The 71,016-nt window shown below is 48.8% G+C and overlaps 2 protein-coding genes across 2 annotated transcripts in view; both read right to left on the minus strand.

The window, feature by feature from the left end:
* The window catches only part of Coq7 (coenzyme Q7, hydroxylase), a 7,869-nt gene extending 2,079 nt beyond the window's left edge, over positions 1 to 5,790 (minus strand). Inside the window, exons 1-4 of the mRNA XM_026402476.2 lie at positions 5,636 to 5,790; positions 2,007 to 2,185; positions 1,012 to 1,126; positions 1 to 134 (exon numbers count right to left, since the gene is read on the minus strand). The exon at positions 1 to 134 is cut by the window's left edge and continues 6 nt beyond it. Of these exons, the coding sequence (XP_026258261.1) occupies positions 1 to 134; positions 1,012 to 1,126; positions 2,007 to 2,185; positions 5,636 to 5,708 (501 nt within the window). The 5' untranslated portion in view covers positions 5,709 to 5,790. The remainder of the gene's footprint in view (positions 135 to 1,011; positions 1,127 to 2,006; positions 2,186 to 5,635) is intronic.
* Positions 5,791 to 10,674: 4,884 nt separating this feature from the next.
* Positions 10,675 to 40,608, minus strand: Tmc7 (transmembrane channel like 7). The gene is made up of 15 exons (XM_026402485.2): positions 40,509 to 40,608; positions 35,407 to 35,555; positions 31,900 to 32,067; positions 29,146 to 29,228; positions 25,164 to 25,309; positions 22,760 to 22,907; positions 21,720 to 21,893; positions 20,172 to 20,329; positions 18,195 to 18,315; positions 17,817 to 17,914; positions 16,066 to 16,252; positions 15,260 to 15,390; positions 12,565 to 12,720; positions 12,161 to 12,239; positions 10,675 to 11,002 (listed from the first exon to the last, which is right to left on the minus strand). The coding sequence occupies exons 2-15, from the start codon at positions 35,534 to 35,536 to the stop codon at positions 10,934 to 10,936; spliced, it is 1,848 nt and encodes a 615-aa protein (XP_026258270.1). The 5' UTR covers positions 35,537 to 35,555; positions 40,509 to 40,608; the 3' UTR covers positions 10,675 to 10,933.
* Positions 40,609 to 71,016: the final 30,408 nt, after the last annotated feature.

The raw sequence follows: 71,016 nt of genomic DNA on the forward strand, positions 1-71,016 counted from the left end.
AAGCTCCTGGTATTTTTCAGGGTCCTCCTCCATCAGCGTCCTGATCTGGTTGTTGTAGTGATGCGCTATGGACTCCTCCACCGCCACGGTGCAGGCCATAGCGCCCTCCTTCCCCAGCAAGGCAGTCCCAGCCCCTGGAATCGCCAGACGCAGACTGATAAAGTACGGGACAGAAACCCCGGGGAGGCAGATCGCCTTACGCCAAGGATTCTCTGCACCAGGACATTTGAGGCCGGGTCATTCTTTGGGGCGGGGTGTGTGCTGAGCATTGTCAGATATATGACTCCCTAACCTCTGCCAGCTAGATGCCCCAGCACCTGCTCAGAGGTGACCCCTGAAAATGCTTTAGATGCTACCGTGTGTCCCCAGGGGCAAAGTGAGAGGTGGGACGGGACCCCCCTTAGACTCTGAATCACAGGGTGAGAAAGCTCTTCTCATTCCTGGGCTTCCCCCCTCCCCTGCAGGGCTGGGCACCGAAACCCAGGGCCTCGTGCACACTCGGCACGCGCTCTACCACCTACCACTGAGCTGCCCCCCCCCACCCCGCCAGTCCTCTTGAAACTTGACTTTGAGACAGGCTGGCCTTGAACTTGAGATTCTCCCGCCCCAGCCTCCCGAGCAGCTGGGATTGCTGGTGTGAGCCCCGCCTCATCCAGATCCTGAGGGTCTCTGAACTTGATTACTGCCAAGAGGAAGTCTGCTCTTGGGGTGAGTGTGCCTCTGACCGTCTGAACCAGCTACTCTCCTCCCTGCTTGCAGCCTCAGGTTTGGACTCTGGGCCAGGGACAGTGTCTGGCTACAACTGAATTAGCCTAGCTTGTTCCCCCTCTTTTTTGTCTTTATTGTACTTTCTATTTATAAAAGAACACTTAAAGAAATTTAAGCAAAAAAAAAAAGAAAAAGAGAAAAAGGAAATCCAATCATTTAACTTAAAAAAAAAAAAAAAAAAAACTGAGTAAATGGGACCCACGTGATGAATCACCCAGACCCCAAAGCTCACACAAGCCTCACCCAGGGCAAAGCCCACCACGTTCCAAAAGGGCATGAGAACCGTCGGCCGGACCCGGAAGGCGACCATCAGCTCGTTGAACTTCTTCAAATGGTCCTTCTCTTGATCCCACATTTTCTGTAAGAAGCAGAAGAATGAAGACAGGCAGGCGCTGCGGAGGCTCCACTGGCCTGGCAGGAGGGGGTCAAAGGGGAACGGGGACCAGGACAACCGCTGTCTCCCCAGTCCCCAACGTCATTGAAAAAATACAACATCAGATTAAAAGGAGTCTTTGTCACCGAGAAGGGAATACCAACAAACCAACAGGAGCCTGTCATCTCAAGTACAGGTCCACGCACATGAGCAAGACGTCTCACCCATTTCAAAACCAGGAGGACGGAATGTTAACTGGCTAATTCCCTCCAGATCACTAGAAAGTGAGCACTACTGCTATCAAATGCAAAAAGTAGCATGAAAACAGCCAACACGCAGGTGGCCCTTCTGAGTGCCAGCTACTGTCAAATGGCTTCACACAGGTCACCTGCTCAATCCACAACCACCTGGTGAAGAGCAAACTATCATTATCCCCATTATACAGATGAAGAATGTGAGGCACAGAGAGGGTAAGTAACTTGCCCTAGGACTCAGAGCAGGCAACTCATCTTGGATGGTCCCACATCCCAACCACTGGCTTGAGTGAGCTTGGGATCTGGGGTGAAAGCACGGGTGAATGTAAGTACTATTGGTATCAAATGTTTGAGCTGTTCATTATTCTCTTCTCAATGTTCTGGGTCACCGCCTGTGCACACCATGAACTCTGAATGCCACCCACACACGGTTGGTCTCCTCCTGCCCACTGCGTCTGTGCTCCACCTTGCCCCCAGGAACCAGTGTGCGCTCTCTGGAGGGTGGCAGCCCCTCCCTGGGGAAGGAATGCGTGACTGATGTGGTCATTCCTGCAAGGCCTTCAGATCCACCCATCCGGGGACCAGGCGGAGAAGAACAAGGAAGTGCCCACCTGAATGACCGGCCCCACGCTCGTCCGGCCCAGGACGGCCATCTGGCCCGCATAGATTCGGTTGGCTCCATATTCACCTGCATGATCCACCCGGATGATTCGGTCCAGGGCGGCGCGGTTGACGTTGTCTAAGGTCATCCCAGAACTGCGGGCCCTCGCGCTGACTCTGCTTCCGCAAGCTGCAAGGCAGGTGTGGGTCCTTCATTACTCCCAGGAGAAATCCAGACGCTGCTTTCTCCCTCCCTTCCCGCCTTCTGCACTGGGGATGTGACCCACAATATCACACGTGCTAGGCCTCTACCACCAAGCCACATGCTCCAGCCCTTCTGATTTTATTTGGGGACAGGGTCTCGCTCTGTTCCCAGGCCAGCCTTGAACCTGCGATCCCGTCTCAGCCTCCTTGCCTGGCTGAGATACTTGACAGACAGGGGGCACTCTAGGACCAAGGTCATGAACGACCCTGCCCTCTGGGCAGACGTGCCCAGGGTGCGTTCTGCAGTGTTAAGCGTGGACGTGTTTAGCAGTGTTGGGCAGTGTGAACCTGCCATGTTAAAACACAGATCTCGCCTGACCATCTGGGCTTCCACTTCACTTTAAGGGTAGGGATCTGGAAAGGCCCAGCCTGTCTTCCCACCAGGGAATGGTGACCCTGGCGGCCGCTTCCAGACGGGCATGGTTCCCAGTTCGCCCCCTCCTCCCGCTGTTCTCTCCAACCCAGGCTGTGACTGATGTCACACTCGGCCCCTCCCCGGCTGATCTCCAGGAAGCTCCCGTCCCACCCCACCTCAGGTATTCCACAAGCCTCTGCAGGCAAAGGTGGAACCCACAGCTGGCGTCCTCCTAAACACCACCCTGTGGGCACTGGGCCTTCAGAGCGCGGCCCTGTGGCTCAGCTGTTTTTTTGTTTTGCTTTTTTTTTAATCATTTGGTCCCAAATCACTTCAACCGAACTCCTCTTATCTTCAAAATGTAAACTCTTTAGGACACACTGGATTTAATTTTTAAAAAATCAATAAATGGTTAATCTGAGCCCCAAATTAGGGGATCTCAAGAAGTACCCCCCCCCCCAAGAGAAGGGTTCCGTAGTATGCTTAGGTGTCTAAGGTGGGTTTGCCCCATTTGGCAGATAGAAAATTGGTAGTGTCAACTCTGACCTACACTGGAATCATTTTGAAATGTGTTTCATGGACTTATGCTGTGACTATTGTATCTTTTCACAACCAGAATATGTGTGAAAAAACTTACTTTGGGTACACCTATGGTTCTTCCATTTAAAAATGCTTGAGGGCTTTGGACACAAGGTCAATGCATAGGCTTGGTAGAATCTGGGGTGGTTCTTAGTTTGAACTTTTCTACCAGTTCGGGTCTTTAAACAAAGAAGTGTGGAGATGCGATTCCGAAGTATCCTGACTCTGCTTTGGTCTCCTCCTCTGCATGACCTGCTCCGTCTCACTGAGCAGGTCTGACTGAAGAGTCTGGTTGAGTCCAAGAGCCAGAGATCACAGACCAGATGGAATCTAAGACCTGACAATCATACTACCCCACTCAGGGCTGTTCCATCAGACAGTGGGTCACTGCTGCCCATGGTCATGTTTCATGTGGAGAACAATGTGAGACCTTGCACAAAGTCAAGGTAGCCTGGCATAAGTGTCTGCCTCCAAGTCCAAGGACTGGGGCCTCCAGCAGACTGATCTCCTTGTAGAAAGATGGGATCTAAGAGTGGAAGTTGAAGAGTTGGCTCAATTTTTCAAAATTATCTTGTTTGCTTGTTCTTTCACTTGTACCAGCACCCAAAAACATATTATGGGAAACAAAGTTAGGGACAACCCAGTACACTTAAAAAATTACTGGGAAATAGCAAGGGGCTGAGTATGCAGGTTGAGTTCAAACATACACAGATTAACAGGGCTGTTAACAGGCAACGGGCAGGATTATGTTTGTATTTAAAACAGACTAACTAGACTGTTCCCTAACATGACTTCACTCTTCCAGATTCAGGCACCCTGCCGAGCATGGTGGTGCATGCCTATAATTCCAGCAACTCAGGAGGCTGAGGCAGGAATATCACAAGTTTAAAGCCGGTAATTTAGTGAGGCCCTAAGCAACTCAGTGAGAACCTGTCTCAAAATAAAAAATAAAAGGGCTTCAGTGGTTAAAGGCTCCTGAGTTCAATCCACAATACCCAAACAGAACAAAAAAGACCCTACCAGATGCAGGCACTTGATAAGTTGGGGTTTTCTGTCAGGGGTGGTGGTGGGGGTAGTGGGGTTTGTGGAGGGGTGGTGAGAGGCCTGGGTATCATAATATTTGCTATTTCCATTTTTTCACAATCTCAGCAAAGTATCTTTGTAAAGCATGAGATGGGCCCCAGAATGAAAATGCCTAAAATCAGAAATCCCTGGGTCTGCAGATAGCAATAATTTTTTTTTTCTGCAAAGCATAAAAGGACCATGTACAATTTAAAAAACAAAGAAAATGTTTTTCCAATCTCTAATATAAATCACACAAATCAGAATATTTCTTACATTAAAAAATTCCCAATAATCAGGCTATTCCCCCCATCCTCCCAGCAATGGGGACTGAACCCAGGGGAGTTCCACCACTGAGCTATGTCCCCAGCCCTTTTTAGTTTTGAGACTGGTCTTACTAAATATCCCAGGCTGACCTCAAACTTGGGATCCTCCAGCCTCAGCCTCCCACACAGCTGGGATGATAGGCATTTGCCACCACTCTGGCCAAGGTATTTCCTTTGAAGGGAAAACATATAATAATAAAACTTTTCTTCCTGAGTTATCAGGAGGATAAATTGTGATCTGGGAAGCAAAGTAAATTTATAAATAAAATGAGTTGATTCTTATTATGTTACGCTCATCGGCTCAGCAGGAGTGCATTAAAATTCACATTCAACAAGTCTTTGAGTTCTGATCGCATTATCGCATACTTTGCAATCTAGGGTCAGTGCCCTCAATTTTATCATTTTATATCCATGTATCCCATATCCAATGACGGTCCCTGGAAATTTTTCAGTGGTATAGGGGAGGATTTTAAATCAGCTTATGAATTGGTATTAAATAACATCCGTCATTTTAAAATTTAAAAATTTTAAATTTTTAAATTTAAAAATTCGAATCCATTTATTAATCAAGGAAATATCTCCACTTGCAGATGGCACACTGTAAACATTTTCATGCTAATCTCCATTTTAAAATTAGCACATATTCATGAGAATAGTGGGTATCGTCTCATATTTGTAAGTGTATATAATAACTACATTTTTAGCAGAAAAACGGTCTCGGCTCAAGCCTGGGCAGGCAATACTGTCTATACAAGTTCAAAACTTCGGTCTTCAGTGTATTTCAGGGCAGGTCTGCGATTACGTCATCACCCTCGGAGCCACCCACGGAGCCAACCCTAAGCCAAAGCCCCAACCAAGCTTCACCTCCGAAATCCACCCGTCACCCTCGCGGCGTACTACAAACCCCGCCCCCCGGATGACGTCACGCAGCTCGCACCGTCGCGTGCCTGTGACGTATTAGAACGTCTTCCCCGTGACCTCTCCGACCCGAACCTGAAGCTTTCGCCGGCCCGTTGACCCAACGCAATATCGTGGCCGCGAGTCTCCGCTTTACCTGAGAGGGGCCGCCGGGCGCCCAAGCGCAGCCGCCATAGGGAGGGAGCTGCCGCCGCCCCGGCGCAACTCATCTCCCGGCTCACAAAGCAGACGCTGTTTAGCTCTGCGGGTCAATTGTCCTCTTGGCGCGGAATGATGATGTAAGCAGACGTAAAGAATAACGCAACTCGCCCTGGTACCAGTGGAAGCGCCCCGGGTCCACGCTTTCACGTGATTGGCTGAGAGCTGCAAATGGACCCTGTCTATTGGATGCGGTCCCTATCAATCACTCAGAAGCAACCTTGGGTTGCTATGGCGATAAGAATGCTAAATTGCTCTTAAGAAAGGTCTGGACAGGCTCAAGGTTTCTCATCGAAGTTCCCGGGAAAGACGACCAGGAGGGTTATTGAGAGAGCTGTTGTACCTTTTGCTTTACCTCCGTGGAAGATTTTTCTGTTTCCTACTTCCTCTTAAAAACTAGAAATTAGTGGGATGCAGTGGCGCACCCCGGTAATCCCAGTGGGGCCGAGGCAGGAAGATCCCAGTTTCGAGGCCAGACTGAGCAATTATTAGCGAGGCCCACAGCAACTTAGCAAGACTGTCCCAAAATAAATAGCTCAGTGGTAAAGCGCCCCTGGGTTCAATGCCCAGTACCAAAACAAAACGGAAAACCAAAAACACACACAGTAGAAATTACACAGTGAAACTCAGGTCGCCACGGGGTCAATAGTGTTGCCATCAGTAGGCCCGACAGCCCACTTTAACTTTCTTCCCAGTCCTCAATTTTCAGATTTCCTACAGAATATATATTGTACTTTGTACCCACTTTATTGCTGTGCCTTTATACTGTTGCAACTTTTTTTTTTCAAGAGGAAAAAATTGCAACATGTTCTCTTTTTAATTGTAAGTGCCTTTATTTATTTATTTTAGAGAGAAATAATTTTTTAATATCTACTTTTCAGTTTTCGGTGGACACAACATCTTTATTTTATTTTTATGTGGTGCTGAGGATCAACCCAGCTACCTGCGCTTGCCAGGCGAGCACATTACCGCTTGAGCCACATCCCCAGCCCCCTTTATTTTTATGTGGTTCTGACGGTTGAACCGAGTCTAGGTGAATGCTCTACCTCTGAGCCACACCCCAGCCCTGCAACATGTATTTCTGAAAGCATATATCCACTAAGATGACAGTCCTACTTGTAGGGGATCTATCCAACCAATATAACTTTTCAAATGAGTGATGTATTATATAAGGACAGAAGAAGAATCAAAGATGCACATCTGAAAGAATGTAAAATAAAACGTTTGATATTTGTTAACATCAGAAGGTTGAGACTTTCAGAAGGGGAACTTTGATTTTGCACCCTTGGATTTTTTATATAGTTTTCCTAAGTTTACTATAAAAGATTTTAAGATGAACTGATCTTATAAAATTGAATTTAGATTGCTAGTTGTCTACAATGTTCAAATTAATACACTATATATACTAATTCAAAATTATGATGAATCTTAAGTTCTTAATAATGATGTAATGTAACAGTCTCACATAAAGCTACTGAAAGTATAAATTTGGCTCCCAAATGCCTCAGCATGTTCAAAAGCTTTGCTAAAAGTCTCTAGGTCTCTGTTCTTAAGGAGAAAAAGTGTTGACAAACATGTATGATGTTCCAGTCATTTATTATTGGGATAATTTGGAAATAAAATATTAAGCGCTAAGGGAATGTTAAAACTGAATCATCTGAATGCTGTTATATTATGTAGCCTACTGAAATGTTGATAATGAACTTTTGATAACACAACTCTTTAGTGAAAAAGAAGTGAGAATACTAAAATTTTCTTTCTTTCCTTATTTCCGGGTTTTCTTCTCTTCATAACTTTCTATACTAAAAGCAATTTTGCCAAGATTAACAGTGGGTGTCCACACATGATACTCAGGAATAATTTTAAATTTTCTCTGTAGTTTCCATTTTTTAAGTGTCAAAACAAAATTAAAAAAACATGACTCCCTAATTCAATTATTAAATCTAAAAGCAATTTTTGTATTGTTTTTCTATTTTAAAAATAAGGGAGGGCTGGGTTGTGGATCAGTGGTAGAGTGTTCGCCCAAAACATGTGAGGCACTGGGTTCGATCCTCAGCACCACATAAAAATAAGCAAATAAAATAAAGGTATTGTGTCCATCTACTACTAAAAAGAATATTAAAAAAATAAGGGTACTTTATTGCAGAAAAGACAATTGTACAAAATCACAGGCTGAAGCCAGATGCAAAGCTATCCCGTGCCCCAAGCACATTGCATACATTAGACACAAAATACACAAAGTAGAACTAAGTAAAGTCACACACTACATAAAGGAGATAGGCTCAGAAGTTCTCATTTCTTAAGAATTGGACCTTGTATTGCTACCCTGGCGACATTAATTCCTTCTTCTCCAATACTTAACACAAGTGGGTAGCAGCAATGTGATGTGTAGCTGCAGGAATTCACTTTGCCAACTGAAGAGTTGATGCAAACTAAAGACTTGCCTAACTGGATTCTTTTCTTTGCCAGGATAAGAACATTTTATGATTGCAAGAACCTGCAAGTTGGCCTTACGAAAAACAACAGAATGGGGCAACACAGAAATGTTTGCAGGAGCTTTAAAAATTCTAGCTCCCCGTGTTTTTCAAAGGATGGGGGGAGGCAGAAACAATCCAGACATCCATTAATGGTTGCATAGTCAAATATCCACGGGTGCAGTGGAATGCTACACAGTCATAAAAAAGAATGAGGCCACTGCTTACATGGAAAGGTCTTCAAGATGTTATTAAGGAGAAAAAAGAAGTTTGGAAATCCGTATTTCACAACATACGCTCACATGTATATGCCTGCATGAATGTATCAATTTTCTGGAAGAATAAAAATGAATATTATCAGTGGTTTTCTCTGGAAGTGGGATGAGGAATGCCTGAAATAATTTTATGTGTTATAAGTTTAAAAAGCACAAGTACACTTCTAGGCTTCAACAGAGCCAAGGAGTCTTAAAAGCATTCCTCTGATGGTTTCATTAAACAGTTCTTTCATCTAATTTTCAGAAAAGGCCAAGAGCAACAACAGACTTGTTTTTCGTGATCACTTGATTGCCAATGAGAAGCCTCCGTGGGTTCGAATATATACAATTACATCTTAAAACCTTAAAGATGCTGTTTAATCAGTAGTTTTAATGCACATGTGTTAGACAGCCGTACTTTAAAAATTATACAGACATCACTTGAAATTATTAAACTTATCAAAACATATCAAAACATTCATGTAAGAGGTATGCAAATTAGCAGCATTTTAACTAAAACAACTGTTATTTGTTTCAGTATCAGTTTTAAAATGGAATGAAAACAGCAATATATTTTCATTTTATTCATCTCATACACACACACACACACACACACACACACACACACACACACACACACGACTCTCTTTAGAAGCCTGGTACAGGCAGAGACATAATACATACAGAGGCACAGAGGCACTATGCAGAAATGCTTACAATTAAAACTTGTTTTTTCAGAAATGCTAGAATGAACTTTCGGTTTCTCAAAATGCCATGACGCCAGTTACATTCAGAAACTCATGAACTGTAACAAAACTTGAAAAACTCATCAGTCCAACAGGAACATAAATACTCCTGTTAATACGACCTTTGTGGAAGAAGAAGGTTGAGTATTGGAGCTGGGGTTGTAGCTCGGTAAGAGTGTGTGCTTAGCATGTGTGAGGACCTGGGTTTGATCCCCATCCCCAAAAAAGAAAGAAAAAAAAAGATTGCAACAAAGGAACACGAGTATAGAAATCTATAAGCTCCGACAGCTTGCTTTCCCCCTCAGAGCAAGGAGCTAATCAGTTTTGAGTACTGGGATGATGTTGGGGGTAGGAGGGAATTATTCTTAGAAGCAGCTTTCCAAAACCTGTATCCAACTTTAAATTCCAGGAAAGGTTTGGAACCAGAGAAAGGAAGAAAAACAATGGCAGGAAGAAAACGGTCTATTACAAAATTACAGTACTTTAAGAAAAGATTTTGAGACATGCAAATGAAAACAGGTTATATTAAGCAATAACTTAGGCCTTCCACTAAAAGGTCCAGGGTTATCAATTTCAGGTACGTTTACAATGAGGTATTTATTGCATATGGTCTTCCCCGTAACAGAAATTACTGTTACCCTAACGGAAATCTTAAGAGAGAGTCTGCTCGGGTCATGCTTTGCAAAATAAAGGCCTACGCATTTAAAAATGTTCAGCACAGGAAAGCAAACCATAGCTCTTGAAAATGTGGAAATGTGTACTTAAGAAACCAGGGCTGGCTGATGCAGTCTGGTTTGGGATATTTTCTCTGGTCTGTTGAACCGGCTGGGTTGTGTGATCTCCACCCTGGAACACTCAGGCATGTACCTCTCAGCTGCAATTACTCAACAGCTCTTTCCAGCCTGGCTCAGGAATGTGAAGTGTCCTTTAGAAATGGGGAACTGGGGGCAAGAAGGGCAATGGAACTCTGAGATGAACAAGCCTGCTACTTTGGATGGTACAGGTTCCTCTTGCCAAATCTCAGAACGTAGGACCAGATGGAAACTGAGGCTTGTGGAGGAGAGTCGGCTGAAGGAGGTTTTCCCCTGAGTGATAACTTAAGGCTGCAGGAAATACCCAGAGAGCTCAGAAAACACGGCCACAAGGCCCCTCCTGGAGAGGACTGATGGGGACACTTGAGGGACTGCTTACTCATGTATTCCCAAAGCAGGGACCCACTTTTCCTCCCTTCTGCTACCAGGTAGCAGGTCCTGACGATCCTCTCCCTGTTCTCACCACCTGTTCTAAACATCAGGATTCAAGGATTTCTCTTCAGACCGTTCAAGAGGGACACTACATTTAAGGAGCCCTCTTGAGTTTCTAGACATGGGTTCCAAGGAAACCCAGTTCCAGAAATGGATGACCTCTGGTTAACTTCTAAAGACAAACAACAAAGCTTTTTAAAAAGAATGTCTCTCCCATTCGGATTCTGTGGTCAAGGCTTAAATGGCATAAGAGGTTCGTGTCTCAGGTAGGGTCCTCACTGAGCTGCAGGTCCACAGGCGAAGACCTGGCGCTGGACCTGCTTTTACCACGTCACCCAAAGCCCTCATGAGAGGCTGGGTTCTGTAACCAGGCCACCGCAGCTGCACAGAGTCCCGTCAGGAAAAGCCTCAATTCCAGAAAAATATATTTTGCAATTTCTGCTCAAAACCCAGGCGGGCTTTGTGGGTGCGACAGTCACCAGCGGAGCAGCACGCGGCGCGGCGTCTTCAGGCTCAGCCTAATGGCTCCGCACATCCTTCTGGGCTTCGGTTAGCTTCTGGATCAGATAGCGCTTATCCCGGCTCTCCTAAAACCAGAAACGGGTTTGAAAGTGACATTTCACGTACTTGAAAGCGAAGATGCTTTCTACCTGCTGGATCACCTTCTCAGATTCAGGGCCAAGGATCCCAACCACGGGGCTGCTACAGTGGCTTCCCATCCAGTCTCTTTTCTGCACGTCCCTCACCACCGTCCTGTGTTCACCCAGCAGCCGGTGAGTTTCCAAAGACGCTCACCTGACTTCTCCTTCACTCTCTGCAATGGCTTCTCACCACCACACTCAGAACAAACCCAACCTTCCTGCCAGGTCCCCCAGGCTACGCTAGGACTTTGGCGGACGTCCCAGGACCCTCTTGCTTCTCCCCATCATTTAGCACCCTCTGGCCACACACCCTTCTCCTGTGCCCCAGAAGCGCCTGGCTCCTTCCCTCGCTGGGGTCCCCACATCCTACTCTCTTCCCTAATGAGGACTCCCCCAATAATTGGCTCTGTCCGTCATTCAAGCCTCAGCTCCAGTGTCACCTCCTGTTGTGGTTTGGATATGAGGTGTCCCCCAAAAGCTCACGTGTGAGACCGTGCAAGAAGGTTCAGAGGAGAAATGACTGGGTTGTGAGAGTCTTAACCAATTAATTCAATCAGTGAATTAATCCCCTGATAGGGATCAACTGAGTGGTAACCGAGGTGATGGGTGTGGCTGGAGGAGGTGAGAATTGGGGACGGCTTTGGGGTGTCTATTTGTATCTGGCAAGTAGAGATCTCTCTCTGTCTCTCTGTCTCTCTCTCTCTCTCTCTCTCTCTCTCTCTCTCTCTCCTTCCTGATCACCATGTGAGCTGCTTCCTTCTGCCACACCCTTCCACCATGATGGCCTGCCTCACCTTGAGTCCCAAGGAATGGAGCCTGCCTCTTATAGACTGAAACTTCTGGAACCATGAGCCATGAGCCCCCCTGGAAACCTCCCTGCTCTGTAATTGTTCTGGTTGGATCTTTTCGTCACAGCAGTGAAAAAGCTGACTAAGCCTCCTTAAGTCCGCCTTCGGCTATAGCAGCTTCTCGCAGGCGGGGTTTGGGGACAGTGGTGGAGAGCGGGAGCTACAGCAGGTCCACTCCCTCGGAGCAGTGTGACTTTCCACACCAGGTCCTGGTTTAGTGCCACCAGCATGGCCCCCGGGGCCTGAGCTTCCTCACCAGGGACAGCTGCTCTCGGAGCTGGACCACCACCCGTTTGTGCGCTCCGGCCAGGGCGATGAAGTAGAACATGACGAGGCTGCAAGGCAAGGTGACAGGTCGGTCAGGGGACGCCCGCCCCTTCTTTTCTTTTGCTTCCCAGTCATCACGAGGTCTACTGACTTCCTCTGTCCCATGCTTCGGGCCTGATGTACTGTGCCACCGCAGGCCCAAAGCAACAGGGCCAAGTCACCATGGACTGAAACCATGAGATAAAATGAACCTTTCCTCCTTTTTAAGTTGATTACCTCAGGCATTTTGTCCCAGGCATGGAGAGCTGACTCACACACCCTCCATTTCCCAGTGGGGGAGCCAGGCGCTTCAGTGGGAGAGAACTCTCCAGGGTCGGGGCGGTTCTCACTCACCAGATGATCATGAAGAAAGGCACCGCGAAGGCTTCCGACGTGATGCCATGGACCAGGGACTGCAGCGAGCTGGGGAAGGTGCTCACCGTCCGCGGGACAACATCCCACGTGGTGTTGAAGCTGGTGAACGGCCCACAGGCTTTGGAGGAAGGGATGCTGCAGAACACGAGCCAGAGGGCTCAGGGCCAGGCTTGCAGCACAGGCCGCGTCCCACTGCCGGACACCCAGAATGTCTTGTAAACCAAGGCCTCAGAGGAAGTGCCTCACCCCTAGGCCTTCTGGAATATTCTGGTCAAAAGTGCTTACCATCAAATTTTCATCAAGTTTCTAGGTCTCATTGCTAGTTTAAAGAATGTTCAAGAAAGAAGAACAAGTGAAATGTCTTGTAGGAAAATAACCAGACAAGTCCAGAATGTGGGGAGATTCCACTCTCCAACCTATAACTTGACTCTGATGAAATTGGTCTTAACTATTCAAAGACTAAGTTAAAGCAGACATAACAACTGAAAACAATGTGCGAAACTTGAAAGATCAGTATTTTAAAAGCAAATTTTTTTTGGTGGGGGTTATTGGGAATTGAACTCAGGGGCACTCGAACACTGAGCCCCATCCCCAGCCCTATCTTGTATTTTATTTAGAGACAGGGTCTCACTGAGTTGCTTAGCACCTTGCTTTTGCTGAGGCTGGCTTTGAACTTGTGATCCTCCTGCCTCAGCCTCCAAGTTCCTGGGATTACAGGCATGCACCACCATACGTACCCAGCAGTATTTTTAAAATAAAGCCAGAAAAGATAATTTTGGAACAGTTTGAAAAATTTGAAAATGGCAGGAATATTAGTATTAAGTTAATTAAGTGTAATAATGTTACTGGGTGTACACATAAAGGAAAATGTCCTTGTTCTTGGGGGCTCACATGCTGAAGCTTTTAGTGGTGAGATAGCATGGTGCTCATAACTTCACTTCAAATCATACATCATTAAAAAACAAAAATTATGTAGGGAAAAAAATACAGCAAAATGTTAACTGGGACAGTCCATTGAAAAGAATATGCATTTCCCTGTTGCTATTTTTTTCAGCTTTTCCATAGATTTGACAGTTTTCAAAACAAAAAGCGGAGAAAAGAAATGTCAAATGCACTCTACACTCATGTCTATCTAAAAAGAACAAATTTTTAAAATTACAATGGGAAAACAGTCAAATGAAGACCTGAAAGAAAGGCCCACATTTATATCACAGAGGGTATATGTAAAATTGTTCATTGCTGCCCTGTTTTTTTTTTTTTTAACTTTTTATTTATTTATGCGGTGCTGAGGATTGAACCCAGGCCTCATGTATGCAAGGCAAGCGCTCTACCACTGAGCTACAGCCCCAATCCCTGCTGCCCTGCTTTTATGGGTAAAAATAATATGCCTGGAAACAATCCAACTGCCATTTAAGAAAGTGGATGAACAACTTGTGGTCCATTCATAGGGCTGGATACTAGAGAATCACTGAGAAAGAGAGAGAGAGAGAGAGAGAGAGAGAGAGAGGAGGCGATTTCACAGAGGGACGATTGTTTCCCAGGGAAACGAATCAGCTTGGAAACAGAGTTAGAAAATGAATCCCACCATCGATTCTTTTGCGCTTCTTAAATACTGTACCGTGTGAATGCATTTATCATAAAAAAAAAAAATCAAAGCTAAAATCTTATTTAAAAAAAATAAGTGGCAATTTTTCTCTCCAAGTGGTATCTTCTGCACTGTTTAAATGTTTTAATATAACATGACTGTCGTGCAAAAATTAAGGCAAATATAGAATTAAACTGCCAAAAACTTCTTTAAAAATCTGAGGGCAGGACCCAAAGCTTTATAGTCTTTTAATTTAAAGAGATGAAACAGAATTCCGAGAGCACTGAAGGCAGGGATTGGCAAACTATAGCCCATGGGCCAAATCTGGCCCCCCACCTGTTTTTTTTTGTTTGTTTGTGTGTTTTTATAAATAAAGCTTTATTGGAACCCAGGCGTTCCTGTTTGTTTATATAGGATCCATGATCCAGCAGAGTAGTTGCTGAGACCACACGGTCTGAAAAACCTGGATTGTTTACTCCCTGGCCCTTTCTAGAAAGTCTGCTGGCTTCTGGTGTAGGCGGTCCCCACACACAGAGCCACATCACCGAGGTTCCAACTCTCAGCTTCGGATCCTGAGTCCAGAGCATTTCTCTCTTCCCCAGTTCCACACTAGATTCTCCTCTGCCTGCGTCCTTAAGGTCTTCGTAGCCGCGCATCCAGCTCAACACCTGGCGTGCAGGAGTGGGACCCCTCCCTCAACCAGCCTGGCAGGAGGGGAGGGGAGCACCTTACTGCTCCTCTCTGCCTCTCCCGACCCGCCAGGTCTTCTCAGTGACCACACATGACTCTGATAATCAGAAATGATCCAAAAGGGGACCAGAAGAGAGGCCCTTGGGAAAGGGTAGGAAAGACCCAACTGGCTTTCACAAAATGATGCCCATGCTCTATGCCAAGTTCCAGAATTGGACCAAGACCCTCCAGGGCCCAGAGGGAGGTTCTGAGAGGAGGCGGGTCCCTGGAGAAGCCAAGAAGGGGGCTCACTGACCTCTGCAGGTGGACACCGTGAGAAGAGCCAACAAAGAAAGCAGGGGACCCTTGAACACGTACGACAAAGCCAGGGAAGGTTCTAGAAAACCAAGTCACACTTACCGGGACACGCTGATCGTCAGAGGTATTATCGCCAAACACAGCCCAATCAACAACACCAACAGGAAGAAGAAATTGGAATTGGACGCTCTGAATTGCCGTGGGGAGGGTCTGCAGGTATAAAGAAGACTCAACTAAGGGGAAAAAAGGAAAGAAAAAGTTAAGGCGCAATCAGCACCCGCGAGAGTCAGTGAGCACATTACGCATTACGGTGGGCATGAAATTAGTCTCCTCTTTCTAGAAGAGATTTTTGCGATATAAATCTTAAAGCAAAATGTTTCATCCAGACTCCAGCCTTAGGAATCTCATGCTGATGAAATAGGAAAAATGGGCCAAACACCCGTATGTGGAAGCTGACTGCTGTCGTTGATTACGGAGAACAACTGGAAGCATCCTGAATATCTATCAGTGGGTATTCTCCATACAGCGAAATACCATACAGTCCTTAAAAAGGGTGAGAGAACATTACATTACTCATGAGGCGCTATGAAATAAAAATGGCAGACTTCAGAACTTTACATGGTATGGACTCATTTAGGCTTTTAAAGGATTCATCCTTTATAGGAATTTAAGTTTGTATAAATGGGTCTCTAATAATAGCTACCAAATTAAGAATTATTTTGCTTAAAATTTTTTTTCATGCACATATAATTTTCCTCATATTAAAAGTGAATATTTTGGGGCTAGGGATGTAGCACATTGGTAGAGCATTTGCCTAGCGTGTATAAGGCCCTGGGTTCCATCCCCGACACTGGTGGGGAGAAGGGAATGGTCCAGGGTGTGAGCCCCCTACTCTCACCTCCCCTTACCTCTTTCACGTAAAAGATAATAATGAATTTCAAGGTTGCAATTGCAGGAAGAAGGGGTGAGAAAAAGGCTCCGATCCAGCAAATGGTCTGCCCGTACACGATCCCCAGGACATTATCGGGAATGGCAAATTCCTGCTGTCCCCAGCACCGAATCAGCTTCCAAGAGGAGCAGTGGGTCACCAGGAGCCTGGAAACAAACCAGAGAATTTGTGCTGAGCCTCTGCACAAAAGGACCCTCCCCACTAGCAACGCCACTCCTCAGGACCCTGGAGGCTGCTTATAGAGACCACAGGCCCAAGGACCTGAGATCAACACACACAGCTGCTCCCTGCGCCACGGCTGTGCATTAGCGAAAGTACCAGAAACAACCAATGCCCACCAGTAGGAGCTGGGTTTACAAATGAGAAGCCATGGACGCCGTGAAATGGACATTCTCTAAAATGGATGAGAGACTCCACATGATTGACAGGGAATGTGGTTCATGATATTTTGTTTGTATGAGGGCTGGGAGGTGGGGAGGAAGATGCAGGCCAACGTGAGTGACACGGGATTCCCTTTGGGAAGGAGGGAAAAATATTTCTTCCAATAAGACTATGGTCTAAGCTGGGGACGTAGGTCCGTGGGGGCCATGTGCCTAGCATGCACAGGTCCTGGGTTCAAACTTTAGTACTGAAAAATAAATTTAAAAAGACTATATATTTACACACACACTTCAGTAGCTATGTGTTTTCACATATTAGAACTGACCCATCCTCCTTCAAAGTATTAACAATGGCCACCCTCAGAGGAGAGGGTAAGATTGGGGAAGCAGGGGTTACCGTCATGAAAAAACTCCCATCTTCTCCAGACTCCTATATTTGTTTGTTTATTTATTTTGGAAGAAGGGATTGAATTCAGGGCCACTCGTCCCCTGGGCCACATCCCCAGGCCTGTTTTGTATTTTATTTAGAGACAGGGTCTCACTGAGTTGCTCAGCACCTCCCTTTGCTGAGGCTGGCTTTGAACTCGTGATCCTCCTGCCTCAGCCTCCCCCCGCCCCAGCTACTGGGAATGGCAGGCGTATGCCACAGCAACCAGCTTGTTTAATTTTAATAAGTAGATATGTATTATATTCATATATTTTTTTCAAAGTTTCTCTTTTTTAATGTTTATTCTTAAGGTCGCACTGGCCCTCTGGCCCAAGCTAGAATTTCATGCATGTGTGGTTCAGTGAACAAAGATACCCCTGACCTAAGACACACTCAGGACCATGAAAATGACATCGCATTCATGAAAGTCACCAGGGCAGTGCTGAACCTTGTGGTGGGTTCTGGGCCGTGGAGTGTCCTCAGGGCTTCCGTCTGTCTGTATTATGTCATTTATCCCTCACCGCCAGGTTGTCACTGGGGTCCTTCTTCCACCCCCATAGATCACAGGTGGGAAGCAGGCGGCTTAAGTTGCCCAGGGTCACGTGATGAGTGCTGGGGTTTGAATCCACATCAGGAAACCCCATCTCCACGGCAGCCTGCGGGTCTACACTGATGGAGCTTCCAGAAAGAAGACCCCCCAGGGAAGACTCAGAAAATGTCACCTTTCCACCCTCAGTGCCACCTTAGATGGGGCAGTTAGCAGGAGCCAGGGCATCCATCACAGCTCCCTGGTTTTCAGTGGTCCTGGGGCCGTGCAGTCACCCAGCGGCCTCTAGGGGGCAGCTGTGAGGGGCGTGTCTGTAGGGACGTGGGGCGAGCTGTAGGAGGGGACCCCTCACTTACTTTCTTGGGAAATCTACAAAGATGGTCACAGCCAAGATCATGATGAAGTCGAAGATCATCAGCTTGTACATTTCCTGCCCAACTTGGGTCTCCCAGCACTGAAACCAGAGAGCAAGAGACACTGAGCGGCCCTGTTTGGGGCAGAGGGAGGCAGGCCACCAGACCCCTGCCCCTCGAGATCCTGCTGCCCACGGGCTCCAGCACAAACCTGGGTGACCAAGCCCCTGAACGTGTGGGGCAAGGCGCAGACCTGCCTTGAGACTAGAGTTAGAGGGAGGAGCAGCCTCGAGTTCAGCTTTGCCGGCTGCACCCTTGACCATGACGCTATGGCCAAGTGACACCCACGCCCGGCAGGTTGCTGCCACCCCCAGGGCTCACCGGGTAGAGCTTCTGGTTGTAGCCACAGAGTTCACACAGGGTGTCGTTATCACAGGACGTGATCTTGGAGCCCAGAGTGAACACCAGCACACAGATGGTGGCCAGTCGCATGAAGACACACCTTCATGGAGGAGGAGAGAAAAAGGGACAAGGAGGAACTCAGATCGGGCAGGCTGAGAGGACCTGGGGTTACAGAAGGCAGAGGCCACCTTTTATTTATGTATTTATTTTTTGGTACCAGGGATTAAACCAGAGGCACTTTACCACTGAGCTACATCCCCAGCTCTTTTTATTTTTATTTCGAGACAGGGTCTTGCTAGTTTGTTGAGGCTGCCTTCAAACTTGCAATCCTCCTGCCTCAGCCTCCCAAGTTGTTGGGATTACAGACAATGTGCCACCAGGCCCGGCCACAGGCCACCTGCACATGGACACAGAGGTTCTGTTGAAGGTGATGAAAAAGTTCTGGAAATGAATAGTGATGATGGGAATGGACTTAAAGTCATTGAAGTGTGCACATTAAAACGGCAACTTTGATACCATCGATCATCTACTACCTTTTTTTAAAAGGCAAAAAATTAAAAAGGAGACAGCTGGGAACTCGTGATCTCTGGTGAGGCCGTCACACAACAGAACACTACACATTCCTGAAAAGGAGGAATTGAATCTTTCTGTCCGGGCTCTGGGGGACATCCCATAGAGGGAAGTGGAAAAAAGCTAACTATAGAGTGTCACGTGGACAGGATCCTATTTTTCAAAGTTAAAAATAAATGTTGGTACAAACTGCAGGAACCATAGGAATGAATGCACAAGGACATGGGCCGTCCCCATGGGTTCCTGGAAGAGTTGGATTCGTGGGAGGCGAGAGGAGAATCATTCTCTCTCTCTCTCTCTCTCTCTCTCTCTCATGCTTTTCTACTATTTGGTTTGTAATTAAATTAAATTAAATAGAAATATTCAAGTGGGGGAGGGGGTAAAAGGCATCCCCACCCCTCGCTGGCTCACCTCCCTCATTCCTAAGTAGGTCCCACCCCTGACCTGTGCCTGCAGGTGACTTGCATCAGGTGGGAACACCTGGCACCTGGACTTTCCTAACACCAACCTGCAATGGGACCCTGGTGGCACCTGGCTGCGCAGCAGTTCATAGCCACTCTGGGCACAGAAAGCCACGCGGAGCTCACCATGACCAGGCGACAAACAAAACTCAGACGTCAGGGGCATTCCACAGCGCAGATGACCCCCGCCCCTATCCTCCCAAGGTCGAGGGCGGAGCCGTGAGAAGGAACCACGTGAGAAGGAACCACGCGCAGGCGCAGAGCCCATGTGAACAGGCACCTGCAGCTCCATGGGGGCGGGGGACGGGGGACGGCTCAATTGCAAGAGGTGCTACAATGCCCATGTTAAAACCAGTCCCCGTCACCCGGAGGGCTGCTGAGGTGTTCACAGCGGAGGGGACAGGACATGTCGTCTGAGATTTGCTTAAAATAATTGAGCAAAAGTGAGGCAAATGGATGAAGCAAGATGGGCAAAAGGTGGGAATGGCTGGAGCTGACTGACGGGCAGAGGAGCGCTCATGATACCATTTATTCTGTTTGAAAATGTCCAAAATATAGTTTTTTGAGATTGAAAATGCAATTTCAGAGATTTTGAGGAGAAAGAAAATTCTCCCATTTCACACATTTCCCCCACCACCACCAATATTTGAGTGACCTCCAAGGACTCTGCCTTATGTAAACTGTCAATTCTGAGATATTCTCAGCAGTGACCCCTCCTAGGGTCCCATCCTGTCAACACATGGACCGAAAGTACAATACTGATAGGTAGACTCTGAAGTCAAAGAGGTTTCACTGCATGGACAAATTCATTCCTTCATGAAGATTAAGGAGGACCCAGCTCAGCAGGAACATGTACCACCACCGATTGGCATCGTCTGCCACGGCAAGTCGGTGGCCTGCCCAGCTTGCCCACAACCAGCATTACCTCAGAATGGTCAGCCGGATCTCAAAGCCTGGGGAGTAGTCCTCGTAGTGGATGATCTTGGCGAAGATGATGGGGGTGATAAAATTGGCCAGCGTGATCACAATGGATGGTAGGTACAATATCAAGAGGTTCTCTCCAAAAACCATCTTGTCGATTTCCTAGAAAGAGGATCAAGCCTACTGGTCAGTAAATATGATAAAAGACATGGCAACATGGTCAATTGAAAAAACTCAACTATGTCTACTGGGCACACAAACAGAAGAGACCTGCCCTTCAACACGGCCTGTAAACACAAGCCATCTCCTTCCTTTGGTGTTCAGATGCCTAGTGCCAGGCCAGAAGAAAAACGAGCGCTATTGGACGTGCTAAGGAAAAGTACTTTTTAAAAATATCCATGTATTCTGTATGAATGGACAATTTAAAATATTTTCAAGGATGTGGTACTGATTGGAACTGTAACAGGCGCTTTCTCCTTCTTCCCTAGTAACAGTTCCTTGGCCACCTGTGCAGGTGCAGCTGTCCAGGACAAAGATTAAATTGCAGCAGGATCCAGTGGTGCACGCCTGCCATCCCAGAGACTCCAGAGGCTGAGGCAGGAGGATCGCAAGTTTGAAATCATCCTCAAAATAAAGAATTTTAAAAAGGGCTGGGGATGTGGCTCAGTGGGAAAGCACCCCTGGGTTCAATCTCCAGTATCAAACAAACAAAAAACCACCTCAATGGCTTAGGCGTCCTCGAAGCTAGGTGCAGCCGCGTGATTAAACTCTGGCCAAGGAAGAGGAGTGGAAATTTTAAGTCCAACTCCAGGTAGTGACCCTGAAGGTGCACTCTCCCCAGCTCCTTGTCTCTCTTCCCTCTGGCTAGACTGTGGATGTGGTGGGGCGCTATCTGAACATGCAGAGGAGGACCACACTCTCTGGATGGCAGAGCCACCAGGTGGATGGCCCTGGGCCCTGATGATTGAGTTCACAAAGCAGAGCTGCTAGACCAACTTGGATTGTGTGTGTGTGTGTGTGTGTGTGTGTGAGAGAGAGAGATTGTGTGTGTTACTAAAGGGACAGAATCCAGAAGCGTTCTGCCTCTTAGCCACACCCCCAGACTTCTAAATTTTATTTTATTTTGAGACAAGGTCTTGCTATGTTGTCCAAACTGACCTCAAACTTGAGATCCTCCTGCCTCAGCTTCCCTAGTAGGTGCCATTATAGATTCATGCCACTGTGCTCAGCTCAACTGGATTTTTAAAACCGAGGCTCCGGCTAGTGAGTAGAAGAGGGATCTAATGCAAGCAGTTCAGCCTGAATTCGAATATCGTGAATTTCTGGAAGAATGGGGTATCTCGAAAACAACTTTAGATGCTTTCTAAAATTTCTCTTAAAAGTGGACACTGATCACCTCGGATTTTCAGTTCTCGATCAGTCAAACTTCAATCTCTGTGTGTATGCAGAAATGACGTGGGCATCGACCACTCAGGTTTGCACGTCACATAATGCCCCACACCAGGGCCCCCAGAGTGCACATTAAATCGACTCTCGTGGAAGGGGGGCTTACCTTCTTCATGTGTTCTTGGGAGAAGATAGTTGCTATGTAGATGGCATAGAAGCATGCTGCTAAAACAGCCAGAACAATACAGTTCAAAAACAGTCTCAAAGAGTAAATGCGTATCGTTTCTTCTGAGGTCCTTTCTGCTATTTTCTGCCGTATTCTTTCTTCCTCTAGATCTGCCTGAGGACCAGAGAAAGCTCATTTGTGAGCACGGGGACACAGAGATATTAGAGAACGGATACGGTGATACCCTCCCCATCCACTGACAACTTCTTCCTTTAAATATTCACAGCCCCAAAGACACCTTCCCAGACTAAGCCCAACTAGATTTTATGTCTATTAATGGCCTATATTCAAGGTAGAGGCCTTTTATGTAAGATGGAAATTAGGCTTCACAATAAATATGTAAACTAAACCATTAATTTATTAATGACATTACTCACACATTTCTTTAAACAGCACATAGGTGGATGCTGTTTTTTAGGTCCAGCTGGTAGTCTCTGATTTCAATAGGAAAATTTGATGTGTTCATATTTAGTGTAAGAAATAATACATTTGATTTGATTCCTGCCTCCCTTACCTTACTGAGCTTTTGGTTTTGGCTCCATTTTTGGGGTGGATTTTACCAAAATATTCTTCATCACTCCTTTTCTCCTTCTTAATTTGGAAATTCTCTTGTACTTTCTCATAATCTCTCCACTCTACCCTATCATTATAGCATTCCCTCCTTCGTCCCATTTCTTGGCACAAGTAACATTGATGACAGGCTTTCATCAAGTGGGGAAATAACAGTGTCAGATACTAGGGAAGAAACCCACTGATCCCTGCCTCCCTTCCTTGGCCCCATTCACCAGAACCCATGTGGGTTCAAGATAATTAACCCTGATGAGCCGTTTGCTGCCAAGAGCCTTGGTCATGACAGACAGGAAGCAGGCTAAGCACCTGAGACAGGTAGGCCCCGTCTGCATCCTCTAAAAGCTGCAAACAGCCTCCTAAGGCCTGACCTGGCTGATGAGGACCCCCCGGGGAAACCCAGCAGCACTCACTCGGAGCTCGTACCGCAAGCTGCTGTGCTTCAGGTCCGCCATGCTGCGGTTGGTGATGCAGAAGTCCCAGCCGGCAAAGATCTTGTTGCAGTAACTCTGGAAGTGCTCCTCACTCCGGATCAGGTTGATTTTGAACCCTTCCACCGACCTGACCCCCAAACACAAACATCCTCCTTACAACAGCTGCCGCAAAATACAGGCCCATGAATAAAGCGCTTCATCCAAAATGAGAAATAAGAAGTTAGACACGGCTGTCCTGGGGGCCCATCTTGATAAGGTCAAATTCTGGACCATTCTAAATGTACGTCACAGCTGACCACATACACCACTGTTGAAAATAGTCTTCTTTTATACATCTAGTAAATTCTATCATTTAGTAGCTTTTATACATCTACTTCGAGTAAAGTTAAACTTTTTTCTTTTTTTCTGTTGTGGTGCTGGGGCTTGAACCCAGGGCCTTGTGCATTCGAGGCAAGCACTCTACCAACTGAGCTACGTCCCCAGCCCCCAAAGTCCAACTTTCTGCTACGGCCTATAGCTGTGACGTGATCTAGTTCTACAATCTCTCCCATCATGGCCACTCTGTTATAAAACCGCCATGGTTTTTCTTTTCCTTTCCATAAACACATGAATCCCTCTCCTCCTCTTGCCTCAGGGGCTTGGCTCTTAGAAGTTCCCAGAACTCTCTCCAGGGCTCTTCCCAACTCTTCCCATGGCTGACTCCTTCCTATCAGCCATGATTTGGATCCAGAGTGTCCCTGGGAAGCTCATGTGCTGCTTGGTCCCAAGTCCCTGGAGCTACTGGGAGGTGGAACCTGGAAGAGGTGGAGCCCAGTGGAAGGAGGTGAGTTCACTCTCCACCACGTGCTCCCACCGTGATGTCCCGTACTGCCACAGACTCCAAGTAACAGGGCCGTACAACCATGGACCAACGCCTCTGAAAACCACGAGCCAAAACAAACCTTTCCTCCTTTGCAGTTACCTATCTCAGGTATTTTTTTTTTATTTCACAGTAAGGGAAAACTGACTAACGCATCATCCTTCAGATTTCAGTTCAAATGTCCTGTGATTCCTAATCTCCCCATCTAAAATTGCGATCCCCACATCACAGCAATGAACCTAATCTGCAATTTGCCTATTTATCTGTTTATGGTTTACAGTCCGTCACTCGGTGTAAGTTTTAAATTCCCTGAAGGCAGGTGTCCTGGCTTTATATCCACCGCGCCAGGACTATACTTTAGCTAGCTGATCGATAGATGAGTGAATGAATGATTTAAATAGTCAATAAGGCAAATATTTAATGAGCACCTGATGAAACCAGAGGCAAGTTCTGTTGGACATTTCATAATTGTTATTCAATCAAATGCTTTCAGGGGAAAAAATACACCTTGGCACTTGATGATATAAAAACACCAAATAGCACACACCTTCCTCGCAGATGAAACGCCTGTCATTTAGGATTTCTTAGGGAGGCATAAAGAGCAACAGAAATGGAAGGGATGACCATGGTGGGTCATTCTGCCAAAGAATCACAGCAAAGAATTTGCATCAGAACCACTTGAGGTGCTTTCCCCAAAATGTACGTTCCTAAATGATTTCATACCCTGAGATTTGCTAATTAAGTAAGTCTCATGTCGGCTCCAGAAATACACCTCTATTGGGTTGGGACCATTATACCTTGTGGGCCAGTTGTTGAACTGAATAACTAAAGGAATTGATATTCCTATCCTTTCTTGGGAATTGCTCTCATTAAGCCACTTGGAAAATGCCATGCTGTCCTACAGTTCCAGTCCCCCTGGCCACAGTGGACAGGACAGGAGCCGGGGCACTTGAATCAATGGTGGCCCATCACAGACAGTCTGATTACAAATGGCCACCGATGGAGGGTTACAATTAGGCACCCAAATGAAAAAGAGTCTCTTCAAAGAATTTCTACACCTGTGACCTAGGGCGTCGGAGGTCAGTGGTCTCTCGTGCCACTTAAGCAAGCTGCCACCACACAAGAGACCCAAAGATGAGGGAGCCTTTGTTTTTGTTACTGTTCCTAAGCAATAGCTATGTCTTTGTCCTTCCTGTAAATGAGTTTCTTGCCTTCCTTGGTTCCCAAGATGCCACTCAATTCCCCTCTGTCCCAGTGAGCCAGAGTTGGGTTTCCGCCATTTGCAATCCCATGGACGTGGAATTGCCAGATGTGCCCAGTCACAACTGACTGAAGAACTGCAGGCAGCTCCTCAGGCTCCCCAGTCCTGACTTCCTTTTCCTCCAGGGCTTCCCGACAAAGCCCAACCCGGACTCTGCTCATCTTTTGGGCAACAGAGTCCACAGAGTCCTAAGAGACTCCAGCCACCAACAGTAATTCTTTTTTTTTTTTTTTTTTTTTAAGGCAGTGACAGAGTAAACTTACCTTTTCACGATCCAAAGGAGGCTCAGGGCCAGGTAGGCGATTGTGCTTATCAAGTAAGCCAAGGGCAGATCGTAGGTGAAGTTCTGGAACTTTATACCATGGATGGTGTAATGTCCATAAAAGAGGCTGGTCTCCTCCAAGAAACCCTGAAATCAATTCAAGGACATGAAGTTGGCCTGGTGAGCTCAGGGCAGGCAACCAGAAGAGGAGTCTCTGACTCAAGGAACTCACATTCCATGTCTTTGTTCATGTCTATATCCCTAGACATCGGAAGAGCCCCCAGGAGACTAAGGGACACTCAGTTAGTGTCTGGGGAAGAAGGCAAAACCCAAGCATAAAAATATGGGGTGAGTTATTCAAATCAAATTAAGAAAATAGTCCCATGTGCCACAGAACCAAAAAGAAAAAGAAATTAACATAAGTGCAAATCTTATACTCTGAATACTATAAATCATTGTTGGGGGGAAAATCAAAGTAAACAGGAAAACATCCCATGTTCATGGATCAGGAGATCCATGATAATACTCTATAAAAGGATCTACAGATACAACACAAACCCTGTGGAATCCCAGCTGGCTTCTCTGTAGAAATTGGCAAGCTGATCTTACAGTTTACAGGAAGCTGCAAGAGACGCAGAACAATCTTGGGAAAGAAAGAACAAACCTGGAGGACTCATGTGTTCCCACTTCCAAACTTATTACAGAGCAACAGTGACCACGACGGTGCAGCACTGGCAATAAGAATAGACACGTTCATCGACAGCCCAGACCCGGAGTTCAGAAATGAACCGATATATCTACAGCCAGTTGATTTTTTTTTTTTTTGATAAGGGGAAACAGCAGTCTTTTCAATGAATCACACTGAGACCATGAGCTAGTCACATGCAAAAGAATGAAGTTGGACCTCGACCTCACATTGCATATGAAGATTAGCTTAAAATGGACCAAAGGAAAGAGCCCAAGCCATGAAGTGTTTAGAAGACAACAGAGAACTGAATCTTCATAACCCTGAACAAACGATAGCAAATGCGATATGACTCAGTCTTGGGAAGGCAGGAAATCCTACATGCTACAACTCACACAAAACTTAAGGACATTATACTAAGTGAGAAAATCCAGTCACAAAAAGACAAGGACTGCAGGATTCCTGCTCATATGAAGTCTCTAGAGTAGTCAAATTCACAGACTCACAAAGTATAATGGTAGATCCCAGGGACTTTCGGGGAGGGCGAAGGGGCAATTGTTTAACGAATATAGAATTTCAGATTTGCAAGATGAGAAAGTTGGTAGAGATCTATTGTGCAACAATGTGGATAACTTTGACACTTCTGCATTTACACTTAAAAGTGGTTAAGATGGTGAGTTTTCTGCTATGTGTTTACCACGATAAAAATTAAAATCCTCGTGCCTTAGATTTAGCAATGAATGTTTAAGGACACCCAAAGCACAAGCAATAAAAGGAAAAAAAAACCATAAATTTTAAAAATTCACCAGCAAAATTAAAAACACTTATGCTTCAAGAGTTGTACCTAGCATATCTAAAGAACTCATAACTTGGGGCTGGAGTTGTGGCTCAGCGGTAGAGCGCTTGCCTCACATGTGTGAGGCGCTGGATTTGATCCTCAGCACCACATAAAAACAAACAAAATAAAGGTACTGTGTTCATCTACAACTAAGAAAAAATACACTTTGAACATTGTTTAAAAAAAATCCATAACTCAACAATCAAAAGACAGATAATCCAATTTTAAAATAAGCAAAGAATCCAAATAGATGCTTGTCAAAAAAAAAAAAAAGATGCAGAAATGGCCACTGAGCTCAGTGTTATTAGTCATGAGGGAAATGCAAATAAAATCCACAAAGAGATACCACTTCACACAATCTAAGATGGCTAGGATGAGAAGGTCAGATAAAGACAAGTGTTGATAAGGATATGGAGAAACTGGAATGCTCATGCGCTGCTGGGAAGAATGCAAGGTAGAGTAGGTAGCTGGGAGGAGGGGCAGTTTCTCAAAATGCTAAACCCTCCTTGAGTATCTACCCAAGAGGAATGAAGGCATATGTCCACACGATGGCAGCACTGTGCATAGCAGATCAAAGATGGAAACAACTCCAACATCCATCCTGAGCAGATGCACACCATGCAGACTTCCTCCACAGACACATCCTCCAACAGGATATTGCACCAGGAAAAGGAACAAGGTACTGACCTCTGCAGCCTGCATGAACCTTGAAAATGTGACAGCAAGTGAAAGAAGCCATTCACAGAAGGCCACATAGTATATGATTCCATCTGTTTATTTTTTGTTCTGTGTAATTTTTTTTTTTCTTTTCAGTTCTGGAGATTGAACCCAGAACTCTGTGAATGCTAGGCAAACCCTCTACCACTGAGCAGATTCCAAAATCGGCATTTTTGAGACAGAAATATATTAACAACTACCCAGGGCTGATTTGAAGTCTGGGAGGTGTAAGCTTTCTTTTGAGGTAATGAAAAGGTTCTAAAATTGGCTGTGGTGATCACAGTATGCCTCTGAACATACCGAAAACCATTCAACTGTATGTTTGAAGTGACTGAATTATAGGGGCAAGTGAATGTTATCTCAATGCAACTTAAGAAAATAAAAAAACAGGCTTGGGGGTACAGCTCAGTGGTAGAGGCCTTGCTTAGTACGCAAAGTCCTGCAACAACAAAAAATAAAACAAGGATTTATTTTCCAACCCCAAAGGTATCCTTTGCAAAAAAGAAAAAAAACACAGAAAATTCTTCTTATGGTGTGATGGAAGGAATACCTCAGATACCTCCGTGGGTGGCAGGGAGATGCCAGGAAAAGGAAGAGACCACACACAAGGAAAGTAGAAACAGGGCAGGCAGTAGAGGGATGTTCCCCATGGCGTTGTTTACCAAGGAGGAAAACAGAGGAGACCTGATGTCCATCAACAGGGGACCTGAAAAATCCATACCACAAGACAGCAAGCAAGACCATGAAGTGGGGTGTGCTCAGCAGTGCACAGCAGGTAATCCCAGCAGCTCCGGAGGCTGAGGCAGGAGGATTGTAAGTTCAAAGCCAGCCTCAGCAAGAGTGAAGCACTAAGCAACTCAGCAAGACCCTGTCTCTAAACAAAATACAAAACAGGACTGGGGATGGGGCTCAGTGGTTAAGTGCCCCTGGTTAAATCCCTGGTACCAAAAAAAGAAAAGACCCTGGAGTGTATAAAGATCAGGGAGAGGGCAAACCCTGGTGTGGAAAGTCTGCTGCCCTCTGGTGGTGGGGGGAGGCACTCTGTATACATTCTTTTTCACAACAACTATGCAACAGTGTCACATTATCTAAGTAATTAAGTAAATCTTCTAATAGAAACAAAAGTGCACATTCTCTTCTCCTCTCCAAAGCCTTGGCACACAGACCATAAAAAAACTTACCCAACTACATGAAACCTACAAGGGCAAAAGTCCCCAGGGCCTGGAAATAAGATTTATTTCATCTAGAGCCAAGGGATTGGCCTGGGATCGATAAACATTTAAGGGATTTCCAGGGATCTGTGTATGTCCACATGTGTGCACCGTGTGTGTGTGTGTGTGTGTGTGTGTGTGCCTGTGACAGGCAGGTGGCCACGTGTGCTCTGAGTCTGCAAATCACACGTCTCCTTGTGGGGCTTCTGGGTACAGGAGCCTCAGCCTCAGCCACGCCCTGAACTTTCCAAGGTCAGAGGAATCAATCGACTCTCTCCAGCTCCGTTCTCTCTGAACCTTCTTTCTGTGGGCAAACTCAGCCTCTTGTTGTAGGTCAATATGAAGGTGTCAGGGACAGGGGGAAAAGGACACGTGGGTTCTAGCAGGTCACCACGCATCCTGCTTCTTCCACCGGGTGAGGCGTCCACACGGGTGTTTGGCTCTCACCGTGGACATGCAGGAAACCGAGCTTTGCGTCAACCCCCTTCTAGCACTTGGAAGGGTCCAAAAAAAGGTTGGGTTAAATACTCACAGTGCCGGAAAGCAAGTCTATGATGTAACTGTAAAAGTAGATAAGTCCAGAACTACTTATGGGGTATATGGTACACTGAATATCTGCAAGACACAAAAGCAGGAAGGTCGGTTGGCGACAGTCTGCAGTCTCTGGGACTCCCTCCTCTGTGGCAATTTGTGTGCATCAGCACGTAACTGTGCACATTTAGACGCGTCTCGGAGATTTGCCTATCTGTGCATGCATGTGTGCATACCTTTCTGATTTTCTATTTCCAAACCCAAAGCATCTAAATACGATAACATTTATTTTTATCTCTCTCCTGCTTCTCTTTCTAGCAGTTCCTTCACTATTCTTCCTGAATTTGGGGCCATGTGTCTTTTCTGTGCATTTTGTACTGAGTTCACATTCAGAACACTTTCTGCTTGTGTGTCTCGTGCTTCCGTGTTCATGTTTGTACATGCTTTGAGATTGTCAATATGTGATTGACAGAACTGTTATCCCATTTTAAGCACATCTGATATATTAGATCTTTTACATCTGTATCATCCCTTCAGTTTCATTAAAAATTGATATATTTACATATCTATAATTATTCAACAGAATCTTAGCACCGGTTTTAGTGATACTACCTACCGTATGCTCGGACCATTCCCTCACTCCCCTGATGCATGCGTCAGCTACCACTGCATAACAAATGATCTCGTAGTCTCAGTGACCAAAAAAGTCAAAAGTTTGTTGTCTCACTTGTGGGCTTGCAGCTGCAGTTCATTTAGCTGATTTAGGCTGAGCGTTTGTTGGGCTCAGATCTATTCCTCAGAACCTCACTCTGGGGCCTGGGCTGAAGAGGCAAGGTGTACCGGGGGCATGCTCTTCTCATAGTATGTCACAGGGACACAACAAGAGGGCATTTCAAGTCAGCACTTTGCTAGACAAAATGAGTCATGCAGCAAGGGTCAATAACCATGAGACAAGGAGAATTCACTACCCACAGTGGGAGTCACCCTAAAGTCACACTTACAGGAAAGTGACAAATTCAGGAAAAGAACTCAATCTACCACTTCTTTTGGATGGCTTTGGTTTCCCCTTTGTTAAAATAAAGGCATTACCGGGTGCAGTGGCACACGCCTGCAATCCCAGTGGCTGGGGAGGCTGAGGCAGGAGGAGCAGAGATTCAAAGTCAGCCTCAGCAACAGCGAGGCCCTAAACAACTCAGTGAAACCCTGTCTCTAAATAAAATATTTAAAAAGGGACCTGGGGATGTGGCTCAGTGGTTAAGACCCCTGGGGGGTTTAATCCTCAGAACCAATAAATAAATCAAATCAAGATGTTGAATCAGTTCCCCCAAAACCAATCCCAGCTCTACCATCTTATAATTCTAACATGAGTGTGTTTGTGTATTCATTCAACAAACATTTCTTCACCACTGTGCCCTAGGTAGATGTTGGAGATAAAAAACATAACTAAGAGGTGTTTCCTGCCCTTGGAAAGCTCACCACCAATGGCAGAGAAAGACCAGCAGCAGTTGGGTGTAGATAAGGTGCTCAAAAGGCTGCATGAGCCCAGGCAGGTAGACAGAGGAGACGCCATCTCTCTCTTCTGACTCAGGCCTGCTGCTCCTTCCTCACTATCCTCCAGCCTAGAGTCCATGGCCAAGTGCAGCCCGCTGCCCTCGGTTGGTCGGTTGTTAATAAGGTATTACAGGAACCTGGCCACGCCCACACATTACCTATACCTAAGGCTCCAGGGCAGGGTTCAACAGACAGTCAGCTTATAAAACAAAAGAGAAAGAAAATCCAGACACAGATGACGTCTAAGCTGCTTCCCAGCCAGCCCTGCCCTGTGCAGGATTGCCAGCTGGCACGCCAGGCTTCCAGCCCCTCTGAGACACCGGCTTATTTCCCGTCTCTGAGCCTTGGCAGAACCCATTCCTCTGCCTGAGGTTCTCCCTGTCCTTCAATAGCTGCCTCCTCCTCACCCCATCCCCCGGGGATCTGCTTAGAGGCTCTGCCTTCAGAGAGGGATCTGGGGATCCTTCAGCCTCCAGTGACCCGGTGTTCAACCTAGCAGCACCCTACTCTTTGCCCCTGTCAGGGCCAAATTCATGTTACATGGTTCATCGTGTGCTGTAATTTCACAAAACCCATCTACTGCCAGAGCACAAGATGCTGTGGATGAAGACAGGAACTGTCTGCTGAAGTCCCTGTGGCCGGCTCTCATCCAGCACATGCCGGTCGGTGCTCCATGAATATTTGTTCAAGGAAGGAAGACCCTGAGCATCACCCTTAACAGAGATTAAAACCTCAAAGTCCTGGAAGAGGGCGTTACATTATGTTTGCTAAACATTTCCACTTCCCCACCCTGCACTGCTCCTCCCAAATGCCCTGATGTATTCTGGAGTGGCTGAGTAGCCTGCTTTGTCCAATGAGATATGGCAGAAAAATGGCCACGAGGCATCTCCAAGCAGAAGCATCAGGAGCCAGTACTTTCCCCCTGAGCCACAGTGACTATGGCCAGGTAGAGGCAGCCCCATCAGCTTGGGCTCCAGAGTATAGACCACCAACCCATGATAGAGAAGGACTGTGAGTGAGAAATAAACCTTTGGAGTTATTTAGGCACTGAGGGTTATGGGGTCATTTGTTTCTGCAGCACAGTCTCACTCATCCTGACTAATACAGTCACCTAAGACTCAGAATGAAGATTCCTCATATAGGAAGCTCTGTAGCGAGTTAGTGAAAAGAACATGCATCATAGTAACCCAGGCCTCAAACTCACCCATATCTTTAAACGGAATGAGCACAAAGGTGCTGTTGGTGATTTTGTATTTGGTCAGCAAGATAGGGAGCAGGACCAGCATAAAGATGATCAGAAATATCACCAAATTCAGCAACACCAGGAACCGCAAAAAGGAAAAATAGGACTGAATTCCGGTGCCAAATTTCCCTGGGGAAAAAAAAAGAGAGAAGTTTGGACATCATTCATCAGGAATATTGACCTACTACACACAGGAGATTCAATCAGCCAGACAAAGCTGAAGATGGAGGAGTCTTGGCGGGGCGCAGAGGGAAAGAATGTCTTATTCTCTGGCTGCCTTTCAAGCTCTAATTTCCAGTGTTTGCGTTACTCACATACAGACCTACTCCCAACCTTGAACCAAACACTTAAGAACCCTGTAAAGATGGGGAAGAGCGCCCTGTCTTTTCCTATGTGAATATCTGGTTGACTCAACATCACCGACGGATGCCCCCACTTTTGGAAATCAGTTCACTATATATGCACGTACATTTTTCTGAACTCTGTCCTGTTCCACGGGTCTATCCTTACCTCAAATACCAGACTGTCTTAATTGTGGCACACTTACAGTAAGACTTCACGTGTGGAACGGGGCATCTTTGAGCTTGTTCTTCCTTATCACAGCCCTAGATCTGGATCCTTGACATTTTGCATTTCAATATAAATTTCAGATCAATGCTTTCTTTTCACCTGCTGGGATGATCATAGTCTCTCCCCTTTATTCATTTCCACACACACACTCACACTCACACTCCCACACACTGCTGAGATGACATGAAATACATAGGTCAGTTTGAAGAGAAGTGGTAATATGGAATTGTCTGCTCCATGAACATGGTATATAGGTTTTCTTTAATTTCTCTCAATAATATTTTATCGTTTTCTGCACATAATTATTATACACTTTTCTTTAGATATGTTTATAGATATGACTTTGGGTGCTATTATAAATTACATCACTAAAATTCATTTTCTAAATATTTTTGCTGGTATCTAGAAATACAATTTAATATAATTAACTGATTCAACTGATTTTATCTGATTTTATATACAAAGCATGCTAAATTAACAACCTTGCTAAATTCACAGGTCAAGGCTAATAAGTGTTAAGTCTAATAATTGCTTTCTTACTTTCTATATCCATACCATGTCATCTGCCAAAAAAGGATGGTGTTTTATTTCTTCTTTTCCAATTATTATCCCTTTGAACCCCATTGTGTTGGGCTGGGTAGGACATTGTGGATGACGCTGAGTAGAATCTGGGATCATGAGCACCTTTCCTTCATTTTCAATCTCAAGGGGGCAAATTTTTTGATATTTCATTAAATCTGGTATCTGCTGTCGAATTCCCATAGACTTTAAAAAACCAGATTACAAAAGGCCTCATGTCTTTCTCATTTGGTTAGAATGAGAAGTGAGGTGGGTGGATGGTTTTCCTGCCTCTGTTGGGATGAGCATGATTTTCTTCTTTCTTCTTGCGTCAATCACACTGACTGAGTCCCCTGCCAGGTAAACGGCTGAGCAGAGTGAGAAGCATCCGGAGTGAGCATGCTTGTTCTTGGTGGGGGCGAAGAACTTAACCTCCGGAGACTAAAGGTACATGACACACGCTCTGCCTCCCACGCCCAGCGACCTTGTCAGAGGAAATGAGTGACACCTTCGATCCCTCCCAAAGGAGCACCCAGCCAGCCAAGGAACGTCAGGAGAAGAAGAGCAACAGGAGAAAATCAAAGCCCCAGTTCCCAGGGAGAAGCCACCCTCTAGCACCCACGTCATTTCCTGACCGAGCTAACGCCAGGCTGTCTGAAGCCTGACTGCAGAGCCCAAAGCCCAGCCCTTTCTCAGCCAGGCTGAGCGAGTTGGCACAAGTACCTTGACTCCTCTAAGCCAAGCAAGTGATGCATACCTCTATGAAGGGTGACTGTGAGCACTGAGATCAGATGAGTAAACGTGTAACACCACACCTGGTTCATAAAGACGAACAAAGACTAGCTTCTATGATTGCCTTCCAAACAAACGATGCTTAAGTCTCAAAGAGAAAAAAGTACAGAGTGTGTGGTTAAAGTTTTAAGGGAACCTAGGAGGCCCCTTTATGGCTCGCACCTGTCATCCCAGCAACATGGGAGGCGGAGGCAGGAGGATCACAAGTTTGAGGCCAGCCTCAGCAACTTAATGAGGCCCCTAAGCAACTTAGTGACACTCTGTCTCAAAATCAAAAATAAAAAAGGGGCTAGGGATGTGTCTCAGTGGTAAAGCGACCCTGGGTTCCATCCCAGTACAAAAATCAATCAATCAATCAATGAAAGGTAATATATGACCAAAGGTAAAAGATCACCCATTGTTAGATTTTTTAATAGGAATAATGGAAGCGATCAATTCTTCCAGACTTATCCTGCCACGTTTCTTATGAACACCTTTACAAAGTTTCCGCCTTAGCAGTGTGAGCTGGTGCTTGTACATCCTTGTGGGTTTTGGTAGAAACTATGTAACCCTAAGAGGCCCCACCCCCCAACTTGCCCAAGTCACCCAGATACTGAATATTTCCGATTTCATATTTTGGCATAACTTCCCATTTTTGTGCACTGAATATTCCCATATTATCCCCCCCCCCCTTCCAATTTTCCTATACTGGAACCCCAGCCCCTCAAGGTCATGGTGTTGGAGGTGGGTCCTCAGGAGGTGAATAAGGATGAGGTCATGAGGGCGGGGCCTCGTGATGGAATCAGTGCCCTTGTAAGGAGAGACACCAGGGGCCTCCTGCTGGTCCCTTCCAGGGTCTCCCAGCCTCTTAACACCCACAGAGTCAGATGGGCACTTAGCAAGGCTTGTCCAGCTTCTAGAACTCTAAGGAAAAACATTCCTCTTTCTTCTTTTGTCTTTCTTTTATTTGTATTCATTCATTCATTCATTCACTCACTCACTCACTCACTCATTCATTCATTTAAGACAGGGTCTCACTAAGTTGCTGAGACTGTCCTCCAACTTCCTATCCTTCTGTCTCAGCCTCCAGTGCCACTGGAATTACAGGTGTGTGCCAAGGCGCCCGGCTGGAAATTTATATCTATGAAGCCCCCCTCCCTCTATGGTACCCTGTGACTGTAACCTGTGCCCTCCATTCTCCCCATCAGGGGGAAGCTGCGGTTCCTAGGGTTTCCATAGCCACCGCCTCTGAGCCCTGTCCCTCAATACTGCTTATAAATGAATAAAAATGCAGACACTCAGTTCGGTGACACCAAGCGACACATCTGGGCTGGAATGAGAGGAACATCCTGAGCATCTCCATTAGCACAGCAGATCCCCAGGCCCCTCCGGAGCAGGGGCCCCTGTGCTTCTCCCGGTGCCACTGGCCCTGCTAAGCCCAAGCATGGCTTGCTGCTCACGTCTGTCGCAGGAGGAAAAGCTCCCTGTCCGCTGAGCCTGGGGAGAGGGAGGCCGGCCGCCCCCAGCCCCCGGCACCTCAGCGGGACCGACTGTGCGCAGCGCAGGTACCTTCTATGCTGCGGATGTCCTGGCGCCACAGCTCCAGGTGGGTGGTCATCTCGCGCGCCTTCTCCAGGAACCGCTTCCAAGACTTGCTGCTGTACTGCTTCCACTGGTCCCACTCAGACAGGTACTTCATCTGGGTCTCCTGAATGTCCCTGCATTTAAAAAAAAAATGACCATGACAATGACAGCAACGTCAGCGTCAGACCTCGGCATCGGCACAGAAGAGGGCTCCAGCAGAAGGTCCTCATGATCAGCTGCTGGGCACAGACCCTATGGGAGACAGTTGGCTGTTCCTCCAAATCATAGGACCCGGAATTCCACTTCTACCAACGATCCCAGAATAAATGAAAAGAGAGTTCTCACGTAAAACACTCACTCTGAATGTGCATAGTAGCATTATTCAGAGCCAAAAGATGCAAACAACCCAAATGTCCATGAATGGAAAAACAGATAAACAAAAAGTAGTCTGTCTCTATGTGGTGGAATATTACTCAGCCATGAAAAAAACGAAGTACTGATACCTAAGAGAACTTGAAATGACTCCAAACAAAAGGCCACTTGCTGTATGTTTCCATTTACATGGAATGTTTAGAACTGGCAGATTTATGGACACAGAAAGCAGGTTCCCAGTTGCCCAGGATTGGGGAGAGGGGAAGAGGATATGGCTGTTTAAAAGGTACAGAGTTTCCCACTAGGTTGGAGAAACCATTTCTGGGGGTGGACAACCACGACAGCTGCACAACACTCTCAACACACTTAGCGTCACAGAATTAGGCACTGTCGGTGATTTCAATGGTCAGTGTTATGGGATGTGCACTTTACCACAATGACATCCACGTGACGGCTACTCTGCACCCAGTAAAGTGACTCTACAGAGCCACATCTGACCTGTTCCCCCACCTCAGTAGGTCAGGCTCCCTATCTTCCCACTCAGGACACCCCTTCTTTTCAAACCGCATCCTCCTCAGTGGTACAGAAGTTCAATGTCCATCTCCCCCGCTACACCGCAAGCTCTTTAAAGGTCAAGAATATGTGGGATTTGTGGTTGTGGCCTCTGTGCCTGGTACACAGTAGATTCCGTGACAATCCTGCTCGGGGCCTGCTTTGCTGGACACTCTATACCCAGCACCTAGCATGGCACCTGGCACTTAGTAGGTGCTCGTTAAGTATGTGTACCCTAATGAGCACAGAGTCCAGAGTCCTCGGATTAAAAGCATGCACTGCTCCTGATTCCACGGGAAGCAAACCGCTTTCCCATGAGTGTGGATGACATTCAGGTGCATAGACAGACAGACAGACAGGTCAGAGATATAGTCTAGTTTATGTCCCATCACTATGCACAGAATGAACGGCACCTCCTTACGGTGAGGATCCAGGTCCTCTCAGGCAGGCAGCCTCCAGGCCCCTCTGTCCTACCCCTGGTCTCTCCCTCGATTTCCTGACCCTGCCCTCGGGGTCTTGGTATGTCCTGCTGTTAAAACCAGTCTCGAAGTCAGTCCCTCCGTCAGTGTCCTTGTGAGTCAGGCACCAGCTGAGCCGCTACCAGCTGCTCAACCCGCCTGGCTGACAGTCCCTCGCCAGGGAGCCGTCCTGCGCACAGGAGGAGGCTTGGTGGCATTCCCACTCTCTTACTGCCTCGATGCCAGGAGCTCATCCCTCCGTGTGACAACTAAATCCATCGCCACACATTGTCAAATGCCCTCTGGGGCCCTGGGGACAGGATCAGAGGTTAATGACTCATGCACCACATCGAGCCTCAAGCGGTGACTGCCTTTCACAGTTTTAAATGGTTAAAAAAATTTTAAAAGATGTTAAAACATGAACATCGGGAAAGCACATGAAATGCACATGTCTGTGCCGGTAAATGCAGGGCTGCAGGGGCCCAGCCGCGCTGGTCGCTAGGAATTGTCTGCTGTCCTGCTGCAAAAGCAGAGCCCAGGGGTGTGACAGAGGCCACGTGGGGCCCCGCGGCTGCCACGTGATCTTAGCCTTTGCAGACAATGTCCAGCCGTCCCGAGGTCCCACAACCATGGCTCCCTGGGGGGATCTGCACGAGGAGCCCAAGGCCAAGGGGTGGAGGGGCAGGGGAAAGAGGGAAAGAGGGAAAGAGGGTGCCCAAGGCCGGCAGGGGAGAGGGGGGCGGGGAGGAGTGTGGGGAAGCATACTTGAACGGCACAACCAGTGACTGGCTTGTCCCCAAGCATGTGGCACCCGCCTCCACCCTCCCTTCAGCCTGTCCTCCTCCATCAGACAGGGGACTCCTGTCCAGGGGCGAGGCTCGAGCCTTCCTCAAACGAGCCTCCAGTGCCTGATGTGTGGTTGGGTTGATAAAGTGCCGACCCCTCCACTAGCAGTTCCGACTGGGGGCAATTTTCCCCACCCCAGGGCACATCAGGCCATATCTGGGGACACCCTTGACTGTCACAACCTCTGGGGGGAAGATGCTATTGGCATCAGCAGGCAGAGGCCAGGGATGCGGCTTCATCCGACAAGGCAGAGCCCACAAGTCACCTGTCCCCGCAGGTGGATGACCAACAGTGCAGAGGCTGAGAAACCCAGGCTGGGGGCAGGTCAGAGGGAACCAGGGGCCCGGACGGCACTGCTGGGTCATGCACAGGAGCTAGCAGCTCTGGGGTTATCATTTCTGCCGCCGCCAAGTTCTAGGGTTCGCTGTGAATCAGTCAGACCTGCCCTCAGGTTCTATCAGTGCCACTTCTACAACCAGCTCGGGAATTTCTGGGCAGAAGGAAATGCAATTTCAACAGTGGCACACACCTGTCATCCTGTCATCCCAGCGGCTGGGGAGGCTGAGGCAGGAGGATCGCAAGTTCAAAGCCAGCCTCAGCAAAAGCGAGGCACTCAGCAACTCAGTGAGACCCTGTCTCTAAATAAAATACAAAATAGGGCTGGGGATGGGGCTCAGTGGATAAGTGCCCCTGAGTTCAATCTCAGGTTATTAAAAAAAAAAGGAAAGAAAAATAGAAAATGCGTTTCCTTCTTGGATGTGGAGAGGTTTGGCATTCAGCAGAGGTATTTTACAAGAATTCAAAATCCATCAGTCTGAAATAGTGGGAAATAAAGGATACTTGTAAAGTCTGGCTTTATTCCCATGTTTTTGAATGCATATGACAACCTACCCCCATATTCAAAATCAGAGACCTGGGGGTACGGCTCAGTGCAGAGCACTCGCCTAGCGTGCATGACCCTGGGTTCCATGCCCAACACCTAAATAAATAAAAAGAAAAGAAAAGAAAAAGAAAAGAAAAACCACCACAGGTTTGTAAAGCTACAATGGAAGGTGTGGCGCCATGCACTATGTCCGTGCTACTGCCCCGGGCGACCTCAGATCAAGCATTAGGCAGAAATACCACTTCAGCCACTGTGTCAGACCAATGGGAAAAATCAGGCTTTGAATTCTGCAGGAATGGCGGGGAGGGCAGACTACAAAGTCCTCCTCTCAGCCAGGCCTGGTGGCACAGGCTCGGAAACCCAGCTGTCAAGAGGCTGAGGCAGGAGGATCGCAAATTCAAGGCCAGGCTCAGCAACTTAAGGAGACCCTGTCTCAAAATCAAACAAGCTGGGGATGTGGCTCAGGAGTAGAGTATCCCTAAGTTCAATCCCCAGGACTGAGGAGGAGGAGGAGGAGGGGGAGGAGCAGGAGGAGCAGGAGGAGGGGGAAGGAGCATCAGGAGCAGGAGGAGAAGGAGGAAGAGGAGGAAGAAGAGGAGGAGGAAAAGGAGGAGGAGGGGGAGGAGAAGGGAGAGGAAGAGGAGGAGGAGGGGGAAGAGGAGGGGAGGAGGTGGGGAGGAGGAGGGGAGGAGGAGGAGGGGAGGAGGAAGAGGAGGAGGGGGGAGGAGGGGGAGGAGGAGGAGGGGGAGGAGGAGGGGAGGGGGGAGGGAGGAAGAGGAGGAGGGGGAGGAGGAAGAGGAGGAGGGGGAGGAGGAAGAGGAGGAGGGGGAGGAGGAGGAGCATCAGGAGCAGGAGCAGGGGGAGGAGGAGCATTAGGAGCAGGAGGAGGGGGAGGAGGAGCATCAGGAGCAGGAGGAGGGGAAGGAGGAGGAGGAGGAAGAGGAGAGGAAGAGGAGGGGAGGAGGGGGAGGAGGAGCATCAGGAGCAGGAGGAGGGGGAGGAGGAGCATCAGGAGGAGGAGGAGGGAGAGGAGGAGCATCAGGAGGAGGAGGAAGAGGAGCACCAGGAGCAGGAGGAGGAGGAGGAGGAAGAGGAGGAAGAAGGAGAAGGAGGGAGGAGGAGGAGGAGGGGGAGGAAGAGGAGGAGGAGGGGAGGAGGCAGGGAGGAGGAAGTGGAGGAGGAGGGGGAAAAGGGGGAGGAGGAGGAGGGGAGGAGGGGGAGGAGGAAGAGGAGGAGGGGGAGGAAGGGAAAAGGGGAGGAGGAGGGGGGAGGAGGAAGAGGAGGGGGAGGAGGAGGAGCATCAGGAGCAGGAGGAGGGGGAGGAGGAGTATCAGGAGCAGGAGGAGGGGAAGGAGGAGGAGGAGGAAGAGGAGGAGGATGAGGAGGGGAGGAGGGGGAGTAGGAGGAGGAGAGGAGGAGGGGGAGGAGGAGAGGGAGCAGGAGGAGGGGGAGGAGGAGCATCAGGAGCAGGAGGAGGAGGGGGAGGTGGAAGAGGAGGAGGAGGAGAAAGAGGAAGAAGAGCATCAGGAGGAGGAGGAGCATCAGGAGCAGGAGGAGAAGGAGGAGGAGGAGGAAGAGGAGAAGGAGGAAGAGGAGGGGAGCAGAGGAGGAGGGGGAGTAGGAGGAGCATCAGGAGGAGGAGGAGGGGGAGGAGGAGCATCAAGAGGAAGAGAAGGAGGAGGAGCAGGAGCAGGAGGAGGGGGAGGAGGAGCATCAGGAGGAGGAGGAGGAGCATCAGGAGCAGGAGGAGGAGGAGGAGGAAGAGAAGGAAGAGCATCATGAGCAGGAGGAGGCGGCTCATCAAAAGCAGGAGGAGGAGGCTGATAATCTGTGAGCTGTCACGGGTTTGGGTGTCTCCGTGACCTCTCGGCAGCCCTAAGGAAGCAAGGTCCAGTGACGTGAGCTCCCAGGGAACACGGCCGGTGCACAAGCTCATCCCCGTGCAGAGCACCCGCGCAGCTCCGGGGGTCGCGCACCTCAGTCGCCGCTTCTCGGAGATGTTGAGCGCGTACTTGCGGATGGACTGGCTGCTGAGGTTCTTGGTGATGCCTCCCTCCAGGTGGGAGCCGTAGGAGTCGGCGGGCTTCAGCAGGGTGCCGCTCTGCTTGTCCCGGGGAAGGATGGTGGTCCTCCTGCGGGCCACCGAGCGGTAGCTTGGCAATTCTTGCAGGAAGTTCACAGGTGGCGAGGAGAAGCCTTCCACCAACTGATTCTCTAGGGGAGAAAAGAAAACCACCCTTCACTGCGGCAGGCCTGGGGGCCAACACACAAACCTGCTGGAATATCAGCCCGCCAGGCCACCACCTTGCAGACATTCACCAGCCCAGGCCAGGAGCAGAATCACCTGGACCCTATTCTGTTCACAGTGCTCATGGCGTGCTCAGCACTCACACAAAATAATAGTAATCATAGTCCGAAAATGCGTTCACTTTCTGCACGTGTGTGTGCAAACGAGCTTTAGGCTGTACAACCTCAGAGCTCTAATTCTGAGCTGGACCTGTGACTTATTTTAACCAAAGGACACAACAGGAGGGGTGCTCTCCCTTCCAGCCCTAGGTCATCAAAGGGCCTGGTGGTCTGTAGCTCCTGAGCCCGGGGCTCTGGGTAAGAAGTTCGGCTTCCCTGGGGCAGCCACAAGCAGGGGCAGACCTTACGCCACAGGGAGAAAGGCCTCGGAACTGGGTGACAGCAAGAGCCAAGATCCTGGGCTTTTTTCCCCAGACCCCAGGCCACCCTCACCAGACATGGGAACCAGCAGAAATAACACACGGCTGAAGCCCCCGGGTACTGGAGAAGTGGCTGGGGTGAGACCCAAGCGGGCCTGGAAGCCGAGGTCATGAGCATCAGATCAGGTTGCAACCTGGATGGAGGCCACCGAGGCCCACGGCCTGACCACACTTTAAGGGGCTGCTCTGGAGGCTGCGAGGCTCAGGCCAGGTTGGGTGCACAGGCCCGCCGATGGGTCGAGGGTCACAGCGCAGCGCCCAGCTGTTCAGATCCGGGATGACTGTCCCTCTCTCTGATGGACACATTCAGACACAACAGAACAACTGTCCGGCCACAGATGACACACAGACACGAGCCTGGGGCTCTGCCCATGGCCAGGAGCCTCCCACACCCAGAGCCTCCCACGTCTCCAGACCCAGCACACCCCGAGGATGTGACACGCGCCATGTGTAACAGCGTCCAGGCCGACTCAGCCGCGCCCCTCTCTGGGCAGCAACAAAGCGCTTATTAACCGTGAACAAAGGTCTTTGAAGATCAACCAGCACAGAGCTGCTGAATATTCAACTGCGGGGTCAGGACCCACAGCTGGAGCTGGGGCCTGCCACCCACTGGCCAGGCCACCCCAGGAGAGGCCACAGCTGTGCCAGCCACATTTTTCAAAGGCCTCCATTGATGCATTGTAGATAGATATATAACAGTGGGTTCCTTCTGACACGATCACGTGTGCATGGAATACAATTTGCTCCCTCTGTCCCCAGTACTTCCTCTGCTGGAGTCAAATTCTACTCCCCTCGGGAACAGGAGATGCATCAGGAAGAGCCCTGGGTGCGTGACAGTGGGCGCGGGAATCCAAACAACAGGATCAGTACTGACTCAGCTCCACTGAGTGTCCACTCGGTACTAAGCTCTTCAAGGTACTTGCTGTGAGTCACCACGCTTAGTCATCTGAACTGCTCTTGGAACACAACTGCCCCTATTTTACAGACGAAGAAACTGAGGTCTGGGCGGGCCATGGGACCTCCCCACTCACACAGTTGCTCCGTGTGGGGACCAGGAACCTTCCCAGTATCCCAGTCTCCAAAGCTGCACCCTGGAATGAAACCATCCAAGGGTCCATGGATAGGGAAGTGCTTCCCTAAGTGCTAAAATGACACACAGGTACCCCAGCTGATTACTGATGGGTCTTCCCCAAACCACACCCCGACCCTGGCAGCAGATGTTCTATTCACACTTCAGTAGCCCCAGGTGGAACGTTCGATTTTCAAATGGCTGTCATGGAGCAGGAATGCTTTTTCAAGACTCTTGGGTCACTCCAGGGACGTCCCCTGTCTTTAAATAGACAAACACACAGCCACGCCTTTGAACGTGGCCCGTGGCCCGTTATGGTTGTTCCCAGGATCCCAGCGGCCCACACACTATTCAGAGCATGACATCACCTGATTTCCCACGCCCACCTGCAGCGTCGGGCACGGGTGATTTCACTACCCAGGCTTTGTAGCAGGGAAACTGAGACCCAGAGAGACGGTGACCTGGCCGAGGCTTTGACGTTGAGGCAAACTCTGGCCACTGCTTCTTAGAAAGGCAGGTGGCCAGCCTCGATGAACCTCAGTGAGCTCAGGTTTTGAAACAGGAAACTCGTTTTTTTTTTTTTTTTTGGTACCAGGGATTGAGCTCAGGAGCATTCAACCTCTGAGACCCAACCCCAGCTCTATTTTGTATTTTATCTAGAGACAGGGTCTCACTGAGCTGCTTAGTGCCTTACCATTGCTGAGGCTGGCCTTGAACTCACAAGCTGCTGGGATGACAGGTGCCACACGCCAGGCTGCCTGCTCATTTGCATAGGAGGTTGTGGGGACAGATTTCAGATGTTAGGTGCCACCGTCTAGGAGCACCTAGAACCTCTTGGCTATTGGAGCCAGATTTCAGCAATGAGGAGATTATTTAGGTGGGAAGATGCCCAGGGCCAGGGGACAAGCATAGGAACTTTTCCTGTCATCTGATATTCTTCAAGGTCAAGGTCAAAGTTTAGCTGGGCTTGGTGGTGCATGCCTGTCATCCCAGCAACTTGGGAGGCTGAGGCAGGAGGATTGCAAGCTCAAAGGCAGCCTCAGCAATTTAGCAAGGCCCTAAGCAACTCAGTGAGACTCTGTCTTTAAATAAAATACAAAAATAAGGCTGGGGATGTGGCTCAGTACTCGAGTGCCCCCAAGGTCAATCCCCAGTACTCCACCCATCCCCCAAAAAAGGACAAAGTTTAGAGTGGTGCTTGTCCCCGAGGGGGCTCCACCCGAGGAGGAGAAGTGACTGGCGGGCACATCTGGAGAGCACCCTCAGGTCCTGCCCCAGGATCTTGGCAGCTCTTGTCGACAGGACAACGAATCCAGCCAAAGGACATGACCCCTCCCTGGACCGGGGCCAAGCATGATCTAAGTGGCACCGGCAGCAGCACCAGTGAGCGTGCCCAGAGCCTGCCCCGCCGTGGTGGGTGCTGAGCTCCCTGCAGCGTTCTGCTTCCCACTCACAGGACCGTGGGAACTCTGGGTAATAGGGCCTTGTAGGTCACCGGGTCCAGGCCTGCGGTGGCTGCCGTGGGAATGAGTAGTCTCCCCTGATCCTCAGGAGGAGCCTTCCAGACCCCAGGTCAGTGCTCAGAACCAGGATGGCCCAGAACTCTACAGATACTGTTCTTTCCCTTGTGTATATCAGCGAATTTGGTACCTTTTCCATCTTAACTGTGGCTCTGACTTTTGCAGTTTGGCAGCAAAACCGACTTGGATTTCTCTTTCCTTCTTCATGATTTCACGGATAGAACATTTATTCTCACTGTAGATCTTAGCAACCTGAGCATACAATTAATTTTTTTCTCACTAAGTCAAGAACTTCCACTTTTTCAATTAAAGCTGACACTCTGTGGCTTCTATTGGGTCTATCTGAATTGCCAGCATCACTATTCTTAGGCTTTGGGGCTATTATTAAAATAAGTGTTACTTAAACGCAAGCACCGCAGAACCTCCACAGTCGAGCTGATAACCAAGATGGTTACTAAGTTACTAACGGGCAGGTAGCACACACGGCGTGGATACTCTGAATGAGAGGGTGAGTCAAGTCCCAGGTGGGAGATGAAACAGGAAGGAAGGAACATGCTACTCAGAACTTAGGAATCGTTTATTTCTGGAATTTTCTTTTTTTAATAATTTTGAACTATGGTTGACCACAGGTCATTAAAAAGCCATGGCAAATAAAACCTCAGATAACTGGGGACAACTGTAGTTCTGCTTCACAACTGGGGCTTGGGGACTCTGGAGAGAAAAATGACTTGCTCTCCATCTGGATGAGTTTTCTCTCACTCTCCCACCTCCACACACCTCCCAGGGGCCCACTACTCCACAACGGCCATCTCCATCATTAGCCTCCCTTCAACTGTGTGATGTGTTGGACCCCTCCCCCCACTAGCTTAGGGACCCTGTCTCTACATCACCACCTGCAGGGTCTCACAGAGCTTGGCACATGCCAACACCAAGAAACACCAGCTGAAAGAGTGAGTCAATGAGTGCATGATGAACGAATTTGGCAGCCAAGCGCAGTGTCACGCGCCTGCCATCCCAGCGGCTTCGGGAGGCTGAGGCAGGAGGACCCAGAGTTCAAAGCCAGCCTCAGCAATTTAGTGAGGCTCCAAGCAACTCAGTGAGACCCTGTCTCTAAATAAAATACAAAAACGGGCTGGGGACGTGGCTCAGTGGCTGAGTGCCCCTGGGTTCAATCCCCAGTACCCCAAAAAATAAAAGTAAAAAAAATAAATGAATTGGGTGCCGAGGATACAGGCAACCCTGAAAGACTCACCAAGACAAGCACAGTCTATGGTGAGCTTCCCAGGAAAGCAGGGTACCAAAACATGAGAAAAAGATTTAAGAAACTTTTTAAGAACATATTCTTTTCTCTGTGTCTTTTTCCAAAATGGAAAATTTTTAAAGGAAAACAAACGGACTGAGATGTCAACCGTATACGACCTTTTTCTTATTTCAGGTTCTTTACACAAACCAGCCCTATTAGGAACACGTTTTGCTGGTTCTTCCCACAGGATAAAATGCTGCGGTGTGTACACACACACACACACACACACACACACACGCACGCTCTTGGGTATGACTGATAGCAGCAACAGACAGCTCGATTTCAGGACTTCCTGCAAACCTTCCCACTCTCTGTCCTTTGGTATGGCTTTTATTTTGGAGGCTCATAGAGGTGGGGTATCCAAATAATTTGTGCTTACATCTACCGAAGGGTCTTAACCCAGGAGTCCTACAGTCCAGGGACCCTAGCTGGGGCCATGACATGTTCATCAAATGCTAAATGACCGCAAGGCCAGGAAGCCATCACGACTGCCCCCCTCAAAGACCACCCAGCCACTCACACACCCGTTCACTCGGCCACCGGACCACTGGGAAACACGGACTGAGCAACTTCGGTGGGTCAAGCTCTGCTCCAGGACTGGGACAAAGCCCTGACTATGACACAAAAGTGCCCTTTCTTTTGACACCTGTGTTCTACTGCGGGAGACTTATGCAACTGAGAACCAGATCGTTTAGTTGGTGAGACAACTGCAAACAAAGCGGCCAAGGTCAGTCTCCTGAGAAAGTGAAATCAGAGCAAAGACTGAAGGCCGGGGAGAGACAGCCACACAGGCACCTGGGGGGGGGAAGAGAATCCAAAGGTGACAGAAGAGGAAGTGCAAAGGGCCTGAGGTAGAATGGTGCTCGGTCATTTTGAGAGATCGTGTGCTGGGGAGTCAGCAGGGAGGACGGCAAGGACCGAGAGTCAGGGGAGGATTGGGCCAGGCCACATTGGGCCCTAGGGGTCATGGGAGGCCACTGGCTTTTTTTTTTTTTTTTTTTTTTTAAAGAGAGAGTGAGAGAGGAGAGAGGGAGAGAGAGAGAGAGGGAGAATTTTTAATATTTATTTTTAGTTCTCGGCGGGACACAACATCTTTGTTGGTATGTGGTGCTGAGGATCGAACCCGGGCCGAACGCATGCCAGGCGAGCGCGCTACCGCTTGAGCCACATCCCCAGCCCAGGACACTGGCTTAAATTAGGGAAGGGTGGGAGCCGTGGCTAGGGCAGAGGAGTGATGATCAGAATCAGGTCCACGCGGGGCGGCACGGTGACAGTCCAGCTGGGGCACACGGGCTGGGTGGGCTGTTCTCCTGCTATGAAGGAAAGGTGCTCTACCTGTGCTGTCCAGCATGGTGACCACTGGCCTCATGGGTCCATGGAACAGCTGAGATATGGCTGGGGTGAGGGAGGAAATGAATCTTTACTGTGGCCAGACTGCATTCACGGGGACCCGTGGCTGCTGCACCAGATAGTGGAGGGGCCCCAACCACAGGAGCCCAGAAGCTGGAGTCCAGGGCAGAAGCCAGAATCCCCCTGGGGCCTCCTTGGTCTCCCAGACTGAGCAGCAGGCCTGGGAGAGCCTGTGAGTCATGCCAACCAGCAAGGGGAGGGGCCTGGGGCAGGGTGGGTCCTGCTCTACCACCAGGCAGCTAACAGCCCCAGAGCAGTGACTAACTGGCTCTTCAGAGCCTTGGTGGGACCCAGGTCTCCCGGTTTCCACCTGGCTGCTGGCTGGCTTCCTGTGATTCTGTCTGAGGAACAGAGAGGCTACCGGCCTGGGTAGGAACCCCAGCCCCACCCTGGGAAACCCGGCAAGTTTCTTCACCATTCTGTGCCTCCATTTCCCCTCCGGTGACATGGGGACAACAGTTCCCACTTCCTACAGCTGTCCTGAGACTGGGAGCTTGGACAAGAGCCCAGCAAACTTCATCTACCAGGAGCCAGACAGTAGATAATTACTGTGTCATTCGGTCTCCATCGCAAGTCGGGGGACCTGGTAGGAAAGCAGCCACCGAAGATCAGAAAATGAATGAAGGGCACAGCTGTGTTCCAATAAAACTTTATTTACAAAAGTAGGTGGCAGGCTGGATCTGGCCTGAGAACAGTGCCTGATCCACTGTGCCGGACACCTGTATCCTGGGACTCGGGTTATTTATTGATAAGCTTCATGCACGTGATGAGCTTAAGTCTGCAGGTGGGGATGGTCTTGCTGTGCCTCAAGCTCTTCTTTCAACCAAGCCTTCTCTCTCCTTCACCAACACCTCTCCCAAAGAGAGATAACCAGTGGTTTCTGGAAGTAACAGTAATAAGGAGGCTTTCCTGAGCATTTAGCATGCCCCAGGAGGTAGCCGTGAGTTTGACATCTTGTCACCTGTGTGCCCCACAGCTGCTTTAAGCACACAGGTCTTTCTGACCTAGTGTCTTCACTATGCAGATATGAAAAATTCAGAGAACTTTGCCCAAGGCTGAGCGAAGGTCTGACCCATAAAGCCAAAGATGTCAGTGCGTCAAGCTCCCCGCTGTTCCCAGCAACCAGCATGACGCTTGCCACAGAATAGGTGCTCAGCAAACACTTGTCAGATGAGCTTGGGAATATCACTTTCCGTGGGGTCTTGGTCCGTTTTCTTCACTATCACTAAATACCTGAGGCAGGTGTTCTTTTTTTTGGTACTGAGATTGAACCACCGGAGTGCTTAACCACTGAGTCACATCCCAGCCCATTTATTTTTTTATTTTGAGAAAGGGCCTCACCAAGTAACGGAGGCTGGCTTAGAACTTGCGATCCTCCTGCCTCAGCCTCCCATATCAGTGGGATTACAGGTGTGTGCTACTATGTCCTACTAAGCAGTCTGAATGAATGGCACAGCTGTGTTCTAATAAAACTTTATTTACAAAAGTAGGTGGCAGGCTGGATCTGGCCTGAGAACAGAGTCTGATCCACTGGGCCGGACCACCTGTAGGCTGGCTACCTGTAAGGAGCTTTACTTAGGCTAGTTCTGGAGGTTCAATCTGTATCAGCTCAGCCCTGGTGAGGACTCCCCCCACTGCATCACGTGATGGCGGGGGTGAAGGGGCATTGCACTGCCACACAGGGAGAACAGAGGAGACCAGGGTCCCACAACCCCTTGGAGGACACCTCTACAGACGACCTGAGGACCTCCCATGAGGCTCCACCTCTTAAAGGCACCCCATTCCCTCTCAATACCACACCCTGGGGACCAAGCCTCCCACACCAGGACTCTTGGGGGACAGTCCATACCCAAACCACAGCCGGTGGCTTGTCAGGTAACTGCTCAGAGCCTCAGTTTCCACAACAGTTAACGGGCAGCTGATCCCCATGTTCTGGAGTTGCCGTGAGTGATTAAAGGAAGTGACTCCACAGGAAGTCCAAGGTGCAGACCCGGGCCCCCACCACCCTCTCCAACCACTTCCTGCGCGACTGACCTCGTCCCCCCTGCTGCTGCCCTAAGCTCCAGCCTGAGGCCCCTGTCCCTGAGTGCTCTGACCGCCCCTTGACACCCTTCAGGCCTCAGCTTAGAAGTCACCCCTGGGTGGCCTCTACCACCCGGGCCCTGCCTCCCTCTCCCTTGGCCCTAGCCCCTGGGGCTGGCTCCGTGACCCGGCCTGTTCTCCCTTCACCTCTCTGGTGGCCTGCCTGGAAGTAAAGCTCTGGGGAAGCAGGGACTCTGCCTGCCCGCCCAGGGCCCAAGTACAGGGTCAGGACCTCAGGGTGGGTGCCCTCCCTTCCTCCTCCCCCTTCCCCTCCTCCTCCTCCCCCTCCCCCTCCTCCCCCTCCTCCTCCTCCCCCTCCCCCTCCTCCCCTCCTCCCCCTCCCCCTCCCCTCCTCCCCCTCCTCCCCCTCCTCCCCTCCTCCCCCTCCCCTCCCCCTCCTCCCCCTCCCCCTCCTCCCCCTCCTCCCCCCTCCCCCTCCTCCCCTCCTCCCCCTCCCCCTCCCCCCTCCCCCTCCCCCTCCTCCCCCTCCTCCTCCTCCTCTAAGGGTGGAGGGCGCTGCTCTGGGGGGTCCTCCACCCAAACAATGCTCCAGGGAAAAGCAGCCAGAGCCACAGAGGCCGGGCCTGGGCAGTGGTTCCCCCCTTTTCTCTCTCTGCATTGTCCACTTCCTGAAACAACAAACAGAGCCGGCCAGCCAGGCCCGGCCTAATCTGGGCCCGTGTTGCTGGGCAGAGCTCGGCTCCGACGCACAGAGGGGAACAATAGCCCCGGTCCCAGGGACAGTCCCAGGGAAGCCATCCAGCGGTGACCAGGACATTCCACCCTCCCGACACCTGGAAGGGGGAGGCCTGGGAGAGGAGGGGCCCCGCAGACCAGGGGGGATGAAGAGGGCAGGTGAACACGGTTCTGCTCTGCCACCCTTCACCTGCCTCTGCCCTGCAGCCTGCCCACCTCGGACCCAGACTCTCTCTCCTCCTCGCTGTTGTTGAGGTCGGGCATTTGTCACAGAGAGGGAAGGCTGACAAGCACCAGTCATGGGTCCGACCGCTCTTCTCACCGTGATGCCATACTGGAAACTGTTCAGGCAAATCACCAGCACACGGGGCCAATGTACTTATCTCTTCTTTTTTTTTTTTTTTAAATATTTTTTTAGATGTTGTTGGACCTTTGTTTTATTCATTTATTTTTATGTGGTGCTGAGCTCGAACCCAGTGCCTCACACACGGGGCAAGTGCTCTGCCACTGAGCCACCACCCCAGCCCCTGTATCTTAATACATTTATATTTTGTTATTTTGTTCTGGTTTTGGTACCAGGGATTGAATCCAGCGGTGCTCAACCACTGAGCCATAACCCCAGCCCCCTCTTTATTTTTTATTTTGAGACAAGCTCTTGCTAAGTTGCTTAGGGTCCTCCCTTCGTTGCTGAGGCTGGCTTTGAACTTGTGATCCTCCTGCCTCAGCCTCCTGAATGCTGAGATTACAGGTGTGCACCCCGGGCCCAACTTGATACGCTTCTTAAATGTAAAAACTGGACACTCAGCTGGGACTGTAGCTCAGTGGTAGAGTACTTTCCTCACAGGTGTGAGGCACTGGGTTAGATCCTCAGCTCCATATAAATAAGTAAAATAAAGGCATGTGTCCATCTACAACTGAAAATTAATTTTTTTTTTAAACTTGACACTCAGCTTGATAAAATCCTTAATAAGCTAAAGAGAGAACTTTCTCAGCCTAAAGAAGTCAACCACAGCCAGGACATGGTGGCATACTCCTGTCATCCCTGCAGCTCAGGAGGCTGAAGCAGGAGGATGGCAAATCCAAAGCCAGTCTCAGCCACTTAGTGAGGCCCTAAGTAACTTAGTGAGACCGTGTCTCAAAATTTAAAAATAAAATAAAAAGGGCTGGGGAGGTGGCACAGTGGTTCAGTGCCCCTGGTTCAATCCCCAGTACCCACCACAGCATCAGTAGTGGCCGGTGGGTCACCACACAAGTCCCACCCACACTAACCCACGGTGTTAATAACAGGAGAAAGAAGTAAGACAACAGGGGCTTGTGGGAAGTTGGTATCTCTTGCTCATTTTCCCAAGAAGCTGAAAGTGCTCAAAATTTAAAAATAAATTAAAGAAAAAAAAAAAAAAAACAAGGTAAAGAAAACATGTTTAGACGGGAGCTGTGGTGCATGCCAGTGATCCCAGAAGGCTGAGACAGGAGGATCTCAAGTTCAAGGCCAGCCTCGGCACTTAGACTCAAAAAGTAAAAAGCGTTGGGGGTGTGGCTTAGTGCTCAGGCGGCCCTGGGTTCAACTGAAAGAAAGGATGAGAGGAAAGAGAAAGAACTCTGCGGAAATGAGTTTGGAATGCCTTTCTCTTTTTAATCTAGAAGCACTCATCAAGCCCTCCCAGAAGTGGGGAACCCCCCCCCCCCCCCGCAGTGCTGAAGGCTACTGTTGGGTGCCCAGTGCCTGTTAGTGAGCCGTCTTTGATCCCTTTAAATTCTCTCAGTGACTAGTTATTCCCATTCCACAGGTGAGACAGCTGAGGCCCAGAGAGGTTAAGAATTTGCCCAAGGCCACACAGCTGACAACTGGTGAATTGGGCCAGGCAGTCCTGTCCACCCACCAGCCAGAGAGTTTCTTTAGGTATCATCAAAACAAAAAGGTTCCAGCTCCTCCCTCCGCAGGGACCATTTAGTGCCTCCCTCTCCAATCCCAGCTGTGCCCTCCCCCAGAGGCCCACGTGGCAGCCGGCCAGGTCCTGCCTCCCGCAGGCAAGGTCAAAGCCAAAGGCTCTGCAGTTCTCCTCCAAGAGCAGAGGCCGCGAGACAGGGGTGGGACCAGGGCTCTGCAGCCCTACAGAGGGCTCCACACTGCCCCGCCGCAGCCACCTGGACACCTGGGCTGACCTGGGCTGAGTCGCCTGGGTGTGGCTCCTGAGCCACGGAGTCAAGGTCACGGTTATGGGCGGGTTCAGAGACAGCGGGAGAAGTTAAACACGGGCCCCTGGGCGACTGCACGGCCAGGCAGAAGTCCCCAAGAACTAAGAACAGATGTCCAAACAAAAACGTGTGCAAGGGTGTCCACAGCTGCACTATCCCAGCAGCCACACGGGACCACCCGAGAGACCCTCGGACAAACGGCGGAGTACTATTCAGCCGTGCAAGGGCATGAAGGGTCCCCGCCACACTGCAGAGGAACCCAGTGGAGGGAAAGCCCCCAGGCTCCCACAAGCGCCCTGAGGAGGCAAATCCACGGCCTCGGCTGGCACTGAACATGAGGAAGGGCTACTTAAGGGGAACAAGGTTTCTTTCTGGGGTGATGGAATGTTCTGGAACTACACAGAGGCAGTGGCTGCACACACAGTGAGCATCCAAAATGCCAATGAGCTCTACACTTCCTGTGCTTTAAGATGGTTAATTTTATTGGGCTGGGTGGCCCATGCCTATGATCCAGTGGCTCAGGAGGCTGAGTCAGGAGGATGGTAAATTGAGGCCAGCCTAGGCAACTCAGCAAACCCTTGTGCTTTTTTCTTTTTTCTTTTTTTTTTTTTGGTATTGAGGATGGAACCCAAGAGCTTTACCACTAAGCTACATTCTCAGCCCTGTTTTTATTTTTAATTTAGAGACAGGGTGTCACTGAGTTGTTAGGTGATTGCTAAGTTGCTGAGGCTGCCTTGAACTTGTGATCCTCCTGTCTCGGCCTTCCAAGCTGCTGGGATTACAGGTGTGCGCCGCCCAGCTGGTCTGGGAGACAGAGACACCTGAAGGTGCAGATGCTCACTTGGCCCTCCTTAAGCTTGTGGATTATGAGGAAATGACTTCCTTTTCTGAGCCTCAGTTTTCCCCTTCACAGGTCAGCAAACTGAGGCTCAGAAAAGGAAGTCATTTCCTCAAATCCACAAGCTTAAGAGGCCAAGTGAGCATCTGAACTCAGGTGTCTCTGCTCTCGAAAATGACACAGCTCGCTGGGCACGGCGCACACCTGTAATCCCAGCAGCTTGGAAGGCCGAGACAGGAGGCTCACAAGTTCAAGGCCAGCCTCAGCAACTTTTCGAACACCTAAGCAACCCCAGCCCCTTTTTATTTTTTATTTTGAGACAGGGTCTGGGTTGTGGCTCAGCGGTGGAGTGCTTGCCTCTCTTGTGTGAAGCACTGGGTTCGATCGTCAGCACCGCATTAAAAAATAATCATAATAAGTAAACGAAATAAAGTTAAAACAAAAAGGGCTGGGGGAGGTGGCTAAGTGGTTAGCGCCCTGGGTTCAATCCCCAGGACGGAGGTGGGGGTGGGAGGGGACGCAGCTCAAGAGAAGCGACAGTAACATACAGCTCAAGAGGTGCTTTGAGGATATGGGCTGGGGGCTGTGTGGGCACCGAGAGGGACACGGAGGCCAGCCTGGGGGAGGCGAGGTAGCCAGGGGGAAGTGCTGTCCACTCAAAGGAGAGGAGCATGTGTGCCTTAAGAGGAAGCAAGGTCACAGTCCCACGGTGGAGGGAGGGGCAGCTTAGCAGCCTCGAGGAGCAAAATGGGGGCCATCAGTGGGCCTGAGGTCGTGAGGGCACTAAGACAGATCAGTCAGGAAGGGCAGCTGCTCATTTCTGGCTCATGGAGGCCCACTCGGCCCAGGCCAAGGGGTGGCCGTCCCCAGCCCTGCGGCCCAGACTTTGACAACGGCTAACACTAGGACCAGGACTGGGCCAGGGTCCAGCACAGCCCAGGGCGAGCTCCCTCCCCAAATCCCGAGAGTCCACCCCACGATGGGTGAGCGGCGCAGGGCTCACCGACAGTCGATGACACAGGGGACTCCCGAAACCAATTCCTAATAGCCATTCCCACTCCCTCCTGCTGTCTCTGGGTCATCCACGCTCAGAGAAGACCACCGCCCTGTCACCCTGTCGCCCTGTCGTAGGACACTCAAGCCGTCCCCGGGAGGTGCACAGGGCAACTGAGCTTTGGCCACCCTCCGTGTGAGCGGGCCATCAGGAGGGCTCCTGCAGCCCCCGTCAAGGGTTCCGATGGCCACAAGGCCGTATGGTGACTGCCTGCACCTAAGGGACCCTGTGGCAGAACCACCAGGGAAAGTCACTCCCGATTTCTGAACCGCAGAAAAGACTAGATTGAGAGTGATTATTACTGTTCGGAGCCACAGAGTTTTGGGGTGATTTATTGCACACACACACACACACACACACACACACACCTGAGGCAAGTGCTCACGGGGTCCACTTAATCCTTATCATGACCCCCTGAAGCAGGTTCAAAGGTTATTTCCACTTAACCCACAGGGAAACCGAGGCACCCGCCAGCCTCTGTAACCGTCTGCAGAGCCCAGAGTCACTGCTCCCACGCAGAGCTGCTGGGGTGGCTGCAGATGCGTCTCGCTCATTCATTCCAAGTCCACGGAGCACTTCCTGGGTGCCAGGCACCACCCTAGGTGCTACAGAACAAGACGAAGCCCCCACATTGGGGCACCCGCCATCTGGAAGGAGAGACCTTCCTTAACGAAGGAAAACAGTCAAATCAAGGGCTTGGACAGAAGAGCGGAGAAACTGGTCAGAGACTAGAGAGATGGCCACAGGCCTTCAGAGTAGAGGCCCAGCAGTCAGCCTCTCTGGGGTGACTCTAGAGGCCCAGCAGGGGGAGGAAGGTAGATAAAAGGGAAGAGGGGTTCAGAGATAGTAGCAGATGCCAAGGCCCCAAGCCAGCAGTGAGCTTGCCAAGTGGCTGGAATGGGAAGGCAGCCAGTATCACTGGGTAGGACCTGGAGCCCCAGCTCTTCCCCCCCCCTCTTTTCTTTGGCCTCCCTGGTCCCTAGGGGCAGCGGATTTTCTGCCATGATGAGCTGCCTCCACACAGGCTCCAAAACAGCGGCACCAACTACTGATCATGGACGGAATCTCTAAAACTGGGAGTCAAAACACGGCTTTGCCCTAGTTGGTCAGCTCAGGTATCTGTTACAATGACAGCTACACACCCCCCACCCAACCCTCCTGCCCTGATGTCCACCCAGACAGTCCCTGTTTATAAAGTGCCACAGAGTCCCAAAAGGCTTCTTCTGAGCCTCCTGCCCGTGTTGATGGACACCAGGTCAAAAAATCATCTGTCACTCAGGAGGCTGAAGCAGGAGGATGGCCAAGGTGGAGGCCAATCTGGGCAACTTAGTGAGACCCTGGGTCAAAATAACAATACAATAAAAAGGACATGTGTGGGCCCCTGGGTCCAATCTCCAGCACTGCCAAGAAAAGAAAAAATGGAGGGAGAGAGAAGCCATCTGTCGGAGGAGCAGAGAAGATCTTTCGGTTAGAGGGACCAGTGTGATATTAGAAAATATCACTTAGTCCCCTTAACACTCAGCAAAGATCTCACAAAGATGACTCTCAGGATCCCTGCACAGGAAACAGGAGTTGGCATCTTCAACATAATGAATCGAAGAAGAAGATAAATAGAAACTAATTAGAGAAATGCTTGAATGGCTGTTTTTCTTCGATAGTGCCGGAGAATCTCACCCAGGGCCTCCTGTATGCAGCCCCAACACTCCGCCACTGAACTGCACCCCCAGTTCCCGGCTATTCTTAAAAGGCTGAGGTTGAGCTGAGGCCAGCAGTATTAACACTGAACCTCGCTTGATTTTTCCTCTCTGATTCCTGAGTCCTTTCTCAGGCTTTAGGTCTCTGGTAGATTTTTTCTTCTAGAAGTTGAGAACAATCCTTGGTTTTGTTATATCTCTGACTCCCAATGGTCACACAGAAAACATTGCAGATAAAATTCACAGCAGATGAGATTTGTCTTGCTCAGGACAAAAATAAGATACAAACGTTACAAGGAAGTCAGCCTGCTAGCAACTTTTCTAGCTCAACTGGGTGCGGTTTTATGTATTTAAGTAAAAATTCATGGAGCTGGATTTTGCTGAACATTTTACCCAATAAAAGAGGGGGCTGGGGAAGGGGGGGATCATCATGCTTGGCTGGCTATCATTTGTGTGTGCCTTTCTTTGTCCCAGGACTGTGCAGGGCACTTTACAGCTATTTCACAGCTATTTCCTCACCATCCTCCTCCCGATTAACTGTTGAAGAATCTGAGGCTCAGAGAAAGCGAGCCACTCACCAAAACGCACACCCCAATAAAGTGCCGGGGCAGAATTCTTTCTCAAGTGGTCAGATGGCAAAGTGTGACATGTTTGGTGGGCAGGCACGGAGGGGAGATGACGGAAGGTGGCCAGGCGGGGCTCCCTGGGTCTTTTTATTTAACAGATGAGGTTCCCATGGAGAGGCTGGCCCGGGATCCCGGTCAGGACCTCGGTCCCCGAGCTCCTCTGCACGCTCTCTCGGGATTGGGGGAGGATGGCGTGGAGGAGGGAAGGCAGATCCAAGAAGGCTCCCTCTTCCCGCCTGCTCTCCCCCAAAGCCGGGCTCCGGGACCTGCGAGGGGCGCTGCGCGCCGATCCCCACCCAGCACCTGCTGTCGCCGTGCGCCCCTGGCGCCAGCAGCGCCGCCCGCCGCCTACCTTGGTGGACCACGGGCTGCCTGGGGGGCCTGCCGGACTGGAGCGCACTGACGCTGGACTCGCTCATGGCTGCGCGCGCGCTCGGCAGAGGCCGCCGGGGACCCGCAGCCTCCGCCGTCGCCGCCGCCGCCGCCGCCGCCCGCAGCCGGGATTCCAGGTTCCGGCTGACGTCACAGAGGCCGGGGCGGGGCGCTGGGCGGCGGGAGCGAGGAGCGATCGCGGGACCCCGGGGATGGCGCCCGCGGGGCTGCGCCGGGGCTGGGGAGGGCTCGGTCCGCGGCGCTGATGAGACCCGGAGGGCTTCGAGTTAAGAAATAAAATAACGAAAACACCAAACGCGTGCATCGAGTACGTGGTTTGGGTACAAAAAGTACAAATGCAAGTTTGCAAATGTCCAAGATACCGCTATCTGTCCGGAGGGTCCGAGGAGCGGGCTACCGGGTAGGTCGAGCCTCGGTGGAGGGAGGATCCTTCAGGATGCACAAAGTTTTTGGGTTTTAGGTTTTGCACCCTATCCACTTTCCATCTCTATTCCTGTGCATCTATCTATCCAAGTGCAAATTTTTTTAAAAAAAATCAGCCAGGCCAGGGATTTGGCGCAGGCGTTTAACTCCAAGGACTCAGGAGGTTGAGGCAGAAGGATCGCAAGTTTGAGGGTAGCCTCAGCAATTTAGTGAGGCTCTTAGGATCGTGGGGAGACTGGGGATGTAGTTTGGTGGTAAAACCTCTGAGTTCAGTAACAAACAAACAAACAAAAAAGGTAATGAGCCAGATGTAGTGGCCAGCCACCTGAGGCTGAGGATGACGGATCACAGGAGCCCAGGAGTTCAAGGTCAGCCTGGACAACACAGAGACTCCATCACAAAAACAAAGAGACAAATAAAATTGCATGCTATAAATAAGCGATTAAACAAATAAATAGCTGGGGAAATGTGGGTCAAGTATCTCCCGTGCAGAATCCCAAATCATTTGTGTAGATACCGAGAGGAGGTGCTGCTGTCCTTCCAAGAATGCGGTGGGAGACCGGGAGCGGCTGCGATTTTACACTGTGTCATGCCTGACAAACACTTTCTGGAACAGGTCACCAAGGTGAACATCATCCGTGATGACTCATGTGGAGGAGTGCACCCTTGCCATGTGATGATGAGAAGGGCACTTTATCTCTATCCCCGCCCCACCATCACCACGGGGGGAAAAAAGAACCCCACAATCCCAGTCTAATAAAAATGAAATCCGCTGGCTGGTGTCCTGGGCCTCTAGTCCCAGTCACTCAGGAGGCTGAGGCAGAAAAACGGCAAGTCTGCACAGAACCTCAATTTAGACCCTGTCTCAATAAAAGGGGGCAGAGGGACTGGGGGTATACATACATAAATACCTAAAAGCAGACAACCCCAGCTTATATATTCTAATAAATAGCAAAGCTGTCTCTTCAAAAATGTGAAAGTCATTTTCTAAAAAAAGAGGACTGTGGTGTCCACCTGTAATCCCAGAGGCTCCAGAGGCTGAGGCAGGAGGATTGGGGGCTGGAGATCAGCTGCAGCAAATTGCAAGTTCAAAGCCAGCCCCAGCAACTTAGGGAGCCCTTAAGCCAGTTAGGGAGACCCTGTCTGAAAATAAAAAATAAAAAGTCCTGGGAATGTGGCTCAGAGGTTCAATCTCAGGTACCATAAATAAGTAAATAAATAAATAAGAAAGTCTGAGAGGTTGTCACAACCAAGAGAAGTCTAAAGAGCCATGACAATAGTATACCCTAGATAGGATCCTGGAATAAGTTAAAATACACTAAGTAAGATCTGTGGAAATCTGCCCATGGGCTTCAGTTAAGTCGTTTGTCAGTATTGATTCTTAAATTGTGAGAAATGTACTGTGTTGATGTAAGATGTTAATAGTAGGATATATTGGGTGTGGGAGCATCTGAAAACTCTGTACCATTCTCAGAATTTTACTGTAAATCTGAAACTGTACTAAAATATATTATTTTAAAAGTAATTTAATGGCTAGAAGAGTAGCTACTTTTATTGTGGTAAAGGGAAGGTCACGGAGCTGGAAGCCAGTTTCCAGTTCTTTCCGAGGTGAGCTGGGCCACGTGCCTCTGTGTCTTTCCTCCTCTGTTTCTCACTTGTAAAATACGCACATGAGCTGGGTGCAGTGGTTCATGCCTATAATCTTAAGGCTAAGGTAGGAGGATCGGGAGCTCAAGGCCAGCCTCTACAATTTAGTGAAAGTCTGTGTCAAACTAAAAAAAAAATATAAAGGGCTAGGGATGTGGCTCAGTGGCAGAGTACCCCTTGGTTCAATCCCAAGTACTGGGGGAAAAAAAATGTGGATATTAAACTGGAACTTAGGCTCCCGGGCTGTGGTGAGACAAAGTACCTTAAGTGCTCAGCAAAGCATCGAGGAAGAACTAACATGAACACTAACTTCTCACCTTACATACTGTAACCAGGCAATGACAGGAAAGTTGTGGAAGTACTAAAAGAAAAGGTGGGTTTTTTTTTTTGTTGTTGTTGTTGTTTTGTTTTGTTTTTTTGCCAGATAGGGAAAAGTTTACCAAGTTTGACCCAAACCCAGAGACCAAAACACCATGATAAGTTCAAATACATAAAATGTTAAATGCAGCCGGGAGTGGTGGCACACGTCTGGAATCCCAGCCACTTGGGAGGCTGAGGCTGACTGTTCAAGGTCAGCCTGGGTAATTTAGTGGAGACCCTGTCTCAACATAAAAGAGGAGTTGGGGAGGTGGTTCAGAGGTAGAACACCCCTGGCTTGGATCCCCAGTACCAAAACTAACAAATAAGTTAAATTCTACAACACAAATGATATTTGTACAAAGATACTTCTTGCAATGTTGTTTGCAACAGCAAATGACAAGCAGCCTGCATTTCCACCCCTGAGGGGACCGATTACATAAATTTTGGCATATTCCTCTGTCATGGGAGAGGAGACCCAGAAGACACGGGGGGGGGGGGGGGGGGAGGAGAACAGGACTCAGGACGGGTGGGGTCCTTGGCATACGTGATGGGGAAGAAAGTTGGTGTCAGTGAAGGCACAGCCCAAATGTATTTAGGAAAGCAGGAATGCGCGTCCAAGGGTGGACTCGAGCCACCTAGAGGGTGAGAGACACATTTGGGGTAGTTTCTGGCTCTTCTTTTAAAGGAAATTTGCTGAGAGGTGTGCGTGGAAGGTGTGCAGGGATGATATCAATCTCATTATCCTGAGAGGGTTTATGGTGGTCTGGTCGTTCTCCGAATCCTTTGGCTGAGTGCGGTCATCACTATATGATCAGAAGGATAATGTAAGAAAGTCCCCTAAATAATAAGTTGCTTAAAATGTCATATTTCTGGGGCTGGGATGTGGCTTAAGCGGTAGCGCACTTGCCTGGCATGCGTGTGGCCCAGGTTCGATCCTCAGCACCACATACCAACAAAGATGTTGTGTCCGCCCAAAACTAAAAAATAAATATTAAAATTCTTTAAAAAATGTCATATTTCTCTTTACTTAATCTATTTATTGAGGAGTGATTTATCCGTGCACAAAGTAATTATCTTAAGTGGGTGGGTTTACAGTTAACTTTTAAGATTTTTCAGGAATTTGGGAGTAAAGGGCCTGGAAGAGAGACTAGTCTGAGAAGTGACAGGCTTGGAAAAGTATGTAGAAACTCAGATTAAAATTGGATTTTCTTGTTCTTTTGTATCTCCTTTGTACTTTTTTTTTTTTTTTTGAGGAAGTGGTACAGGGGATTGAAGCCAGGGGTACTCTTATCACTGAGCTATTTTGCCACCCTTTTTTATTTTTTATTTTAAGACAGGGTCTCATTAAATTGCCCAAGTTGGCCTCAAATTTTCAATCCTCTTTCCTTAGCCTCCCTAGTCACTGGAATTGAAGGCATGGGCCACTGCATCCAGCTCTACCTATTTCTATCTTTTCTATCCCACTTCACATCCAGCTACTATCTAGCTCCCCGAGTAGACATATAGAAAATTCTATATATAAAAGGCATATTATTAAGGAAAAGAGCAAGATGCAGAAGTGTGTCAGGTAAGTTACCATGAGGGTTAAAGGAAGATCAAGAACACGTGCGTGCACCCTATTATCTCAGGACAAGGGTGGGGGAGATTGTGACTGGTTCCCCGACTTTTTGTGCTCAATTTTTTTTAAGTCCCTTTAAAGTCTGCAGCAGAGAGGAAATGTCCAGAAATGATGTGTGTTGCAAGACGGTCCTTCCCTTTTCTCTTCCTCACCAGAGGGCGTCCTCCAGCAGCCTGACCCAGCCCTCAGACCTGGAAGGGGGATGCTGCAACCCAGTTCCTTCACCAGCGGAAGATGGATTGAGATGAGGAACGTGGTGATTGATCGTGCAGCGACCCTCCCAAAGAGACCCAGGGCTCCCCGCGCACCTCTTGCCTCCACCACGCCCCCTGCTGGCCGCTCCCGGCACCTGGCTCTTCCCGGGACAAAGGCTTGACGGAGCCCTGCCCTTGAAGGCGGCTCCTGCCTCTACAGAGAGGAATGATCTTTCAAGAAACAGTCATAAAAATATCCTGTTTGCAGGAAGTGGAGGATGGAGAGGCGGAGAGAAAGCAGATGGAGCCCCTCAATGCTACTCCATGCTTATTTGAAGGAGGGCCACAGCGCCCCCTGGCCGGCCACTCAGTACTAGCACTTTACTTTTCCCGAGGCTCTGTCTGTGCCCACAGTAGAGTACAGGCTTGCCAAGGGCTCTCTTTTATAACCAGGGAAATGACAACCAAGCCCTTACTGTGCATCGGTGAACCGTCGTCGTCCCTAAGAGGTCAGCAGGAACCCTCAATCCCAGGTTAGAGAGGAAGATCCATGGTTCAGAGGCACCGAGTGCAGTGACTCCGCTTTACTCCGTCCCCAAAGAGGCTCACCTAACCCAGCACCGTCGCCTCTGCCCAGGCATCGTCCCCTCTGCTCCTTGGGCTTCTCTCTGCTTTTGTCTCTTTCTCCCTTTGCATGACAAGAGATGACCACGTGGCAGCCTCAAAATTACATCAACTCTGGAAAAATTGATTGGAGAGCTCAGAGGTGCAGTTCCCAGATCCTGGGAAGGAGAATCTGAATAAATTCCTGGTCCCGTCAGCTGTGGCCCCAATGCAGGTTGGCATGGTCCCCACAGGGCTCCTGTTACATCCTGTTTCCTCTTCCCTTCCTCCACCACCATCAGTCCATAGGTTGACTACAATGGAAATGTGTAGAGGCGGTCCCTTACTCCCTACTGGCTTTTCAAGTAAAGGGAGAAAGCCACGCTTACTATCTGGTAGGTTCCACCCCACAAAATAAATGTCCTGCTTCCCGGGACATTGCCCAAGGTCCAGGCAGATAAGCGAGCAGGTAAAATCTGTTACAAGAATCCAAGTCAAAAAGCTGGGTGTGGTGGCACATGCATGTAATGCCAGCAGCTCAGGAGGCTGAGGCAGGAGGATCTCGAGTTTCAAAGCCAGCCTCAGCAAAAGCAAGGCACTAAGCAACTCAGTGAGACCCTGTCTCTAAATAAAATACAAAATAGGGCTGGGGATGTGGCTCAGTGGTCAAGTGCCCCTGAGTTCAATGCTGGTACCCTCCACCCTCTCAAAAAAGGAATCTGAGCCAAGAACCAAACTCCATATTTACACACAGGCATCTAGTATTTTTGTATGAACTTAACACGTACTGAATTTTCCAGGAATGCATCTACCAGCAGGTCCATTGTAAGAGGATCGGACGTTATTTAGTCTCACATTGCTTCAGAAAATCAAAGTTGCTCAGGTATCTGAGGCGTGGTGACCACATCCCTGTTTGGATCCACCTTTGTAGCTGTAGCCTCTATGGTGTTTCTTGGAGACGCCCCTCACTATTTCATTACCAATCATGGGATTCGAGATACTGATACCCGAGCCAGATATCTGGCTCCTGGGCATTGGAAGAAACTCAACAGAAGCACGGAGTTCCTTCTGATTTCCTCCTCTCCTTCCTCCCAGCGTATCGTGAGAGGTGGTCCCCCGACCCCCACCATGTTTTGTTTTGTGCTAGGGATGGAACCCAGGGCCTTGTGCCTGCTAGGCAAGTGCTCCACCACTGAGCCACATCCCAGCCCTCCTGTGCCCTCCCTGATGAACATCCTTACCTCTGAGGACACGAGGACCCAGAGAAGAAGCTTTGCTAAATCCCCCCAGCTTATTACATGACATCACACCCCCCGGGGCCAATCACATCTCTCTCTGACTATCCACTTCTTCATCCAACCTATGCATGAAAATGAGAGAGGCTTTTGGGGTCTTCGTCTCCTTATGAAGGTTCCCATATCATGTCAGACTTATAGCAGGTAAATTTGGGTGCTCTTCTCAATCCCAGCAGTCTTCTGCTCTGGGGACAGCAGCCGGGAACCTAAGATGGGAAAGGAAGGTATGGTCCCTCGCCGCTCACTGTTTTCTTATTATAAATACTGTACCCCTGCCTCATTGGGGTGCACGCTCAGTGTCTTGTTTGATTTCCCATATTAGTTGTGCAGGCAGGTTTCTGCCACGGGTAGGGAACACTGTCCTTTTGGATATCCATGTGACTCATTCCCTCACTGCCCCTCTCAAATGTCACTGCTCAGTGACATCCTTCCAGGCTACCTAGCTGACCCTGCCTGCTCCCATTGCCTGGCCCTCCCTGACCCCCTAACCCTGCCTTGTGGGTTCTTTTTCTCTTGGCATTTGTCCCCTCTCCTCCCTGGCTTCCAGCACAGAGAAGGTGCCAGACATGTGAAGGAGAGTGGAGTGAGGTTATGTCACCTCTTGGTCATCGATTGCTCTTTAAGAGTGATGTTTATTTAGGATCATAAGAGCATTTTTTTTAGGGGGTGGGTACTGGGGATTGAACCCAGGGGGACTTAACCACTGAGCCACATCCTCAGCCCTTTTTATTTTATTTTACATTTGGAGACAGGGTCTCACTAAGTGGCTTAGAGCCTCGCTAAACTGCTGGAGCTGGCTTTGAACTTGCAATCCTCCTGCCTCGGCCTCCTGAGATGCTGGGATGACCGGTATGCATCACCCAAGCCTGGCTCACGAGGGCAATTCTAAGGCAAATTGCAAAATAAATTCAGACAAAGTCAAGCCCCTCTGAGGTCAGGAGAGGCAAAGTCCACCCCTGGTTCTGGAAGCTCTCTGCAGCCAGCCAGAGGCCACTGGCAAATTCCACCCGCCTCTCTTGCAGAGAGAACTCAGCCTCTGGTTCAGAGACTTCAGGGCCTACAATTGTTGGGGCTCAGAAGATGGTCCCTAAAGTGAAGGCTTCAGAAGCAGCCCTCTCTGACCTTGCCCTGACCTCTGGTCTCTTGCCCTCAGTGTCCCCAGCAAGCCATAGAAATGAGAACCTCTCTTCCCTGAGGTGGATGGCAAAACCCGCCCTCCCCAAAGCAGGCCCGAAAGCCCGGAAACATTATTCTAACCGGGTCCTGCCTGTCTGTGCTGCAGTTGGCCATAAAGAAAGTTCTGGAAGGTCATAACACACATCCCCATTTCAGAAGGGCTGTGTCCCGTTCCTGGCAGGAAGGAGTGTGACATGGGCAGGCCTTGCAGGGTTTGCCACTGGGCCTACCATCAGTCTGTCAGCATGCACTTACTTTCTTTCTCTTTTCTGTTCTGGGCTGGTGTGGAACCCAACGCCCAGGGCCTTGAGCTCCCCGCTGAGCCACGCCCCCAGACCCGCCCACACCCTTTCCGTCCAATCACATTTCGACACTGCTGTTGGCCAGAACTTAGAAAAGGAAAACTCGTAATAAGTAAACCCGTCACGACTTTCTCTTGTCAACCGGGTATTTGTTGTGGGGTGTCTGCCGAGATCCCTTATGATGGACAGGTAGGGGTCACCCTTCCCCTCCCCTACTTCCATGGGCGTGTCCCTTCCCAAGGGACCTCAGAGACACCACTGGGCCATCTGGAAGACACCTCCTTCCTGCCTGGGACTTCCTGTCTCCCCACACCAAGGCCAGCCCTGGCTCCCTCTCCTGCTCCCTAAGCCAGACCCTCTGTCCCCTCTCCATCTCCAGTCCCTGGGGGGAACCCTATTTTAATCCCCTTTTCTGCCAAAATCGGAGTCCTAACAAAGGCCGAGATTCCCCTGGGATCAGCTCACCCCCTAAAACCCAGCTGTCCAGGGCACAAAGGCTCAGTGGCCCTTTCTGCGGGGTGGAGTTGGGGGAGTCAACCCCTCAGCCACTTTTGCAGACACCCCAAAGCTGCAGAGCACTGAACAACTGCTGTAAAAAATTTTATTACAATCCCCGATGTGTGTGCACATCGTGTGTGTGTGTGTGTGTGTGTGTGTGGTGCCAAGTGTTCTTTCTTGGAAGGACTGCTTCGTTCTGATGTGTTGTCAGTCTTACTTTTACACATTAATATTCTACTTGCAGAGAGAGGGGTCAGGAGCCAGATGACCTGGTTTAACAACCGACTCTGCTGCTTCCTTGCTGTGTGGCCTGGGGCAAATCACTAAGCCTCTCTGCACTTCTGATCCCTCCTCTAACAAATGATTAGCATCTCTCTGTCTCTCCCCTCTTGTCCCCCCCTACCCTCAGTAGTGAGGATGAGACCCAAAGCTTTGCACATGCTAGGCAAGCACCCTCTGCTGAATTACATCCCAGCTCTTTGTTAAATTTTATTTTGAGGCAAAGTCTCACTAAGTTGCAGAGGCTGGCCTCCAATTTGTAATCCTCCAGTCTCAGCCTCTGGAGTATCTGGGAATACTGGTGGGCACTACTTCACTTGGCCCAAGGTCATCTTTGAAAAAGAACTTAGGACCTCGATATTGACCCATAGTAAGTGATACATAAATGCTTGTTATATGTATGTTTGGATTAGTAAATGGATAGTTTTCCTTTCTTTTTTTGTTACTGAGGATTGAACTTCAGGGCACTTAACCCCTGAGTCACATTCCCAGCCCCAATGGGGCACTTTAAAACATCCAATTTGGGACATTTAGATTGGCTAATGCTTTGGTGATATCTTTAAATTGCATAACTTTTGATATCCTGTATGATTCTTCTGAACTGCAATCCTTTCTCAGCGCCAAGATTTGCATCAAATCTTTGCCATTTAGGGAAAGTCAATTATCAGAATGTGGGCACTTTAGAGAGACCTACTGGCACCTGATTAAATCAGACTCAGGTAAAAAATGCCAATGGGAACTGGGCGCAGTGGTGCATGCCGGTAATCCCTGTGGCTCAGGAGGCTGAGGCAGGAGGATCAGGGTTTAAGGCCAGTGTGGGGAGCCAGTCTGAATGATTCGTATTCTCCTTCACTGAGCGGAGAGGCTCTGACCACCGATACATCTTGTAGTGACCTGGACATTGCCCAGTCCCAGAGGTTGAGGATACATCTTCAGATGCAGGTTTGTCACCCCATGGATTGAGCTTCACTCACCTGTTCCATTGTGATATTACCCCTTTGCCCTGTTTGGGATAGAATGTTCCATGGAAACACTTTGTGTGTCCCCTGCTCTTGCTCTGCATCTATCTGAGGGAAAGGAGACAATTCCAGATTGTGTGGCCTTCCTAGCTGTCACTCAACCCGCTGACAGCGGACATCAGGAAGCTAGACTCAGCCCCTGAATCCTGACCCCTTGCCTCATGTGAATGGCTTCTCCCCAATAAAAGGGGTCAGCACGTGCTCTCTCTCTATTTCTGAGGACCCTTAAGGTCAGAGGAGCCATCACATAAAAAGGAATCTCTGTCTCTTGTGTGGTTATTTTGTGCAGCTCGGTTCCCCTGAAGTGACCCTGAGCAAAAAATAAAGTCGTGAGGAGCGCGACAGGCCTGCTTCAAGAACTTAGCGAAACCCTGTCTCAAAATAAAATTTCAAAAATGGCTGGGGATGCAGCTCAGAGGCAGAACACTCGTGTGTTCAATCCCAAGTACCATGAAACACACACACACACACACACACACACACACCATCAATGGGACAAGTGTCCTAGGAAACACGGCTTACTTCTACGACACTCCTGATAAAGCTGTTAAAGTGCATCTCTTTGAGGGAAAGGAGACAATTCCAGATTCCAGGATATTCCTATGAAACAAATTCCCTGGATATTTTTTTAAAAAATCAATATCTTAGGCTGGGGGTGTATGTAGCTCAGGGTACCGCACTTGCTTTGCATGTGTGAGGCCCTGGGCTCAGACCCTAGTGCTGCAGAGGGGAGAAGAAAGATTGGCAGCTCTTATAGCTTAAAGGTGAATGAAGAAATACGAAGCTAAAAGTAATTATGATCCTTGATCAGATTCTGGATTTTAAAAAAACTGTTGTAATACATATTGCCGCAGTCTGGCTGGGCACAAAATTACGAGCCACTCACAGCCTTGTAGATTCAAACAGCAATTCTTTATTCCCGAACTCACACCAGCACTCTACACACGTTTTGGGGAAATCCAACTTCTGCTGCCCTAAACCCAAGGAGCGGGATACTCCCTAAAACCTGATCCGCCCTAAACCCGGATCGCCCTGGTCCTTGAGCAAGGTCACCTTACTCAAGCATACATGCAATGTCACTGCAAATGACCTGAGTCTAAGACAAGCCCATTTCCACAAAGGAGAGTCCTTCCTCTAAGCAACATGGGGTAGGCTGACAAGAAAATTTCGATGCATCATTCCTACTTGGCAATGGCTCTCAGCAATATATTACAGGAAGAAGTGGGGAAATCTAAATAAGGACAACATTAGAAAATAATATTACAGTTGGACATGGTGGTGCACGTCTGTAACCTCCCTCCCCCCCAAAAAAAGCTGGGAATGTGGCATAGTGGTTAAGCACCCCTGAGTTCAATCCCCAGGAGCAAAAAATTTAAAAAAAAAATAAATAAAAAAAAATAAATAAAGGGGGAAAACACCTTTTACCACCTAGAAAAAAAAATCTCCTAATGGTCACGCCATGGGGCTTAGGCTGTCACCTAAATGCTCTGATTCAACAGGCATGATTTCCAGATAAACTGTGCAAACCAAATTAAAATCATTGAATTATACGTTCACAATAGCCTCACTTATTTAAGACTAGTGTAACGTGTCTACAAATTAAGATAAAATGGCCAGAAGAATATAAACTTAAAAGTGGTTTCCTACTGGGAGGAAAGTAGGAGGTTATGTAGGGGAACATTAACTTTTTATTCTTGTTTCTAAGTCATTGGAAATGCACCTGGGTTAGACATTTTTCTGTAAAGTTTTAATAAACATTATTGTATTCAGAAATGCAAAAACCATTTCAAGTGGAGTCTCGGCAGGTGATTTTGAAGGACATCATAAACTGAAGAGAGAAAGATTATGACCTTGAAAACAACCACAGGGTCATTTGGTAAAAGATCAACCTGTGGGCCAACAATAACAAAAGTCAACCTTTATTAGCACTTACTATATACTCAGCAGTGATCGGGAATCCTTTTGATATAATAATGTGTTTAATTCCCCAGAACCCTTTTGAGTTAAGGAACTGTGGTTGCCAGCCCCCAGGGTGGCCCTCAATGATCTCACACGTGTGTGTGTGTGTGTGTGTGTGTGTGTGTGTGTTTCCTCTCACACTCAATAAGGCAAATCTGTTTAACCAATACGATGTTGTAGAAATGAGGACACAGTACTGCCCTTTCTCTGCACTTTAAATTATCCAAGATCAACAGATGTCTGAAAATATCAAATAGAATATTCCAAGTATAAAAAAATTCATGAATATTAAGTTATACAGTTTTGAGTAGCACATCAAAATCTCATGCCATCCCCCTCCATCCCACCCAGGACACAAATCAGTCCTTTGTCCAGAGTATCCATGCTGTATACACTACCTGTCCGAAAGTAACTGAGCAACCTCCTGGGTTATCAGAGCACCTGCAGGGGTATGGCAGGGTTTGTGTTCAAGTCCCTTTTATTTTACATAATAATGACCTCAAAACACAGGAGTATGATGTTGACCATTTTATTACAGTATGTTATTATATTTTTTCTATTTTATGAGTTGTTATTTCTCATCCATGGCCCATGAGGGTGGTGGAATTTGGGTTTCCTCTGCGTGAAACTGTCTGGCTATGAAATAAAGCTAGGAAAAGAAGGTGGCGGGAAAAAAAATACATGATATGGAAAGTAATTTTAGAAAGCGAGAGCTGGACGGCTCTTCAACCTTAGGGGCAGAGCTTTCACACTGGGGAAGAGAGCGAGCCAGAGCCCTCATGTGCTTTGTTATATGGGGGAAACTTCAAAGGCTTTCCATAGAATGTTCTTTGCCAAAGAAGGTAGGAGGTGGGCTGTCCAGTCTCCAAAAGGTTACGCCCAACTCGGGAGCTAGGAGATGGGCCTCCCTAGGCCAGCAGGTCAGTGTCTTGTGCAAACATCCAGTGGGCGGAGACACAAAACGGATTGCAAAGCCAAACCTAAATCTCCTTGGCTCAAGGCCCAGTGAAGACACTCAAATAGCTCAGGGTGGCTTCGCACAGTTATTATTTCATCTTCTACAGTTGCCTAATTGATAAATTAATTTTATCCTAAGTGTGTTGTATAAAAAAAAACAAAAACAAAAAAAACAGAGAGACCCTGAGCCACGGCTGCCCAGCTAAGCGGCTACCAAATTCTCCATCCACAGAACCTGCGAGGCTTTTGTTGGCTCAGATGCTACGTTTTGAATAGATTTCGCCCACAGTAGTACACAGGAAGGCAGTACTACCCTTGTTCTCACCGTGCCCATTTTATGAATGAATATGTCACCTTCCCGTCACTACAACAAATACCGAGACACTCAACTTAGGAAGAAAAGGGGTCCCGTGGGCTCTGTTGCGGGGCCTCTGCTCCAGGATCTGGTGGCCCGCGGCCTCTGACGGGGCAGCAGCCCTGCGTGGTGGGAGCCTGTGGCCCAGCAAACCTGCTCACCTCGTGGCCAGGACTCAAAAGAGGAAGGGGAAGATGCTGGGAGCCGCAGCCCCCTTCAAGAGCACATCCCCAGGGACCCCCCCGCCAGACCCACCGCCTGCAGCACCAATCTGTGCCAAGCCTTTAACATGTGGCCCTTTGGGGACATTCCAGACCCTGAGCTTAGCAATAAGGAACAGAGTGCTCAGGTGACTTTCTAGTCACCAAAAGGCAATGGTGGGTGGGGCTGGGATCAGAGCCCCCCCCAAGCCAGTCCCAGAGGCTGTGCAGTTGATCCCAGCACCCCAGAGATGTGATGGGGCCAGAGTGTAAGAAGCCAGGTCTCCTGTGGCCCTCGCCTCTGTGGCTCCTGCCACAGCCCTGCACATGCCCCTCAGCAAGGATCTAGTTTTGTTTCCAGAGACTGCGCTCTGGGAGCTCATGGGCAGCCTGTGCCTGCAGCATCCTGGGTTCTGGGCCTCTGAGCACCAGAATCCAGCCCACAGTGAGGCTCCCGGCAGGGGCACAGATGCTGTGTCATGCAGGCATGCCATCTCCTTCTTCTAGAGGGACAGGGACCCTGCTCTTCGTACATGAAGAAAAACAGATCTGTTTTTTAGTTACGCATGGACACAAATTCTTTATCATTTTTTAATTTATTTTTATGTGGTGCTGAGGATCCAACCCAGTGCCTCACATGTGCAAGGCAAGCACTCTGCCACTGAGCCACAATCCTAGTCTGAAGGAAAACAAATCTTAAAGGTTACATTTTGTCCTTTGTTACAGAGCTGGGGCCTTCTGAGACATGGAGGCAGGACCAAGACCCCTTCTTTTTTTTCATTTTATTATTTTTTTTTCCCAAGACCCCTTCTTGAAACCCCTGATTCTTGTGATCAAGACTGAAAGATTTCAGACACGTCATTCCAGAGTAATAGGCATCGGGCTGGGGCCAAAGCTCAGTGGTAGAGCGCTTGCCTAGCACGTGTGAGGCACTGGGTTGGATCCTCAGCACCACATAAAAATAAATAAATAAAATAAAGATGTTGTGTCCAACTACAACTAAAAAAAAAAAATATTTAAAAAAAAGTAATAGGCATGAGTTTATTGAAGGTATAGGAAATGGGAAAGGGGACACTCTTAAGGGAGAGAGTGGGTCCTCTCAGAGAGGAGAGGGACAAATGTCTCTCCTGCACTTCAGTTTTATTGGGGACCCCAGAGAAGTTTCTAGAGAGTCCTGCCCAGGTCCACCACTGACAGCAGGGTGACATCAGACTTTCAAATCCCGACTCCCATGACAACTCTATGTCATCTTAGCCCGTGCTGACCAATTCTAACAGGATTTTAACCACCCATTTTTACAGGTGTTATGGTTAGGAGGAAGGATCCTTATCTTCCAGAATATGATCTGTGAAAAGGGTCACAACTATCGAGGTTCATGATAAACACAGACACTCCTATTAGGCAGGACGTTCCAGGACTTAGAGATCGCCAGCCAGGAGCCGAGGTGTCTCGAATTCTCCAATATGTAGTAATGCCCATAAATTCTCGAGATTAGGGCCAATGTCTTTGGGGGACATCTTCCTGCCTTGCTCAATTCCTAAATACATTCCTAGGTGTCTGCATGAACAAACACATCCTTCTGCATTATAACATATAATTAGCACCCTGGGGGTATTTAATATTGCTGTAATATTATTTTTAAAGTTTTTAAAATAATACTATTTTCTTTTTTGGTACCGGAAATTAAACCCAGGAGTGCTTAACCACTGAGCAACATATCTAGCCCCCCCATTTTTTTCTTTTTTAAAATTGTTTTTAGTTTTAGATGGACACATTACCTTTATTTTTATTTATTTATGTTTATGTGGTGCTGAGAATCGAACCCGGGGGGCTCATGCATGTGAGGCACGCACTCTACCACTGAGCTACAACCCCAGCTCTCTTTCTTTCTTTTTTGTGACCAGGTCTCACTGAGTTGCTGAGGCTGGCTTTGAACTTGCAATCCTCCTGCCTCAGCCTCCTGAGCCACTGGGATTATAGGCATGTGCCACT

The sequence above is a fragment of the Urocitellus parryii genome, chromosome 9, assembly GCF_045843805.1.
Source record: "Urocitellus parryii isolate mUroPar1 chromosome 9, mUroPar1.hap1, whole genome shotgun sequence".
Classification (NCBI taxonomy): Eukaryota; Metazoa; Chordata; class Mammalia; order Rodentia; family Sciuridae; genus Urocitellus; species Urocitellus parryii.

Excerpts from the sequence above, each read along its gene's own strand:
- Tmc7 (XM_026402485.2), bottom strand. The coding sequence starts at position 35,536 with ATGAAGTACCTGTCTGAGTGGGACCAGTGGAAGCAGTACAGCAGCAAG. Across the intron at positions 32,068-35,406 it reads GGACATCCGCAGCATAGAAG|GGAAATTTGGCACCGGAATT; the intron begins GTACCTGCGCTG and ends TTTTTTCCCCAG. Across the intron at positions 12,721-15,259 it reads CTGACGATCAGCGTGTCCCG|CATCCCTTCCTCCAAAGCCT; the intron begins GTAAGTGTGACT and ends CGTGTTCTGCAG.